Below are 61025 nucleotides of genomic sequence, written 5' to 3' on the forward strand. Positions count from 1 at the left end.
TAACCCTAACCCTAACCCTAACCCTAACCCTAACCCTAACCCTAACCCTAACCCTAACCCTAACCCTAACCCTAACCCTAACCCTAACCCTAACCCTAACCCTAACCCTAACCCTAACCCTAACCCTAACCCTAACCCTAACCCTAACCCTAACCCTAACCCTAACCCTAACCCTAACCCTAACCCTAACCCTAACCCTAACCCTAACCCTAACCCTAACCCTAACCCTAACCCTAACCCTAACCCTAACCCTAACCCTAACCCTAACCCTAACCCTAACCCTAACCCTAACCCTAACCCTAACCCTAACCCTAACCCTAACCCTAACCCTAACCCTAACCCTAACCCTAACCCTAACCCTAACCCTAACCCTAACCCTAACCCTAACCCTAACCCTAACCCTAACCCTAACCCTAACCCTAACCCTAACCCTAACCCTAACCCTAACCCTAACCCTAACCCTAACCCTAACCCTAACCCTAACCCTAACCCTAACCCTAACCCTAACCCTAACCCTAACCCTAACCCTAACCCTAACCCTAACCCTAACCCTAACCCTAACCCTAACCCTAACCCTAACCCTAACCCTAACCCTAACCCTAACCCTAACCCTAACCCTAACCCTAACCCTAACCCTAACCCTAACCCTAACCCTAACCCTAACCCTAACCCTAACCCTAACCCTAACCCTAACCCTAACCCTAACCCTAACCCTAACCCTAACCCTAACCCTACCCTAACCCTAACCCTAACCCTAACCCTAACCCTAACCCTAACCCTAACCCTAACCCTAACCCTAACCCTAACCCTAACCCTAACCCTAACCCTAACCCTAACCCTAACCCTAACCCTAACCCTAACCCTAACCCTAACCCTAACCCTAACCCTAACCCTAACCCTAACCCTAACCCTAACCCTAACCCTAACCCTAACCCTAACCCTAACCCTAACCCTAACCCTAACCCTAACCCTAACCCTAACCCTAACCCTAACCCTAACCCTAACCCTAACCCTAACCCTAACCCTAACCCTAACCCTAACCCTAACCCTAACCCTAACCCTAACCCTAACCCTAACCCTAACCCTAACCCTAACCCTAACCCTAACCCTAACCCTAACCCTAACCCTAACCCTAACCCTAACCCTAACCCTAACCCTAACCCTAACCCTAACCCTAACCCTAACCCTAACCCTAACCCTAACCCTAACCCTAACCCTAACCCTAACCCTAACCCTAACCCTAACCCTAACCCTAACCCTAACCCTAACCCTAACCCTAACCCTAACCCTAACCCTAACCCTAACCCTAACCCTAACCCTAACCCTAACCCTAACCCTAACCCTAACCCTAACCCTAACCCTAACCCTAACCCTAACCCTAACCCTAACCCTAACCCTAACCCTAACCCTAACCCTAACCCTAACCCTAACCCTAACCCTAACCCTAACCCTAACCCTAACCCTAACCCTAACCCTAACCCTAACCCTAACCCTAACCCTAACCCTAACCCTAACCCTAACCCTAACCCTAACCCTAACCCTAACCCTAACCCTAACCCTAACCCTAACCCTAACCCTAACCCTAACCCTAACCCTAACCCTAACCCTAACCCTAACCCTAACCCTAACCCTAACCCTAACCCTAACCCTAACCCTAACCCTAACCCTAACCCTAACCCTAACCCTAACCCTAACCCTAACCCTAACCCTAACCCTAACCCTAACCCTAACCCTAACCCTAACCCTAACCCTAACCCTAACCCTAACCCTAACCCTAACCCTAACCCTAACCCTAACCCTAACCCTAACCCTAACCCTAACCCTAACCCTAACCCTAACCCTAACCCTAACCCTAACCCTAACCCTAACCCTAACCCTAACCCTAACCCTAACCCTAACCCTAACCCTAACCCTAACCCTAACCCTAACCCTAACCCTAACCCTAACCCTAACCCTAACCCTAACCCTAACCCTAACCCTAACCCTAACCCTAACCCTAACCCTAACCCTAACCCTAACCCTAACCCTAACCCTAACCCTAAACCCTAACCCTAAACCCTAACCCTAACCCTAACCCTAACCCGGTGTGACGTCATGATGACTCATCAAGATGGCGGCCCCCATATGGTCACGTGGTACGGAACCAAGATGGCGACCCCCATGGGGTCACGTGACTGGTGACCAACATGGCGGCGGGCGGGAGTCACGTGACTCGACAGCTGGGATGACGGTGAGTGCTCTGTGACGTCATTTACGGCAAGATGGCGGCCCGTGACGTCATTTACGGCAAAATGGCGGCCGTGCGGGGTGATGTCATTTATGGCAACAAGATGGCGGCGGCCAGGCGGTCACGTGATGGGGGACCAAGATGGCGGAGCCTGTGATGTCATCAAGATGGCGGCGCCCATGGAGTCATGTGACCGGGAACCAAGATGGCGGCGGTCACGTGACCGGGAACCAAGATGGCGGCGGTCACGTGACCGGGAGGCAAGATGGCGGCTCTGTGATGTCATCCAAGATGGCGGCGCCCAGAGGGTCACGTGGTGTCGTACAACATGGCGGCGCCCAGCGGGTCACGTGGTACGGCAGCCAAGATGGCGGCCGCCGGCGATCACGTGACCCGGGAGACAAGATGGCGGCCGGTGCTCTGTGACGTCATTTACGGCGGCAAAATGGCGGTTGCGGGGGGTCACGTGGTGCGGGGGGGGCAAGATGGCGGCCGCAGGGGGTCACGTGGTTCAGGGGGGCAAGATGGCGGCGGGGCGGGTGACGTCATTTGCGGCAAAATGGCGGCCGCTGGGACCGGGATTTTTTTTTGGGGTTTTGGGCGGGTTTTGCGTGCTTTTTGCGGGTTGGCGGGGGTCGGAATGGCGTTCCGGTTCGCGTGGGGCTGGTGGCGACGTGCGCGGGGGTCTGGGGCGCGCGGGGTGGGGGGCGTCGTTTCGGGCAGGCGATTGCTGGGGATGCCTGCGCACCGGGGTCCTTTCTGGCGTGTGTCGCGCCGGTGACGTCATCGGGGGCGTGCCGCGGGTGCAGTGCCCCGCGGCAGACGGCAGGGGGCGCTGTGGTTGCAGTACTGGGGTGCAGGCAGCAGGTGGCGCTGTGCGTGCAGTACCGGCCGGCGAGCAGCAGGGGGCGCTGTGCATGCAGTACCGGCCGGCAAGCAGCAGGGGGCGCTGTGCATGCAGTACCGGCCGGCAAGCAGCAGGGGGCGCTGTGCATGTAGTACCGGCCGGCAAGCACCAGGTGGCGCTGTGACTGCAGTACTCGCGAGTAAACGGCAGGTGGCGCTGTGACTGCATGGTCTATATGTAAATGGCATGGGGTGGGGTGCTGGCTTGCAGGGGGTGGGTCTGGTGAGGGGGGTGGGGTGTGTGGGATGTAGGGGTGGGGTCAGCATGGGAGGGGTGTGTATGTGGGTGGGGACTACTGAGTGCTGGCAGGTGGGATCCCTATATACTGTATATAGTAAAAAGAAGAAAAACTATATGTCCGGTGCAGCAGTAGGAAATTTCAGGCTCCCGGGGAGTAAATGGTTTGTTTTTTAAATTTTTTTTTTTTTTTTTTTTACTCCCAGGGAGCCTGAAAGTTTCTACTGCTGCTTTTTTAAACTAAAGCTAGAAAGGAAAACAAAGTTAGAAAGACAACGAAAGAGAGAGAGAGAGAGAGAGAGAGAGAGAGAGAGAGAGAGAGAGAGAGAGAGAAGGAAAGAGAGAGAGAGAGAGAGAGAGGGGGAGAGAGAGAGAAAAACAAAGAGAAAAGAGAGAGAAGCAAAGAGTTGGAAAAAATAGAGGGAGAGGAGAAAAGACAGAGAGAGAAGAGGAGAGAACAGGGACAAAGACAGAGAAAGAAGAGATGAGGAGAGAACAGAGACAGAGGGAGAAGACAGAGATGGAGAGGAGACAGAGAGGAAAAGACAGAGAAGAAAATAAAACAGAAAGACAGAGTGAGACAGGAAAAGGAGGGTGGGAGAACTGAAGAAGGACAGGAGTTAGAGGGAAAGGAAAGTGGTTAGGATTAAAGTGAAAACTTAGGAGTGGGGTGAAAAAGGAAAAGACTAAGAGCAAAAAAAACACAAACCAAGGAAAAGGAGAACACAGAGAGAAAAAGAAGCAAGAAGACTGAGATTGACAGTGATAAAGAAAACAGAAACAAAGGGTTAGAGATAGATGGAAGTTAAGTTAGAAATAGAACAGTAAAGTGAGGAGCAAAAGGAAGAAATACAGTGGAAAGAAATGACAAAACCACACCAAAAAAAGACAGGAGCCACGGTGGGGAAAGGAAGGGCAGGGGGTATCTTTATTAAGGGTGACAACTTTATTGAAAGAATGCTTTTATTTATACATCAGCAAAATAGATGGAAACAGTGTATACAAATGCAAGTGCAGACACAATGCATAGACACACTGCTAAAAGTCTAATTTACATATAGAGCAATACAGCAAAATGAAGCAGTTAATGCAAATGCAATACAGAGCAGCAATACAGAGCAGCAATACAGAGCAGCAATACAGAGCAGCAATACAGAGCAGCACAGCAAAATGCAGCAGGTAAGGCAAATGCAATACAGAGCAATACACATAATAACACAAAGCAATAACCTTTTTCTATTTTCATTAGATGTTGATTTATTGTTACAGGAAACCCAAAACAACAAAAGCACACAGAAAACAACACTCATCTACCATTAACACCCCCTTCAGCTTACACACAAACTCACCATCACTGCCATCACAACTGCTAAATTACGCCCCAGCAATCATTGGTCCTCAGGAACGCAGTTCCCAGGTGCCTCCAAAAAATCCTCCTGCCTGACGAAAACCCCGGTCCCTGGACGGTCTGCGCCCAAACTTTGGTGATGAATGTTGCCTCGCAGACCGACCGGGACCCAGGAAAAAAAAACCCAGCCGGGGGGAAAAAAAAAAAAACCCCCCGGCTGGGGATTTTTTATTCTAAATTTAAAAATGATTTGAAAAACCTGAAAAGCAAAAGTCATATAAGGTTACAACCCTTCAACACACACATACACACACACACACCTCCTTCAGCTTACACACAAACCCACCCTCGCTCACACCTCAACCTCTCTGCTAACCCCCGGCACTCATTTGAGCCGCTCCTCGGGAACGTGGGTCCCGGGAGCCTCCAAAAAAATCCTCCTGCCTGACGAAAACCCCGGTCCCTGGACAGTCCACGCCCAAACTTTTGCGATGAACATTGCCTCGCAGACTGACCGGGACCCGGGAAAAAAAAACCCAGCCGGGGGGAAAAAAAAAAACCCCAGCTGGGGATTTTTTATTCTAAATTTAAAAATGATTTGAAAAACCTGAAAAGCAAAAGTCATACAAGGTTACAACCCTAGAACCCTTCAACACACACACACTTCCTTCAGCTTACACACAAACCCACGCTGACTCACACCTCAACTGGTCTGCTAACCCCCGGCACGCATTTGTGCCGCTCCTCGGGAACGTGGTTCCCGGGAGCCTCCAAAAAAATCCTCCTGCCTGACGAAAACCCCGGTCCCTGGACGGTCTGCGCCCAAACTTTGGTGATGAATGTTGCCTCGCAGACCGACCGGGACCCGGGAAAAAAAAACCCAGCCGGGGGGAAAAAAAAAAAAACCCCCCGGCTGGGGATTTTTTATTCTAAATTTAAAAATGATTTGAAAAACCTGAAAAGCAAAAGTCATATAAGGTTACAACCCTTCAACACACACATACACACCTCCTTCAGCTTACACACAAACCCACCCTCGCTCACACCTCAACCTCTCTGCTAACCCCCGGCACGCATTTGAGCCGCTCCTCGGGAATGTGGGTCCCGGGAGCCTCCAAAAAAATCCTCCTGCCTGACAAAAACCCCGGTCCCTGGATGGTCCGTGCCCAAACTTTGGCGACGAACGTCGCCTCTCAGACCGACCGGGACCGAGGAAAAAAAAAACCCAGCCGGGAGGAAAAAAAAAAAAACCCCCCCGGCTGGGGATTTTTTATTCTAAATTTAAAAATGAATTACAAAACCTGAAAAGCAAAAGTCACATACACAAGGTTAAAACTAGTCAGCATGTGCTCACACACACAGAGACGAGTGGACACAGACACACACAGTCATGTGCTCTCACACACACTCACACGCTCTTCCTGCTTACAGGCTCGCTATGGCCCTTACTCGAGACGCTGAAGAACATGCTTCGACGCGTCTTCTGGCTGCTGCTCCTTGACGTCAAATGGTAGATTCTGGGGAAATCGGTAGCCTCGAGGACCTGTGAGACAACAGGAATTCGTCAACTTGTGGCTGACAGCTAGGAATTTTCCCCACTCTGGACCAATAAATTTTCGACCCAAAATCCCATAAAAGACAGATGAACAGTAAAGTTTTTACAACTGTTCTACCTAACTATGACTACATGCCAGGGCAGGGCAGCTCCAATCATAAGTGGTATATTATAAGTACATACAATATAAGCAAATGCATACAGTGCAAGTGTACATACAGTGTAAGTAGACACAATACAAGCCGACACAGGTACACGCAATACAAGTATATACAATATAAGCCTATACAATATAAGCCAACAAAGGTACATGCAATACAGGTACACACAATACAAGCCGACACAGGTACACGCAATACAAGTATATACAATATAAGCCTATACAATATAAGCCAACAAAGGTACATGCAATACAGGTACACACAATACAAGCCAACACAGGTACACGCAATATAAGTATATACAATATAAGCCTATACAATATAAGCCAACAAAGGTACATGCAATACAGGTACACACAATACAAGCCAACCCAGGTACACACAATATAAGTATATACAATATAAGCCTATACAATATAAGCCAACAAAGGTACATGCAATATAGGTACACACAATACAAGCCAACACAGGTACACACAATATAAGTATATACAATATAAGCCTATACAATATAAGCCAACAAAGGTACATGCAATATAGGTACACACAATACAAGCCAACATAGGTACACGCAATATAAGCCAAGACTTGAGATAACTCTGTGGAAGATTAATTGTTGGGCCCCATACCCTTTGAGAAGATGGAACCTACAGAACAACTGCAGTCACTTGAGGAGGGTGTAAGACGCTCCCTCTAGAAGTCCAAGATAATGGCATGGAAAAAAAAGCACTACCAAAACTGGTAGCGAGAAGGAAGATGGATGAGAAAATCTTGTAATCCTTTCCTGTCTCAAAGAGTAAAAATGTAAAGATGCCAGAATAAGCTATATCTGGGAAGGAATGTGAGGAAAATACTGCCTATATGGCACAAGATAGTGCCTGTAAAGCATCGAGATGTAAGAAAGGCCTATGACACGGAAGACAATAGACACAGACTACATAACACGGACGACACAACATAGACACGGATGGCATAACAGAGACACGAGTAAACTGCCTAGCACTTTCAACTTATGGACCCAAGATTCATAGCGCAAGATGAGCCAGAGGCCGATGATACCAAAGGAAAGAAAGCCCTATGATGATGGCACGTGATGATGAAACGTAACTCATTAAAAGAAGTTAGTGCCGAAGCAGTTAAGAGGATGCTCGAGAGGCTCGGCGAGCCTAGAGAAGGAAGCCGACTGCCGGGTGACCGTGGCTGTAGCTCCAGACCTGAAGGCGAGCTCCTCGGGGGAAAGATCCGTGACGACGTCGAGTCGAGGAAGGCGGACGACGCAAAGTTCCCGAGAATGTGGAGATGGGTTGGAACTGCCCTGCCCGTCAAAGGCTCTGGTGAGGCTGAGGAGAAACCCTCTCCCTTTACTTCCAGAGAGCCTGTCCCGCTACAGACCTCTCCGCTAAGCTGACGTGAAATTGCCCCCTGTGATAGTAAAGGTTTTTCCCCTTCTCCCAACCGCTGGCCCCAACACTTAGCTTTTGGAAGAGGAGCGGACAAAATCCATCCTCGGTCGCACGTGGACGTTGATATGTTCTCCACGTGTGCTTCGGTGTTGCCGTTTCTAAGCTTTGGGTAAGAGCCTCCTCAGGGTACCTAAGACAAAACAGAAAAGGTGACTATTGCCCTCAACAACAGTAATCCCTGGGACTCCTCCGCACCACTGCCCCAGCTCACCTCAAATCTTGATTTGACTCCAGAGGCTGGCCAGAAGATACCTGCAAAGAGAAAAGGTACATGCTTAGCATGCTGCTGCATAACATTCACCTGTGAGTCAGCCTGCCTAAACGCCGACTCACCTGCCCTCCTCTGTTCCTTGGCGTGCCTAGGGCAGCAACAGCACCTGCAAAGTAACAAAGCAGAAAAGCATGCTGAGATACTGTGAAAACACAACCTCCCAAATCTGACAAATATGCCACACCAATACCTTAAGCTCGCACCCACCTGGCACGGATATGCTCAGCTAGGATAGATTGCAAGCGGACCACCTAAAATAAAAAAAAAAAAGAGAAGCTTAAAGCTGCACCAGAAACTGAGACCTCAGCAATAACAATTGCTTCTGTACGCTAGTCAATGCTCACCTCACCCACTTGGCCTTGACTGCTGCTCTCAGCTTTAACTTCCTAAAAAGAGAGACAAAGAACAATGCTGTAACAGCCACCAATTATGCTTCCTCTACAGAAACAAGTAGTGCCTCACCTGCTCGGGGGAATCCCCTCACCCGGGATGGGGCCCTCTGGCACGGATTTAATCCATCTGAATCTGAAAAAAGGTTAGGACAAGAGTCAAACTGTTGCAGGATAACTTAAGAGCTCCAGATATCTTGTCCATTTACAAATCCCATCTAGAGTCCAACTACACCCCACATTACAAACTTCAAGTCCCCAGGACTTCTCCTATTGCACCGGGCTACGCGGCAGGGCAGCGCAGCTCCGGCACAAATGTGTGTGCTGACACCCGTGACACGGGACGGGACGTGACAGACGACGGGGACGCGACACGGACAGAAATCTCCTGGCAAGGAAAATGGCTGTGAGGACTGAGAGAATGCAAAATGAGATGACCGAGGTGAAACTGATGGTGGGCTGATGAGGCTCAGAGAACCCGGGAGGAAAAAGATGCTAACTGAATGATTTATTCCAAGAACTGCAAAGATGGATGCCCAAGAATCCTACAGCCAGAAGCCTCTACCTGCCCTCACATTCTTACAAGTCCTAGTCCGCCATAATGGATCCTGGCGGGGTATAGCTGTCCATACAGCTCAGAACAAGACCTGAGAAAACAGCTGACTGGATGCTTATAAAAAGAGATGAGAGTCTGAGCTCCCGAGTCAAAAGTTCTATGGCATGGGTGCCAGGCCAAGGAACGCTGAGAGCACAGATGCTAAGACTGGTGCCAAGGTTTCTGATAGGCCCCTCAAAGGGCTAAGATAAAAGACATGAGACAGCTAAACAAGACATAATGCACAACAGACAAGTGACAAAATACACACCGGGACTGCTCTGCCCTGCTCACCTCAGCACGGTAATCAAAAGTGAGATTTTGCTTTTAGGGGGCCTAAGGGGCCACTTCTTGGCTACCCTCGTCTCCAGAGCCAACTCAAAACCTCCCCCATCCCAGGAGTGCCAACCCAGCACCTCGCTTTCATCCCCTCTGTGGGTCGTGGCCCTCTACTTATCTCTCGGACATCTGGGGATGCCGGTCCATGTCGGGTGCGAAGAAAGGCCGCCTCGCCGGCTGGGAAGTTGTGCTGTCACCGGGCTGTTGTCTCTTAGACAGCTATATTAAAGAAAACCAAACATCCACGCCTGACCTTGGCACCACATCGGCCAAAACCCCACAAGTCTGCTACTCACCGTTCTCCTAAGAAGGCCTGGCACCTCGTAACCATAACCCTCTGCCACAGATGTAATTCATCTGCACCTGAAAGAAAGGTAGAACATATGTCAAACACATGCACAATAACTCAAAAGCTGCAAACACCTTATGTCAACCTAGGAATAGCATCTAGAGTCCAAGTACAGCCCACATTACAACCTTCAACTCGCCGGGGCTTCTCCTATTACACCAGGCTATGCGGCAGGGCAGAGCAGCTCCAGCACAAATGTGTGTGCTGACACCTGTGACACGGGACAGACGGGACACGACAAACAATGGGCACAAGACACGAACAGAAATCTCTAGGCAAGAAGGATGACTGCGAGGACTGAGAAGATGCCAAATGAGATGACCGAGGTAAGACAGACCGATGGCGAGCTGATAAGGCTCAGAGTGCCCTGGAGAAGGAAGATGCTAAACTGAATGTTTTAGTCCAAGAACTGCAAAGATGAATGCACAGGAGCCCTACGGTCAGAAGCCTCTACCTGCCCTCACATTCTTACAAGTCCTAATCCACCATAATAGAACCTTGCAGGGTGCAGCTGTCCATACAGCTCAGAACAAGACCTGAAAAGACATCTGACTGGATGCTTACAAAGAGTTGCAATTCTGATGCCTGTCTGAGCTCCCGAGTCAAAAGTTTTATGGCCTGGGTGCCAGGCCAAAGAAATGTGGAGATTGTGGCTGCTAAGAATACTGCCGAGGTTTCTGATAGGCCCCTCAAAGGGCTAAGATAAAAGGCATGAGACACCCAAACAAGACATAATGCACGGTAGACAAGTGACACAATACACACCGGGACTGCTCTGCCCTGTGCACCTCAGCACTGTGATCCAAAGTGAGACTTTGCTTTTAGGGGGCCTAAGGGGCCACTTCTTGGCTACCCTCATCTCCAGAGCCAACTCAAGACCTCCCCTCCCCGATCCCAGGAGTCCCAACCCAGCACCTTGCTTTCATCCCCTCTGGGTCGGAGCCCTCTACTTATCTCTCGGACATCTGAGGATGCCGGTCCATGTCAGGTGCGAAGAAAGGCCGGCTGGGAAGGTCCTGCTGGCACTGGGCTGGTTGTCTCTTAGACAGCTATATTAAAGAAAACCAAACATCAGTGCCCGATCTTGGCAGCCCATCGGCCAAAACCCCACAAGTCTGCTACTCACCCTTCTCCCAAGAAGGCCCGGCTCCTCCGGTCACACGCTTTGGGCACGCTCGGAGGCCGACACCGTCGTCGTGGGGTACGCCTGGGTTAAAAAGACAGGAGGTGATGTGGCATTGCTGAAAACTGACTGGACCCTCGGTCCTCCTCCCTACTTCCCTGACTCACCGCAACTCCTCGGTGGTTCCTGACTGCTACCCAGAAGACAGGGCTCATCAGGGTGGAAAATTCAGTCCGTCTGCCAGTTGGGGATGGGAGCTTGGCGTGCTCTGAGTGGATTGCCTAAGGCACAAAAACGAGAATGGAGACTTAGACTTGCCCCCGTAGAATTCAGACCTCAGCAACAAGAAAGGCTACTGCTCACCTTGCTCTCTTGAACTTGACTGCTGGGATCCAGCTATACTTCCTAAAAATAAAGACAAAAAACAGCGCTGTAATAGGGTCACACTTGACACTCCCCCTGCACAGACAAATGGTGACTGACCTGCTTGTGGGAACCCCCACACCCAGGATGGGGGGCTCTGCCATGGATGCAATGCATCTGCACCTGAAAGAAAGTTAGAACATATGTCAAACACCTGCAGGATACCTCAAAAGCTGCAAACACCTTAGGTCAATATAGGAATAGCATCTAGAGTCCAAGTACAGCCCACATTACAACCTTCAACTCGCCGGGGCTTCTCCTATTACACCAGGCTATGTGGCAGGGCAGAGCAGCTCCGGCACAAATGTGTGTGCTGACACCTGTGACACGGGACAGACAGGACACGACAAACAATGGGCACACAACAGACAAATCTCTAGGCAAGAAGGATGACTGCAAGGACTGAGAAGATGCCAAATGAGATGACCGAGGTGAGACCGATGGCAAGCTGACGAGGCTCAGAAAACACTGAAGGAAGAAGATGCTAACTGAATGATTTATTCCAAGAACTGAAAAAATGGATGCCCAAGAATCCTACGGTCAGAAGCCTCTACCTGCCCTCACATTCTTTCAAGTCCAAGTCTGCCTTAATGGATCCTGGTGGGGTATAGCTGTCCATACAGCTCAGAACAAGACCTGAAAAGACATCTGACCGGATGCTTCTAAAGAGACAAGATAGTCTGATGCCTGTCTGAGCTCCCGAGTCAAAAGTTCTATGGCATGGGTGCCAGGCCAAGGAATGCAGAGATCACAGATGCTAACAATGATGCCAGGGTTTCTGACAGGCCCCACCAAGGCCTAAGGTAAAAGACATGACATATGCAAACAACACATAATACACAAAAGACAAGTGACACGATACACACCGGGACTGCTCTGCCCTGCGCACATCAGCACTGTGATCAAAAGTCAGGCTTTCCTTTTATGGAGCCTAAGGGGCCGCTTCATAGACACCCCCCACCTCCAAAGCAGACTCAAAAACCCCTCCCAGTAATTCCCAAACCAGCACCCGGCTTTCATCCCCTCTGTGGGTCGTGGCCCTCTACTTATCTCTCGGACATCTGAGGATGCCGGTCTCCGGTGCGAAGAAAGGCCACTTCGTCAGCTGGGAAGGTCCTGCTGGCACCGGGCTGGTGTCTCTTAGACAGCTGTATTAAAGAAAACCAAACATCAATGCCCGATCTTGGCAGCCCATTGGCCAAAACCCCACAAGTGTGCTACTCACCCTTCCCCTAAGAATGCTCAGCTGCTCGGGCCACACGCTTCGGGCATGCTCGGAGACCGAGGCTGTCGTCACAGGGGGTGCCTGAGTTAAGAGGAGAGGAGGTGATTTGGCATGGCTGAAACCTGAGTGGAACCTGGCTCCTCCTCCCTACTTCCCCTACTCACCGCAACTCCTCAGCAGCTGCTGAAGGCCACCTGGATGGCACCTTTAAATAGAAGAGTTCAGGGTTTCATCGCCAGGTCCTGTAATGCATCCACAGGGCTCACACGTGCAGGGAACCCGGTGCATCGGCCGGCTGGTGACGAGGGCTTGACAGGCTCCGAGTGGATTGCCTAAAGTACAAAAAAGAGAATGGAAGCTTAGAGCAGCACCAGAAACTGAGACTGGAGCAATAACAGCTACTTCTCTCCACTGCTCACCTTGACTGCTGGTATCCAGACTTAGTTCCTAAAAAGAAAGACAAAGAACAGAGCTGTAACAGAGTCACCACATACACTTCTGCTGCAGAGACAAATGGTGCCTCACCTGCTCGGGGGAAACCACTCACCTGGGATGGGGCCCTCTGGCACAGATTTAATCCATCTGAATCTGAAAAAAAAGTTAGGACAAGAGTCAAACTGTTGCAGGATAACTTAAAAGCTCCAGATATCTTGTGTCCATCTAGGGTCCAACTACACCCCGCATTACAAACTTCAAGTCCCCGGGACTTCTCCTATTGCACCAGGCTATGTGGCAGGGCAGAGCAGCTCCGGCACAAATGTGTGCAGACACCCGTGACACGGGACGGGACGTGACAAACGACGGGAACACGACACGGACAGAAATCTCCTGGCAAGGAAAATGGCTGCGAGGACTGAGAAGATGCAAAAGGAGATGAGCAAGGGGAGACCGATGGTGAGCTGATGAGGCTCAGAGAAACCTGGAGGAAGAAGATGCTAACTGAATGATTTATTCCAAGAACTGCAAAGATGGATGCCCAAGAATGATACAGCCAGAAGCCTCTACCTGCCCTCATGTTCTTTCGAGTCCTAGTCCGCCTTAATGGATCCTGGTGGGGTATAGCTGTCCATACAGCTCAGAACAAGACCTGAAAAGACATCTGACCGGATGCTTCTAAAGAGACAAGATAGTCTGATGCCTGTCTGAGCTCCCGAGTCAAAAGTTCTATGGCATTGGTGCCAGGCCAAGGAATGCAGAGATCACAGATGCTAACAATGATGCCAGGGTTTCTGACAGGCCCCACCAAGGCCTAAGGTAAAAGACATGACATATGCAAACAACACATAACACACAAAAGACAAGTGACACGATACACACCGGGACTGCTCTGCCCTGCGCGCCTCAGCGCTGGGACCCAAAGTCAGGCTTTCCTTTTATGGGGCCTAAGGTGTCCGCTTCATGGACACCCCTATCTCCAAAGAAGACTCAAAAACCCCTCCCGGTGGGTCCCTACCCTGCGCCCCGCTTTCATCCCCTCTGTGGGTTGTAGCCCTCTACTTATCTCTCAGACATCTGGGGATGCCTATCCGTGTCAGGTGCAAAAGAAGGCAGCCTCAACATCTGGGAAGTTCCTGCTGGCACTGTTGTTCAACAACTCCCTGTTGTTTCTTAGTCAGCTACATGAAAGAAATCCAAATATCAATGCATGATGTCTGCGGCACACTGGCCAAAACCCAACAATTCTGCTACTCACCGTTCTCCTAGGAATGCCCGACTCCTGGGGCCGCACCCTTTGGCCGCGCTCCGAGGCTGATGCCATTGTCACGGGGTAAGCCTGGGTTAAAAGGAGACGAGGTCATGTGGCATTGCTGAAACCTGAGCATACCCTAGCTCCTCCTCCCTACTTCCCCGACTCACCGTGACTCCTGACTCCTCGGCCCGTGCCCAAGGCTACCCTGGTGACACCTTTAAATAGAAGAGGCAGAGGCTTCATCGACGAGTCCCGTGATTCTTCCGCAGGGCTCGGGAGAGCGGCGCACCCGGTGCGTCGGCCGGTTGGTGACTGGGGCTCGGCGTACTCCGAGTGGATTGCCTAAAGCGCAGAAACAGGAACGGATGCTTAGAAAATGAGACTGGAGCAATAACAACTGCTTCTGTACGCTACTCAATGCTCACCTTGCCCAGCTCACCTTGACTGCTGATGTCCAGCTTTACCTCCTAAAAAGAAAAAGAGAAGTGCTGTAACAGAGTCACACTTTACACTCTCCCTGCAGAGACAAACGGTGACTGACCTGCTCGGGGGAACCTCCTCACTTGGGATGGGTGGATGGATTTTGCCCTGGATTTTATGCTTCTGCGTCTGAAAGAAAGTGAGGACAAAAGTCAAAGGGCTGCAGGATAACTTCACAGCTCCAAACATCTTCTGTCTATCTAGGAATATCATCTAGAGTCTAGCAACACCCCACAAACTGCAAGTCCCTGGGACTTGTCCGATTGCAGCAGGCTATGCGGCAGGGCAGAGCAGCTCCGGCACAAATGTGTGCGGACACCCGTGACACGGAACGTGACAAACGGGGGGACGACAAACACGACGCATTATGCTTGTGGTGAGGGTCTCGAGGGGAAAAGGCAAAAGGGACCCCAAAGACACAGTAGGTAACACGGTACACTGGACAACACGACGTGGACCGGAACTGTTCTGCGCTGCCCGCCTGAAAGCTGCCATCAAAAGCGGAGCCTCTCCCTTTAGCTGTCCTAAGAGGCCCCTTGGAGAAGATTGCTTTTCCCTCTGCTAATTTTTAAATCTGTCCCAGGAACTCCCAACCCACTACTCTCCCATCATCCCATCTCCAGGCCGTGGCCCTGACTTATCTTTTGGATGATCGGTGATGTGGATCCACGTTGCGCCTGAAATGAGTCTGCCTCGGAGGGCCCCGTGATCGCCTGTTAGCCTCTCGGTCAGCTACAATAAAGAAAAACAAAAGCAAAGTATAAGTAAAGAGTTATGTGGGCCAAATCCCAGCAAGTCAGCTACTTGCCCTCTCCTGAGTGTGCCTGGCTCCTTCAGGCTCCACCTTCATCCTGATTCCAAGGCTGTGGCCATTATTATGATAGGCACCTGGGTTAGAGAAAGGCAAAGTGAAATGGCATTCCTGTGAGTGCAGTGGGTGACCTTGTGTGCTGTAAGACATGTGAATGCCTCTGCTAGGCTTCTGAAAAGCCTTGGGGTGGGGGCTCAAATAAACACCCTTTCTCACCCTGCTGCCTTCAAAACCACCCCCCCAACAATAACTCCTAACTGGATACCTGCTCAGCCTCCCTCTCCTAGTCACAATCCTCAACTCACCTGAAGCCTCAATCTCAAACATCATCTTTGACACTAGGCAGATCCCTCTTGTGACATGATGAATCTGCTGAAAAGTGTTGTAGTTGACACAACCTGGAGCCTCTGGAAGCTGCACTTTTCCTAAAAAAAAAATACATAACAAAATATGAACAAAACCCGAAATTACAAATGCACTTTACCACCCCTAAACACAAAACCCAAAATTGTGAACTTAAATAGTCCCTGTATTCTAAGCTGTTTTCTTCACAGTATCTTCCAAGCCTCTATTGCTTTAGATGCCCAGAAACACCTACTGAAAACAAGCTGAGATAAGCTGAAAGAGTCTCTTCTCTGAAATGAGAGGAGAGCTCTTATCTCAGCACAGCCCAGTGAGTGAATGAAACCCCTTAGCAAAAGCTGGGGTTAATATACCCCTGATGGTGCCCGCCTCTCGTTCCCATGGCACCCGGGAAAAGGGAGGGGGCTGATCCCACCGGGCATAAAAGCCCTCAGAGAAGCTACAGCTGTTTGGCTCCTCTGACTCAAATTCAAGGGGAGCAAAGGGCTTGTTATAGAAGAAAACTCTTCAGAAAAATAACAGCACTTTCTTTTTTGCCACAACTACTTAGAGTAAAAGGGCAGAAAACTGGTGAGAAATATAACTTTCTGTTTAGGCAGCATAACTAGATAAATTGGGTAATTTGCTGTTAATTTACTTATAATTATTCCTTAGTGGCTACTAGGTAGTACTTCACGTGTGACTGAGCTGGGTGGAGAAGAATGCTTATGATATGAATAGTCTAAGTCTCCTTGGGACCTCTAATTAGGCCTATCTACATTATAAATAAAAATAAGAAAAATAAAAGCTTCCCAGGCAGTGTAAGGGTTAAGTGCATGCCAGGCTCACCCTGCTCTGAGCTACTTGGTCCTACGGCACAGAAAGAAGGGCCCTGAAATGTATTTTAAACCCTTGAAATGCTGAAAAAGGCAGAGCTTCCTTCCAGTGCACCCCTTAAACAGAGGAAATGGGGCAGTTACCTCTACTGAAACTAATACAATGGCAAATAAATAGCTTCTGCCCTTTAATTTATTCTCCTTAAGTACTGGCAAAAGAGGGGTTTTCATCACTTTAAATCTCTCCAGTGATGAAAAAAGAGGGATTTTTTGCTCAGTTCAAACTCTTATGGAGAGATAGCTGGGCTTCTCCCTCAATTTAGGCCTCAGGACAACAAAAAGGGGCTGGCTACCCTTAATTCAAACCCATAAGAAACATTTTCAATATTTTCCCCTTCTACTTAAACTTATTTTCTATTATTTTCCAGTTTATTATTTTCTAAACTGGAAAATAATAGAAAATGAGGACTCCCTGTCAATTAACACCCCTAACAGCATAGAAAAGGCAGGGATTCTTTCAACTGAGACCATTAAAATGGCAGGGGAAGCAGAGTCCCTCCCAGTTTGAACACAAAAAATAAAGGAAAAGGAAGCTTTTTCCCTTTTCTCTAAACCCTTTTTCTCCTAATAACCTCTCTCCTTTCTGGGAGTGCTGTGGAGGGTCTGGGGGCCCTGGGGAGGGACTGACACAGTAAAAGGGGAAAGTTGAAAGCCCTCTCCTGGAACCCCACAGGCTGCCTGGCCTGCTCAGATGCTGCCCCTTGGCAAAAGGGCTCTTCCCTTGGCATTTTCTCAAAGTGATGCTCCGTGCCGAGGTGGGTCTGGCTGCTCCCTAGTCCGTGCTGGATGCTGCGACCGTAGTTCCTGGAGGGACCCTTGGGATGCCCCCGTTAGCCCCTCTGGACTAGCGGCTCCCTGTGCAGGTGTGACTGGGTAACCCTCTGAAAGCAGCTGGTCACAGGGGGGCTGCTAGACCTTGGAGTGGGGCTTGAGGTGAAGAAAGGTCCTGTGATGAGTTCCTTCCTCTGCACAGCCCTTCGTCTGCCCCTTAAACCATGGGCTGCCAGACTTTCCTTTCTAAGGAAATTAACCGTTTTTCCTCTCTGTGTGCCCGTGGCCGAAACTGCGATTCGGCCTCCAAAACCGCAGAGAACGATTTCTCACGGACCGCGGCTGCCGATGCCGAGAACTCTTGCCGCCCTTGGAGTGCCACGTGCCTCCTGCGAACGGACGTCGACGCGCAGTGGGGCTGAGTTTGGCTTTACGGGGAAGAGGGCCGGCGCGGGATTTCTCCGGGAGCGAAGCTGCCCCCGCCGAGAACTCGGGCTGCCCTGGCAGTGCCGAGCACCTCCTGCAAACTGGCGTCGGGAGATGTGGGGGGTGAGTTTTTCTGTGCAGAAGTTCTCCCAGACCAAAGCTGAGAGCATCTAACCCTAACCACAACAACTTAGCGGGGTCTAAAACTTACAACCTTTGGACTGGCGGCGTGGGACCCGACCCGCGGTGCCATTGCTGGCCCCTTTCTAAAGCATTCCGCTGCAGTCCTAAAACTCTGCCTTTTCGGAGGGTGTTTTCTCTGACCCTGACCGTAATCTTCCAAATGTGCTAAAGACTCATAAAATGGCTTTGAAAAAGCCCCAACAATACCCTAAGTAGTCCCAGAAAAGTCCCTTCCAAAATCCCCTAAATACCTTTAAAAGTCCTGGAAAAAAAAACTCAAAAAGACATGCTCAGTCTCAAAACTCTACCTCTTGCTGTCTAGCCCACAGATGTCGTCCCTACCTTTTTGCAGTGGGTCTGTAGTCCTCTGAGGGTTCTGTCATTGTCCTGCTGTGTGAGGGTTGCTGTCTGGTCTCGCTGTTAGGGTTGCTGTGTTGTGCTGCTGTTGGGGGAAAAGGCTGTTTTTAGGGTGGCTGCTTAGGCTGAGGTTAGGGCTGGGGTGAGGGGTGGTACAGTTGTACTGTGCACGCCTGATCTCCACTGGACTGGCCAGCCCTCAAGCCCTCTCCTTTTACCCCTCAACCGGTCCCTCTGCCCCCCAGCCCCCAGCTGGGGGCTGCCACCCTCAGCATCTCTGTGTGTCACCTGCTGTCTCCTCTCCCTGTTCCTCCCTCAGCTCCCAGCCTCTGTCACCCTCAGGCCCCCACAGTGCCCCTCAAGCTGCCCCTCAGCCTCCATGTGTTGTGCCATGAAAAGACCCTAAAAAAACCTAAAAATTCCCTGAAAGCCTCCTAATCTTCAAAATGTCCTAAAAACCCCATGAAAACCTAAAAACAGCCTCAGAATGCTGTTAGAATACACTGGAAATATCCTACTTTTAAAAAACCCCTAAAAATCCCCAAAGAACCTTGAGAAATCCCTAAATATACCCTAAATAGTCCAAAAAGAGCTCAAAAAATACCCCAAAATCCTTAAAATACCCTGATAAGATCCTAAATAACCTAAAAATTTCCTCAAAAACCCTAAAAATACCCTAACCCTAAAAAGTCCTCCACATACCCTCAATAGTCCTAAAAAAACCCCAAGAATACCCAAATCCCCCCCCAAACAATTCTTAAAAGTACTAAGGAAGTCCTTAAAATACCCTAACAAAATCTTTTACAAGCCCTGAAAAAGCCCTAAAAGTATCCTAAACGTTACCAGAAAATTCCTGGAAAACTCCTCCAAAAAAGCCCTAAAATATCCTTTTAAAGCCATGAGAAAAACCCTAAAAAAAAACCCTAAAAAACTGCTCAGCACCCAACTCCTACCTGTCACTCTCTAGACCACAAACATCATTGCTACCTTTTTATTAGGGTTGCTGCCTGCAGCTGCTGGGAGAGTTCTGGGGATGTCCCAGCATTGGGGTTACTGCCTTGTGCTGCTGTTGGGGAAAACTGGGGTCCTAGGGGTGCTCTTTAGGGTGACCTTGGGGTTGGGTTGAGGGCTGCTGCACCTGTACCCTAACCCTACCTGGTACCCTGTGTCCTTTGTACCCCTAACCCTCAGTGTGAGCTCTCCATCTGTCAAGCCTCCCCCTCCTCAGCCCGCAATGTCTGTGTGCCACCCCGAGACCTTTGACATTGTCCCTTGGCCCCCTGGCCTCCACCGTGCACTCTCCACCTGGTTAGGGGTGGTGTGAGGGGTGGTTCACCTGTCACCCTCAAGCAGCCCCCACTTTGCCCCTCAAGGCATCTGCTTCCCCTCACTCTCTTCTTGTCACCCTCAAGTTCCCCGCTCCCAGCCTCTCAGCATCTCTGTGCCACCCTGGAGCCCCGCAGTTGCTCCTAAAGCCCCCTTCTGCCTCTCAGCTCCCCCCATCCTCTGTGTCACTCTCCAGCCCCCTCCCCTCAGCCCGCAGCCCCTTGTGACACCCTGCAGCGCACAGACGTTGTCCCTGCCTATCTCGCTTGGGTGTTGTCCTGCTGCGAGAGCTGCGCCATCCTCCGAGGGTTCGGGCTCCTGCGTGCTGCTGCAGGGGACTCACGGGTGGGTGGTGGGTGAAGTAACGGATGGAGCGGGAAGTGTGGTGGGACGGGTTAAGAGCGGAGTGAGGGATGGAGCAAGGGCGGGCTGGAAAATAGAGTAGGGTTAGGGGTGGAGAAAGGGACGCAGCAGCAGGGGGCTGAGGTGAGGAGGTGAGTGTTAGGAGGAAGCGTAACTCCGTAACTCCAAGACCGAGTCTGCGGCCGACGAGAACTCTGAGTGACCTGGGAGCGGTGAACGTCTTCGGCAAACTGATGTAAGGAAACTGGGGTGATGAGTTTAGTTTCCCTTGGAAAAGGGATGGCATCTGTGTCCGTGGGCCTGCACCCTGCCCAGGAACTTTGATCTCGAGTGGGCTGCCACCTCCTAAAATTCCAAACATCGCAGGTTGGAACAGGGGGTTGGAAATTTTACTCGGGGTAGAAACCAATTTTGGATTGAGCTGAAGTCTGCTGGTGAAACTTGTGTAGTCTGTTAATCGGTGTGCTTGCAAAAAGGCCTGCACAGAGAACAAAGGAAGTTCGAGGCTACTGTTGGAAAAAGTGAATCTGGGTTACGACTGAGTGCACGGCCTCGTCCCTGTGTGAGTAAAAGTTTGAGGTTTTGCTGGCAGTGTCACCGAGTGCTATGGGGTCCCCTGGTCGATAGGGCAACTTGGGAGGGTTTGCTTCAGGCTTTGCTTGTGAAAGGTGTGAGAAAAGCAAGCAGCTCTGAAGCAGATGAGCCCCCTCTTGCCTGTTGAAGTGTAGGATAAATCAAAGATAAACCTCAAGGTCCCTTCCCACCCAAACCGTTCCGTGATTCTTTGCCCTGCAGGCCAGGGTGCACCTGTCACCGCATTTCTCTTCACAGAGAAAAGCAAGATACAATTCTTCCCAAGAATATTTCTGGGATTCACATTCTCTGAACCTCAAAGGAAGGAAAAACAATTCTTATCTCATTTGCTGTGCCTGTGCTTGTGCTGAAGGAGAATGCAACGTGGAGATTGGTCACCCAAAGTGATGGTGTTTTGTTTCCTTGGCCTGTCGGGGCCAAGTGTGTGTGTGTGTCGGGTCTGTTGGGTGACAGTAACGAGTAGTGTGTGGTGTGTGCAGGGTTGAGTACTTGGCAGATTCAGTTTAGATGTAATGTAATATACTATAATAAAGTAATTAATTAGCCTTCTGATAAGGCAGAATGCAGATTGGAAATATTTGCACATATGATATTAAAGGATACATGAACCACCTTTCTGTGAGACAAAGACACAAGACTTGGCCCATCCCTAACTTAGGACACAGCTAAAAAATAATATATAATTTTTAATCTATTTTTGAATAACTCTCTAAAACTAATGGCAGATGATATAGCTATTTTATCTGGCAAGCTTCCGTGCAAAATTTCCTGCTGATGCTGCCTCAGACGGATGGAGATTTGGGAGGAGTGGGAAGAACAAAGTGCCACAGGGCTTTATTGGATAAGCGTTGATAGGTTTCTGCAAGCTTCTATTACAAGGTTGATGAACCTTGTGTTTGTTAACTCCAGTTTTGCTCAGCCAGCGTTTTAACCCTGCTTTATCTCCTGTGGTCCAGATGACACATTCACACATCTTTAGAAAATTCAGTGGGATGGTCTTCAAACATGTGACTTTGCAGCAGTGAGGGCAGAAACTTGATGGTTTTACCTCAATCTATAGTTTTTCAATATTGCTATAGAAAGTGCTTTTCTGTGAAATGGCTACTTTGGTTAGATCATGCAAATTGAGTGCTAGCTACTTCCATAAGTTGAAGAGTAAGAATAACTCAGGAATGTTTCATCATTTGTCTCTGCACTGGTCAGAAATGGTAATTTGAACTCCAATCTGTAGAAATTTAGCAAAAGAAGTTGGAATACTCGGAGGATAAAAATAGAAAAAAATGCTTTGGAAAGATTTTTCCTTACTAGTGAGTGAGTTTCTACCTGTAGGAGCATCGGGGGGTAGCACGGTCGGGACGAGTGATCTCTGAAGCCGGGTCGTGGAACTTGGGGTTTATTGCAAAGGGCCCGGGGGCAGGGGCCTTTTGGAACTTGGGGTTTATTGCAAAGGGCCTGGGTGCAGGGGCCTGCTGGGAGCTGCCAGCCACAGCTCAGAGCAGGCCTGAGAGAAGAGAGGGGTTGAGACGATGAGAGGGTAAGAGCGTAAAAAGGTAAGAGAGCAAAAGCATAAGAGTAAAAAGGGGTAAGTGAGTAAAAGGTCAAGAGAGTGAAGTTCCCATTACAATATAATAAATCATCTTCTGTGTTGAATATTCTACTTCTCACTAACCAATCTAGTACAATACACAAATGCTACAGCATGTCCATACAGCCTATAAGAATCACTACATTACCATACTGTGTTACATTTTAAACCCTAAAAGCTCCTCTTTGGACCCCTTCTGCCAAGCTAGTAGGGTCTGCTCGGCCCCTTGGAGCTGTCTGCAGGCAGAAGGTGTTGTTTCATCAAAGGGATTACCTTCAGCTGGCCACACCGTTGTTTTCCTGTTGTTCAGTAACTGAGGGATCTCAAAGCTCGCTTTCATTTCAATCTTGCTTATAGAAATATTACCTCATCCATTCCCGTTTGTTCCCCCACTCGTTCGCGGCTGCCCCAGCCTCTGTGTCGGCTCCGGCACAGTCCGTCTGTCCCGGTCCCGGCCGCCTGGCCCGCGGCCGCTCCGCTGGCCGTGCCGGCGCAAGGGGCGGGGTGTCCGTCCTGCCGTGTGCACCGTGGGTACCGCGCTGATCGCACCGAGGGGGGGTCCCGTCTGTCCCATCCCCGGCTGCCCTGACTCTGCTCGGTTCCCGCCGCTGCAGCCGGGGTCCGTCGCCAGTTTTGTCTCTGCCGGATCAGCCGCCGTGAGCCATGTGGGGCCGATCCACGCTGCAGCTCGGTCTGCACCGGAACGGCCCCTGGGACGATCCCGGCTGCAGACCCCGCCTTTGGAGCATCGAGACCGTGAGCTGTGCCGAGTTCCCCCGTCCTGCCCTGAGCTCCGTTCCCTTAGTAACCACAGCTCCGGCTGCTCAGCGGAATTCTCTAAAGGAATCACCTTATCGAAACACTAAAAGGTCTGGTAAAAGAAAGCCCTCTCCTGATTCATCCTCAAAATACGGGAGAAAAGCTATAGAAGATAAAAATCCAAAAAGAATGGGATAAAGGGATTGGTCTATTTCCATTAAAAGAGGTTCCCATAGGAGGGGGCGGACCAGGGTTTGTGAATGCTCCTTTGACTTCGTCTGAGGTCTGAAATTTTAAGAAATAAATAAAAGGGATATTTGGAGGATCCCATAGGCATAGCTGAACTATTAGACCAATTTTTAGGTCCAAACATTTATATTTGAGAAGAGATGAGGTCTGTAATGAAAATAATATTTTTCTCAGGAAGAAAGGCAATCAGAGCAGCTGAAATAAAAGCTTAGGAAAAAAGATAATCTGTGGGGACCCCCAGAGAAGACAAAATGCCAACTGTACCTCCTGAGTGGGGTAAAAATAATAAGGAGGGGAGTAAACACGTGAATAATTATCGTAATTACATAATCAAAGGAATAAATGAGACAGCATATCAAAGGCGAAATGCAGGAAAAAAAAAGTTTTTAAGGGACAGCTTTTAGAGGGGAAAGAAGAAACGTCAGCTAAATAGATAAACAAACTTAAGAGAAATAGGAAAATGGTCCTAAGTAAGCAGAAGATCTGAAAATCTTTAAAGAGATGGGCACAGAGGAGGAATAGGGAGGTCATAAGCTCTAATTTTTTGGGGGGGACAAATACCATCTGGAGCCTGTGATAACTTTAAAAGTGGGTCCCCAAGAAGAAGAACTGGAATTTGTAATAGACACAGGGGCAGAGAGAACCTGCCTGTTAAATATTCCAAAAAGTTATAGTGTGAGCAAACATATAGTGAAAGTAACAGGGGCAAAAAGAGAAAGTTTTACATTTCTGGTCATTAAAGATGTAGTAATTGAGGGAAGAAACTAGAATTTGGATGGGAGATGTCTTATTGGTCCCAGGGGCAGGTAGCAATTTATTGGGAAGAGTCTTACAAGTGCAATTAAGAATAGGAGTTATATCAGAAAATGGGAAAATGACAGCTAGAGTTTTAAAATTAGGCCAAGAGGATGAAGAAAAAAAAATCGACAAAGAAGTTTGAGCTGGAGAAGGAAATAGGGGAGGATTAAATATTGACCCCATAAGGGTTACAATTGAGAGACGAGATTGTCCCGTACGTGTACGTCAGTATCCTGTATCTTTAGAAGGACGGGAAGATTTGAAGCCAGTCATAGAAGGACTAATAAAGGATGGGGCATTAGAACCTTGTATGTTTCCTCATAATATCCCTTTTCCCCCAGTAAAGTCTGATGGCAGTTATAGACTAGTATAAGATTAAAGGGAGGTTAATAAAAGAACTCAGACTCACTACCCAGTGGTAAAATATCTTAGACACTTAATAAATAAAAGCAGCTAGAAAACCAACCATGAGAAAATTGCAAGAATTTTATTCATTCTCCCTCCCTCTTCAAAGAGAGAGATCAGAAAATTACCTAGATTATTGAAATATTATAGATTATAGATTGAGGGGTACGCACAAGTAGCAAAATTCGTGTATGAAAAAAATTGACAGAAGGAGATGATATAAAACGGACCAAAGAAGATATTGTTAAATTAAAAGAGTTAACTTAAAACTAGCCTAAGTACCAGCTTTAAGCTTACCTTTGTTAGAAAAATCCTTTATCGTTTATACATAAATACAGAAAATGGAGTAGCTCATAAAATTTTAATTCAAGAGTAAGGAAGAGTAAAAAAGTATCTAGTAGCTTATATATCAAAGATGTTAGACTCAGTAAGCCACAGCTAGCCAGTAGGTATTTAACAGCTACTGCAATCCTAGTAAAAGAAAGTTGTAAGCCTACTTTTGGAAGTAATTTAGTTAGGTTCACCTCGTACCATCTGAGGTCTGTTGAATTAAAAAAAAAAAAAAAAAAAAAAAAAAAAACAGGTAAGAAGAGAAGAAAGAGAAGTTGAAGTAGGGAGGTGGTTAGCAAACTCTGAGATGTTAGAATGTGAAGTGATGACATTTTGGTGCTAGAAGAGAGCAGAAGTGTGAATGTGGGGTTTTTGCATGAAAGGCAGGGAAGTGTCTTAACACACAATTGTTAGGAGGTTATTCAATGCTGAACTGAGGTCCAGAAAGGGTTTAGCAGAACAGGCCCTCCTTGAAGGGAAAAGAGGATAAGTTGACTAGAGAAAGGAAAAGAATGTCAGGAGCACCTGGGGACGCCAAGTTTGGGGTTGTCAAAGTTGGGAGGTGTCTGACCGCTCCCTACGAGCAGCAGGGTCTCGGAGGCTGCGGCAGGCACCGATCCGTGGAGGTGACCCGGCGGCGGTGCTGGCAGCAGGGGACACACGGGTTTGCCGGGCAGGAGCGGGCTGGCTCCGTGGCGGAACTGCCGGGGGGGGCTCCCAGACTGCCGGGGTCCCGAGTCGAGGATGGCAGTGTCGGCCCCGGTAAGTGGGCCGAGAGAGAGAAGGAAAGAGAAAGAGAGAGAAGGAGAGAGAGAGAGGGCAAAAGGGACCCAAGGCTGCCCCCAGGGTCCCCATGCCCGTGGCTGTTCTCCCCTGCTCCGGCCCTGCAGCGAAGTGGCAGCATGGCATTGACAGCAAGGCCGTGAAAAGAGCGGGAGGGGGCTAGCACTAAAAGATAAAATCAAAGCAGAGATTGCTGGCTCTCCAAACCTCACAAAGTGGTTTGTTTTTCTTAAGTAAGAAGATTTTGGGTCTTTTCTTTTATATGTTTTGTTTGCTGTTAAAAAGAAGTTTTTTGGTTTTTGGTTTTTTTTCCTGAAGAATGGTTTTGTAAGGCAAAAACAATTAAATGCTGCCCAAAAAGTAAAAAGCAATAGATGTGATACATCTAGTGTTAAAATTGGTCTAGCTTTTCTTATTTAACTAACTGTAACTCACAAAAAGAAGAATTTGCCTCTGCAGCTATTAGCACAGCTGGATAGAAGAAGAAGAGGCTGCTGTGGAAAAAGCTTTTAGCTAAACCCAGAAAGTTTGGAAGAAAAGTGAATGGTAAAAGTTAATGCAGTATTATCTTACTTTTATTACTATGCTATTAAGAAGTCCTATCCAGGTACTACCGAAGCAACAATCAGAATCACGGAAAAAGGGTGAATTCATGCCAGCAGAATCAATGGACTATCACATTTAAACCGGGTGATACCAAACTGACTTTCCAATGGGGACTGAGCGGTAATAGTTTGGAAAAAGCAAAATGATCCAAGAAATGTACAAAGAATAACACTGAATTCAGAAGACAATGCTTATACCACTGGTTTCAAGCACGGCCTGAATAAAACATCTCCTTAGGGGAGGAATACTCCAGATAGAAGGATCAAGACTGTTTTTGTGTTCTGACCTTAGCCTGAGAATTGTACAGGGGAGAAGGGGAATTACCATTTCCATCAGTAAACTTTGATTCATTCCAATACTGGACATGCTAGCTGGGTTATAAGTAAATGCTTGAATTGTGAGAATAATTAGTATTGTAGTTCACAACATTTATGCTCTTATTGCAAAAAGTGTTAAAGTAATAACTTAGCTTTGTGGATGGGAATTATTACTGCCTGTTGAATGAGAGATACCTGAAGAATGGTAAGAGACCACAGTTAAAGGGTGTCAAAACCAATTTGCCTGGAAATTAGTTAAGAGAAAGTGACAAGGAAATAGAGGGCAAGACCAGATTGGCCTCTGTATTTCACCACCGAGAAGATCAAATACACCTGCTATGGGCTGCAACCTCACAGGCCTGGGAGATGGGAGTATAAGCCATACTGGACCTCTGTTATTCCTGCTTCTGGCACTCATTTGTTCTCTTTTCCCTTTCGGGATACCAGAAGATTGTGTCACAAATGCTGCAGAAAGCATCACGTGGAAAGATACCAAAGTTCCTCTTTAATTACACACACCTATGTCAACAGCCACTGTTATAACCCATCCAAATTAAGAACCTGTAGGCAAAATGGAGTAAATTATTGGATTACAAGAAACTTAGGAAAAAGTGGTAATAGATTTGGAATTGAATATCCAAAAGGAGAGAGATGGATTTGTTTTACATTTAATCTTGAAGATACGGTTCGAGATTTGGTAAAAAAACAAATAATAAACAAAAAGGTAAAACCGGCACAGCAACTTAACTGTGTATTGACCCCAAATTATCTATTGAGTCGTATTACAAGACTCCAAGCAGTTATAGAAATGATAGCAAATGGAGCTGCCCAGGCATTGGAGTTGATATCAAGTCAGCTAAGCCAAACAAAAACTGTAGGGTATCAGAATAGGTTGGCTTTAGACTATTTATTGGCCAAAAAAGGGAGTGTGGAAAGTTTAATATATCAAATTGTTGAAAATTGATGACCACAGAAAAGTCATTCTAGAAAAAGCAAAAGAAATCAAAGAAGAAAAAAATATATATGCATATAATAATCCAGGTACCGGTCCAAAAATTAGATAACAATGTTAAAACCTAGCTGGTAGGGTAATGTATTAGAAGAAATTAAGGTCTTTCATTTTATGTGTTGCAACTATTTTTATATTTCTTCCTTGTGTAATCCCCTGTTTTATTTTGCCCAGATAGTCCAGAAGATGCAAGTAGATAAGAAATACTGCTCAAGCCAAAGGATTTACAAAGAATAAGAGTGGGGATTGTGAAAAGTGCGTGTATTTTATGATTGGCTTTTTGGAAATATTAAAATTAATATTATATGTGTTGTGTTAGAAAGTAATGCTGTATTAACTCTCTTAAGTAGTGTGTTAAATATAGTTTTAGGTTACAAAAACTGTTAAAATAGAAACGATGCTATGTAAGATACTTTTTTTAAAGAAAGGACTTGCAGCAAGATAGCAGCCACAGGACACCTAAATCTTTCAGAGAAAAAGAATTTATTGCCCTCTTATCAGAAGAAACGAACTTCTTCCTGCCTCCAAGGCACCGTAAGGATTAGAAGGAAGAAGTGGATGATGACCAGACAGAATCCTGTATTAGAATGGAATTTATGCACCATGTATGAAGTGTATGAATATGCAACAGGCTATGGCTTTTAAAGGTTAATCCTTTGTTAACGGGGGTCCTTTTTCAGGCTCGTGCTGCCCAGAAAAAGGTACCCGGACGTCCGTAACTCTTTGTTTTTGTTGTCTCATATTGTCCTAATTCAAATTGTCCAAATTATTATTACTCTAATTGTATTACTGTTTTTATAACCATTTTATTACTATTAAACTTTCAAAATTTTAAAAGCAAGTGATTGGCATTTTTCACACCAATCTGTTAGTTGAAAATTATCAAAAGATTTTTGTGAGTTTTCTAATTTTGGCATTAATGCTGGCGAATTTTCAGGGTTTACTGTCTAATTTTGGGTCAAGAAATCTGTCCCAAACACTGAGGGGACTCTGGTGCTATTTGGGAACAGTTCTTTTTCAAAATTCTTTTGTGTTGGGATCAAAGGGTTGGCATTTGCAGGGGCAAAATAATTCTCTGTCTGTCCTGTATTTATTAAAGCAGCTGTCATATTCCAGCCTCCTCCTCCTCCTCCTCGTCGCACGGTTTGTGTGCATGGATGTGGCTGTGCAGACGAATCGTGACACAAAGTAGTCCCACTGGGTGCTAGGAGTGTGGAAGGCGAAAGCACGGAGGCACACCAGGTATCGGTTGTGCACAGTTACGCGCGGCACTGCGGAGGGATCTCTCGGTGCCCGGCACAAGGAGAGACGCAGAAGGATACATGCAAGGCGCTGCAGTTTTCGCCTGCTGTGGTGCCGTGTATAGACGCAGTGGCGGCAGAAGTGGCGTGACAGGGCACAGGGATGCCGGCTGTGGCCGGACAGCGGCACGCAGCGGCTCGGAACCGGGATCGGGCTGTGCCAAAGCTGCGGCGAAAGCAGTGGTGGGTGGCAGCGGGCCGTGGAGATAGAACTGCGCATGCGTGCGGCTGATCCCTGAAGCAGCGCTGTGGTTCGATGAGTTGGCGCAGAGTGATATCATTGGTGCTGGGGTTGTAGCAACTGCGCATGCATGGGTTCCGTCACTACTGCAGCGCAGGCAGTCATCATGGCGGCGGGCGGGCCGGGGGGTGTGGGAGGCGGCGGAGCTGCGGGAACGGGAACGGGGCTGCGGCTGCAGCCGTGGAAGGCAATGCCGGGACGTCCGTGGTTGTAGGAGGCGGCGGAGCCACCCCATCCAGCAGCTCTGAAGCGGGAGGGTGCGGTGGGGAAGGCGCAGCTCGGCCCGCCATGCAGCGGCGGCGGCAGGAGAGGGGAAGCGACCACGGGCGGCGCTGACAGGAGGCTGGGCTGGAGCGCCGCGGCGCCGGCACGGGGTGGCTTGGGTGGCTGGGGCGCCCCGGTAAGACAGTCATTAAAACACCCTAAAAATTATTTTAAAAGCCCTAAAGGTATCCTAAACATTTCCAGAGAATTCCTAAAAACTCCTGAAAAAAACACCTTAAAGTATCCTTAAAAATCCCTGAAAAATCACCTGAAAGACCGTAAAAAACTGTTTAACCCCTACCTGTAACACTGTGGCCTCCAAACATCATCTCTTACCTATTAATCGGGGTAACTGCAAGGCCCTCAAACACCACCACAATCACCAGCTTGAGTTGGTCTGGACAGCACCAAATAAAATAAAATAAAAAGCTTTATACATAGAAAAATTAAAAATAAAAATGAAATAAAAAATTTTAAAAAATAAAAAGCTTTAAAAATAGAAAAAACAAAACTAAAAATTAAATAATAAAAAAATGCTTTAAAAATGGAAAAATCAAAAATAAAAATTAAATAAAAAATAAAAAATAAAATAAAAGCTTTAAAAATAAAAAGATCAAAACTAAAACAAAAAAAAATTAAATGCTTTAAAAATAGAAAAATTAAAACTAAAAATTAAAGATAAAAATAAAATTTAAAAAATAAAAAGCTTTAAAAAGACAGAAATCAAAAATAAAAATTAAATGAAAAAAATAAAATAAAAGCTTTAAAAGCAAAAAAATCAAAACTAAAAATTAAATAAAATAAAATTAAAAAAATAAAAAAGCTGTAAAAGTAGAAAAATTAAAAATAAATATTAAATAAAAATAAAATTAAAAAATAAAATTAATTAAAAAATAATGAAAAACCAAATAAAATCCGTAAAGTGCTGTAAAGTACTGTTAAAGTTCCATATGAGGTAGTGCCGTAAAGCGCGACAACCACGCTTTATGCCAGTTTTACGACATTCGCGCTTTACGACACCTTTTGCGACAGCCGCGCTTTACAGCAACTTTTGCGACAGTCGCGCTTTATGGCATTACCCTTTATGGAACTTTTATGGTACTTTACAGCACTTCACGGTTTTTATTTTGTTTTTCATCTATTTTAATTTTTTTTTAATTTTATTTTTTCCTTAATGTTTATTTTTAATTTTTCAAGCTTTTATTTAATTTTTCTAATTCTATTTTTTACTTATTATTTTTAATTTTTCTATTTCTAAAGATTTTTATTTTATTTTTTAAATTTTATTTTTATTTAATTTTTAATTTTTCTATTTTTAAAGCTTTTATTTTTTTATTTTTATTTAATTTTTTAAAAATGTTTCTACTTTTAGAGCTTTAATTTTATTTTTTAATTTTATTTTTATTTTTCAATTTTTAAAACATTTATTTTTCTAGTTATATTTTTGATTAAATTTTTATTTTTAATTTTTCTATTTATAAAGCTTTTTTTTTTTTGATTAAATTTTTATTTTTCTATTTTTAAAGTTTTTATTTTTTTTTTATTTAGTGCTGCCCAGACCAACTCAAGCTGGTGATTGTGGTGGTGTGTGAGGGTCTTACATTACGACACTACCTTTTATGGAATTCTTACAGCACTTTACAGTTTTTATTTTGTTTTTCATTTATTTTAAATTAATTTGTTTTTTTACTTTTATTTAATTTTTATTTTTTTCTATTTTTAAAGCATTTTTATTTTATTTTCTTAATTTTATTTTTTATTTACTTATTATTTTTAATTTTTCTACATTTAACGTTTTTATTTTATTTTTTTTATTTACTTACTATTTTTAATTTTTATATTTCTAAAGACTTATTTTTTTTAAGTTTAATTTTTTCTATTTTTAAAGCATTTATTTTTTTATTTTTACTTTTTATTTAATTTTTATTTTGAATTTTGTTTATTTTTAGAGCTTTAATTTTATTTTTTAATTTTATTTTTTATTTTTCTATTTTTAAAGCTTTTATTTTTCTAATTTTATTTTTTATTTATTTCTTATTTTTAACTTTTCTATTTTTAAAGCATTTATTTTATTTTTTAATTTTAATTTTTATTTTTCTATTTTTAAAGCTTTTATTTTATTTTTCTTATTTTATTTTTTATTTTTAATTTTTAATTTTTCTATTTTTAAAGTTTTTATTTAATTTTTTAATTTTTTTATTTTTCTATTTTTAAAGCTTTTATTTTATTTTTCTAATTTTATTTTTTATTTATTTTTTATTTTTAATTATTCTATTTTTAAAGCTTTTATTTAATTTTTTAATTGTATTTTTTATTTTTAATTTTTCTATTTTTAAAGGTTTTTATTTTTTTTTATTTAGTGCTGCCCAGACCAACTCAAGCTGGTGATTGTGGTGGTGTTTGAGGGTCTTGCATTACGGCACTACCTTTTATGGAACTCTTACAGCACTTTACAGTTTTTATTTTGTTTTTCATTTATTTTAAATTAATTTGGTTTTTTTACTTTTATTTAATTTTTATTCGTAATTTTTCTATTTTTAAAGCATTTTATTACATTTTATTTGGTGCTGCCCAAACCTGCTGTAGTGCATTTTTATACTTTATAATACTTTGAAGTCATTTTGTTTTGTATCCCTATATTTTTCCCAAATGGTTTATCCCAAACTGTACCCCCCTCCTTCTACCTGTGTTATCCCTCTCCCAGGATGAGATCATCCCCAAACCCCCACCCTGGCTCTCTGTCAATGACTCAGCCTCCCATCCCCTCCATGCAGAAGTTGCGTACAAGTCATCCAGTGATTAGCCAGAGGCCAGGGGTCAGCCCCCCGAGCCTTGCCCCATACGCTGTCCTGTATGTCTATGCCCCAGCATCCATCCCTTAGGGTCACTTATTGGTTGGTAAAATGTTATCTACTTTCTGTTTCCACCTCGCTTTAAATGTAACCTTGGCACATCTCCCTGGGGCTTGGCAGGAGGCCCCTGAGGTGCAGGAGATCCTTTGGGACTCCTAATAAAACCTTGGATTAACCCCTGCTAAGAGTCGGCCCTTTATCATCTACCGCTGTCTCTGGTGTCTCTTGTGCTGCACAGGGGCCCAGCCCCGGTGCCCTCAGCACCCTCGGGGCACAGAGAGTGTCTCCCCGCTCTCGGCCGTGTCAGGGCTGCCCCCCGGTGTCTGCCGACTCGGGACCGGCCGAGGGTTACTGGGAGGCTCGCACAAACCCGCTCGGCTGCTGATTGTGGCGGTGTTTGAGGGTCCCCAGGACGAGGGAAGAGACGAGAATCTTGACTCCACCTCTCAGAAGGCTGAAATATTATTTTATGATCTCTATTATATTAAAAGAAAATGAGATAGTAGAACTATACTAAAAGAGCAAGGAGACATCAGAAAGCTGGAAAGGAATGAATAATAAAAACCTGGGACTGCTCACAGCCCCGACGCAGCTGGACCATGATTGGTCATCAAGTAGACACTGCACAGGAGACTAATCCAAGATGCCCCTGTTGCTAAACCATCTCCAGCCCACACTCCACAGCCAGCAGATCGTTATTGGTTCCATTTCTGTTCTGAGGCTTCTCAGGAGAAAAATCCCAGCAAAAGCATTTTCATCAAACACGTCAGTGCCAGGTGATGGCACAGGCAGCATCGGCCGGCTGAGGTCACTGTGTCATCCCTGCCAGCCCAGGTGTCACAGCAAGGAGGAGAGTTCACCCTGTGCTCACCCTGCAATACAGAGCAATACAACACAACACACATATTAACACAAGATGATAACCTTTTTCTATTTTCATTACATGTGGATTTATTGTTATAGGAAACCCAAATCAACAAAAGCACACAAAAAACACCACTCATCTACCATTAACACCCCCTTCAGATGACACACAAAGTCACCATCCCTCTCATCACAACTGCTAAATTACACCCCAGCAATCATTGGTCCTCGGGAACGTGGTTCCCGGGAGCCTCAAAAAAATCCTCCTGCTTGACGAAAACCCCGGTCCCTGGACAGTCCGCGCCCAAACTCTGGTGATGAACGTCACCTCACAGACTGACCGGGACCAAGGAAAAAAAAAACAGCCGGGGGGGGGGGGAAACCCAGCTGGGGATTTTTTATTCTAAATTTGAAAATGAGTTGAAAAACTTGAAAAGCAAAAGTCACACACACAAGGTTAAATCCAGTAATCCAGTCGGCATGCGCTGACACATGCAGAGATGAGCAGACGCAGACAGACACAGACACGTGCTCTCACTCATGCTCACACGCTCTTCCCACTTACACACTCGCTGCGGCCCTTACTCGAGACGCTGAAGAACGTGCTGCGACACATCATCTGGCTGCGCTCCTTGACGTCAGTTGGTAGGTTCTGGGGAAATCGGTAGCCTCGGGGACCTGTGAGACGACAGGAAGCGGTCAACGAGTGGCTATCTGACAGCTAGGACTTGTCTCCACTCTGAACCAATAAGTTTTCTACCCAAAATCCCATAAAAGACAGATGAACAGTAAAATTTTTATAACTCTTCTACCTAACTGTGACTACGTGCCCAGGCAGGGCAGCTCCAACCATAAGTGGTACAATATAAGTACACACAGCAATGTAAGTCGATGCATACAGTGCAAGTGTACATAGAGGGTAGGTACATACAGTATAAGCCAGCACAGGTACACACAATATAAGCCAGGACTTGAGATAACTCGCTGGAAGATGAATTCTTGAGTCCTATACCCTTCAGAAGATGGAACCTATAGAAGTACTGCAGTCACGTGAGGAGGGTGCAAGACACTCCCTCTAGCAGTCCAAGAGAATGGCATGGAAAAAAAGGCACTACCAAAGCTGGTAGTGAGAAGGAAGATGGATGAGAACATCTTGTCCGTTTGAGACATTCCTGTCTCAAAGAGTAAAAATGTAAAGATGCCAGAATAAGGGATATCCAGAAGGAACGTGAGTAGAATACGGCCTATATGGCACAGAATAGTGCTGATAAAGCATCGAGACGTAACAAAGGCCTATGACGTGGAAGACAACGGACACAGACACGGACAACATAGACACGGACAACATAGACACGGACAACATAGACACAGGTGACATAACACAGAGACAAGTGGCAACTGCCTGGCACTGTCCCCTTAGGGACCCGAGATGCCTAGCGCAAGATGTGCCAGAGGCTGATGATGCCAAAGGAGAGGAAGCCCTATGACGATAGCACGTGATAATGAAATGTAACTCGTTAAAAGAAGTTAGTGCCACAGCAGTTAAGAGGATGCTCGAGAGGCTCAGCAAGCCTAGAGAAGCAAGCCGACGGCCAGGTGACCGTGGCTGTAGCTCCGGACCTGAAGGCGAGCTCCTCGGGGGAAAGATCCGTGACGACGTCGGGCCGAGGAAGGCGGACGACGCAAAGTTCACGAGAATCCTGAGATGGGTCGGAACTGCCCTGCCCAGCAAAGGCTCTGGTCAGGCTGAGGAGAAACCCTCTCCCTTTTCTTCCAGAGAGCCGGTCCCACTACAGACCTCTCCGCTAAGCTGACATCAAATTGCCCTCTGTGATAGTAAAGGTTTTTCCCCTTCTCCAAACCACTGGCCCCGACACTCAGCTTTTGGAAAAGGAGCAGACAAAATCCATCCTCGGTCAGACGTGGATGTTGAAACATGCTCTGTGTGTGCCTCGGTGCTGTCGTTTCCAACCTTTGGCTACGAGGCTCCTCAGGGTACCTAAGACAAAACAGAAAAGGTGACTATTGCCATCAAAAACAGTAATCCCCAGGGCTCCTCCGCACCCCTGCCCCGGCTCACCTCAAATCTTGATTTGACTCCAGAGGGTGCCCAGAAGATACCTGCAAAAAGAATAGGTACACACTTAGCATGCTGCTGTGTAACACTCACCTGTGAGTCAGCCTGCCTAAACACCGACTCACCTGCCCTCCTCTGTTCCTTGGCGTGCCTAGGGCAGCGACAGCACCTGCAAAGAAACAAAGCAGAAAAGCATGCTGAGACACTGTGAAAACACAACCTCCCAAATCTGACAAGGATGCCACACTGATACCTTAAGCTGCACACACCTGGAATGGGCATGCCCAGCCAGGATAGATGGCAAGTGGACCACCTAAAATAAAAAGTGGAGATGCTTAGAGCTGCACCAGAAACTGAGACCTCAGCAATAACAACTGCTTCTGTACACTACTCAATGCTCACCTCGCCCACTCGGCCTTGACTGCTGCTCTCAGCCTTGACTTCCTAAAAAGAGAGACAAAGAAGTCTGCTCTAACAGCCATCATTTATGCTCTCTCTACAGAGACAAACAGTGACTGACCTGCTCGGGGGAATCCCCTCACCCAGGATGAGGGGCTCTGCCCTGGATTACATCCTTCTGCACCTGAAAGAAAGGACAAAAATCAAAGAGCTGCAGGATAACTTAAGAGCTCCAGACATCTTGTGCCCATCTACAAATCCCACCTAGAGTCCAACGACACCCCACATTACAAACATCAAGTCCCCGGGACTTGTCCTATTGCACCAGGCTATGCAGCAAGGCAGAGCAGCTCCAGCACAAATGTGTGCAGACACCCGTGACACAGGACAGGACAAACAACGGGGACACAACAGGAACAGAAACCTCTGGGTAAGGAAAATGACAGCGAGCACCGAGAGGACGCAAAATTAGAAGACTGAGGGGAAACTGATGGCGGGCTGATGAAGTTCAGAGAACCCTGGAGGAAGAAGATGCTAACTGAATTATTTATTCCAAGAACTGCAAAGATGGATGCCCAAGAATCCTACGGTCAGAAGCCTCTACCTGTCCACACATTCTTACAAGTCCTAATCCATCATAACAGAACCTTGCAGGGTGCAGCTGTCCATACAGCTCAGAACAAGACCTGAAAAGACATCTGACTGGATGCTTACAAAGAGTTGCAATTCTGATGCCTGTCTGAGCTGCCGAGTTAAAAGTTCCATGGCATCGATGCCAGGGCAAGGAACGCTGAGAGTACAGATACTAAGACTGGTGCCAAGGTTTCTGACAGGCCCCTCAAAGGGCTATGATAAAAGACATGAGATATCCAACAACACATAATACACAAAAGACAAGTGACACAATACACACTGGGACTGCTCTGCCCCGCTCACCTCAGCACTGGGATCAAAAGTGAGATTTTGCTTTTATGGGGCCTAAGGGGCCACTTCATGGACACTCCTCACCTCCAAAGCGGACTCAAATCCCCCCCTCCCAGTATTTCCCAAACCAGCACCCTGCTTTCATCCCCCCTGGGGGTCATAGCCCTCTACTTCTCTCTCAGACATCTGGGGATGCCGGTCTCAGGTGCAAAGAAAGGCTACCTCGTCAGCTGGGAAGGTCCTGCTGGCACCGGCTGGTGTCTCTTAGACAGCTGTTTTAAAGAGAACCAAACATCAATGCCTGATCGTGGCACCACATCGGCCAAAACCCCACAAGTCTGCTACTCACCGTGCTCCTAAGAACGCTCAGCTGCTCGGGCCGCACCCTTTGGGCACGCTCAGAGACCGAGGCCGTCGCCACAGGGGACGCCTGGGTTCAGAGGAGATGAGGTGATTTGGCACGGCTGAAACCTGAGTGGACCCTCGCTCCTCCCCCCTACTTCCCTGACTCATCACAACTCCTGGGCAGCTGCCGGAGGCCACCTGGATGGCACCTTTAAATAGAAAAGTTCAGGGCTTCATCACCAAGTCCTGTAATGCATCCACAGGGCTCACATTTGCAGGAAACCCGGAGCATCGGCCGGCTGGTGACTGGGGCTTGGCATACTCCAGGTGGATTGCCTAAAGCGCACAAACGAGAACGGAAGCTTAGAGCTGCACCAGAAATTGAGACCTGAGCAATAACAACTACTGCTCTCCACTGCCCACCTTGACAGCTGGTATCCACATTTGCTTCCTAAAAAGAAAGACAAAGAACAGTGCTGTAGCAGAGTCACCATTTACACTTCTGCTGCAGAGACAAACGGTGCCTCACCTGCTCGGGGGAAACCCCTCACCCGGGATGGGGCCCTCTGGCACACATTTAATCCATCTGAATCTGAAAAAAAAGTTAGGACACGAGTCAAACTGTTGCAGGATAACTTAGGAGCTCCACACGTCTTGTGTCTATCTACAAATCCCATCTAGAGTCCCACTACACCCCACATTACAAACTCCCAGGGACTTCTCCTACTGCACCAGGCTATGCGGCAGGGCAGAGCAGCTCCGGCACAAATGTGTGTGCTGACACCCGTGACACGGGACGGGACGTGACAGACAGGGGGGACACAACAGGAACAGAAAGCTCCTGGCAAGGAAAGTGGCTGCAAGGACTCAGAGAATGCAAAAGGAGATGACCAAGGTGAGACAGATGGCAAACTGATGAGGCTCAGAAAACCCTGGAGGAAGATGCTGGCTGAATGATTTATTCCAAGAACTGCAAAGATGGATACCCAGGAATCCTACGGTCAGAATCCTCTCCCTAACCTCGCATTCTTACAAAGCCTAATCCGTTGAAATGGAGCATTGCTGAGCACGGCTGTCCGTGCAGCTCAGAACAAGACCTGAAAAGCCACCTGACTGGATGCTTCCAAAGAGAGATGCAATTCTGATGCCTGTCGGAGCTCCCGAGTCAAAGGTTCAATGGCCTGGGTACCAGGCTGAGGAACACTGAGATCACAGATTCTAAGAATGGCGCCAAGGTTTCTGAGAGGCCCTTCACAGGGCTAAGATAAGAGACATGAGATACCCAAACATCACATAATACACAAAGGACAAGGGACACGATACACACCGGGACTGCTCTGCCCTGCGCACCTCAGCACTGTGCTCAAAAGTGAGACTTTGCTTTTACGTGGCCTAAGGGGCCACATCTTGGCTACCCTCATCTCCAGAGACAACTCAACCCCCTCCCCCCCCCCCCCCCAGGAGCCCCGACCCAGCACTCCGCTTTCATCCCCTCTGTGGGTCGTAGCCCTTGACTTATCTCTTGGACATATGGAAATCCCAGTCCATGTCAGGTGCGAAGGAAGGCCGCCTCGCCAGCTGGGAAGGTCCTGCTGGCACCGGGCCGTTGTCTCTTAGACAGCTATATCAAAGGAAACCAAACATCAATGCCTGATCGTGGCACCACATTGGCCAAAACCCCACAAGTCTGCTACTCACCCTTCTCCTAAGAAGGCCCGGCTCCTCGGGTCGCACGCTCTGGCCGCGCTCGGAGGCCGACGCCATCGTCGTGGGGTGCGCCTGGGTTAAGAGGACAGGAGGTGACGTGGCATTGCTGAAACCTGAGTGGACCCTCGCTCCTCCTCCCTACTTCCCTGACTCACCGCAACTCCTCGGCGGTTCCTGACGGCTGCCCGGAACGCGGGGCTCGCGAGAGCGGCAAACCCGGTCCGTCGGCCAGCTGGGGATGGGAGCTTGGCATGCTCCGAGCAGATGGCCTAAGGCACAAAAACGAGAATGGAGACTTAGACTTGCCCCAGGAATTGAGACCTCAGCAACAAGAAAGGCTACTGCTCACCTTACCCTTTTGAACTTGACTGCTGAGATCCAGCTATACTTCCTAAAAATAAAGACAAAGAACAGCGCTGTAACAGGGTCACACTTGACACATCCCCTGCACAGACAAATGGTGACTGACCTGCTATGGGGAACCCCCTCACCCGGGATGGGGTGCTCTGCCATGGATGCAATGCATCTGCACCTGCAAGAGAGTTAGAATATATGTCAAACACCTGCAGGATTACTCAAAAGCTGCAAACACCTTATATCAATCTAGGAACAGCATCTAGAGTCCAAGTACACCCCACATGAAAAATTTCAACCCCCCAGGGCTTGTCCTATTACACAAGGCTATGCAGCAGGGCAGAGCAGCTCTGGCACAAATATGTGCAGACACCCGTGACACAGGACAGACAGGACACGACAAACAATGGGCACACAACACAGACAGAAATCTCTTGGCAAAAAGGATTACTGCGAGCAACGAGAGCATGCCAAAGGAGATGACCGAGGTGAGACTGATGGCAAGCTGATGTGGCTCAGAAAACACTGAAGGAAGAAGATGCTAACTGAAGTATTTATTCCAAGAACTGCAAAGATGGATGCCCGAGAATCCTACGGTCAGAAGTCTCTACCTGTCCTCACATTCTTTCAAGCCCTAAGCTGCCATAATGGATCCTGGCAGGGCATAGCTGTCTGTACAGCTCAGAACAGGACCTGAAAAGACATCTGACCGGATGCTTCCAAAGAGAGATGCGAATCTGATACATGTCTGAGCTCCCCAGGCAAAGGTTGTATGGCATGGGTGCCAGGCCAACAAATGCAAAGATCACAGACGATAAGAACAATGCCAAGGTTTCTGACAGGCCCCTGAAAAGGCTAAGGTAAGAGACATGAGATACCCAAACAACACACAAGGCACAATAGACAAGGGACATCATACACACCGGGACTGCTCTGCCCTGCGCACCTCAGCACTGTGATCAAAAGTGAGATTTTGCTTTTATGGGGCCTAAGGGGCCACTTCATGGACACCCCCCCCCCCCACCTCCAAAGCGGACTCAAAAACCCATCCCAGTAATTCCCAAACCAGCACCCTGCTTTCATCCCCCCTGGGGGTCGTAGCCCTCTACTTCTCTCTCAGACATCTGGGGATGCCGGTCTCAGGTGCAAAGAAAGGCTACCTCGTCAGCTGGGAAGGTCCTGCTGGCACCGGGCTGGTGTCTCCTAGACAGCTGTATTAAAGAGAACCAAACATCAATGCCTGATCGTGGCACCACATCGGCCAAAACCCCACAAGTCTGCTACTCACCGTGCTCCTAAGAACGCTCAGCTGCTCGGGCCGCACCCTTTGGGCACGCTCAGAGACCGAGGCCGTCGCCACAGGGGACGCCTGGGTTCAGAGGAGATGAGGTGATTTGGCACGGCTGAAACCTGAGTGGACCCTCGCTCCTCCCCCCTACTTCCCTGACTCACCACAACTCCTGGGCAGCTGCCGGAGGCCACCTGGATGGCACCTTTAAATAGAAAAGTTCAGGGTTTCATCACCAAGTCCTGTAATGCATCCACAGGGCTCACATTTGCAGGAAACCCGGAGCATCGGCCGGCTGGTGACTGAGGCTTGGCATACTCCAGGTGGATTGCCTAAAGCGCACAAACGAGAACGGAAGCTTAGAGCTGCACCAGAAATTGAGACCTGAGCAATAACAACTACTGCTCTCCACTGCCCACCTTGACAGCTGGTATCCACATTTGCTTCCTAAAAAGAAAGACAAAGAACAGTGCTGTAGCAGAGTCACCATTTACACTTCTGCTGCAGAGACAAACGGTGCCTCACCTGCTCGGGGGAAACCCCTCACCCGGGATGGGGCCCTCTGGCACACATTTAATCCATCTGAATCTGAAAAAAAAGTTAGGACACGAGTCAAACTGTTGCAGGATAACTTAGGAGCTCCACACGTCTTGTGTCTATCTACAAATCCCATCTAGAGTCCCACTACACCCCACATTACAAACTCCCAGGGACTTCTCCTACTGCACCAGGCTATGCGGCAGGGCAGAGCAGCTCCGGCACAAATGTGTGTGCTGACACCCGTGACACGGGACGGGACGTGACAGACAGGGGGGACACAACAGGAACAGAAAGCTCCTGGCAAGGAAAGTGGCTGCAAGGACTCAGAGAATGCAAAAGGAGATGACCAAGGTGAGACAGATGGCAAACTGATGAGGCTCAGAAAACCCTGGAGGAAGATGCTGGCTGAATGATTTATTCCAAGAACTGCAAAGATGGATACCCAGGAATCCTACGGTCAGAATCCTCACCCTAACCTCGCATTCTTACAAAGCCTAATCCGTTGAAATGGAGCATTGCTGAGCACGGCTGTCCGTGCAGCTCAGAACAAGACCTGAAAAGCCACCTGACTGGATGCTTCCAAAGAGAGATGCAATTCTGATGCCTGTCGGAGCTCCCGAGTCAAAGGTTCAATGGCCTGGGTACCAGGCTGAGGAATGTAGAGATTACAGATGCTAACAGTGATGCCAGGGTTTCTGCTAGGTTCCTCAAAGGCCTAAGGTAAAGGACATGACACATCCAACCACACAGAACACACAACAGACAAATGACACAGTACACACCGGCACTGCTCTGCCCTGCGCACCTCAGCACTGTGATCAAAAGTGAGACTTTGCTTTTATTTCCCCCCCAGGCCTAAGGGGCCGCTTCGTGGACACCCCCGTCTCCAAAGCGGACTCAAAAACCCCTCCCGGTGGGTCCCTGCCCTGCGCCCTGGTTTCATCCCCTCTGTGGGTCGTAGCCCTCTACTTATCTCTCAGACATCTGGGGATGCCGGTCTGTGTCAGGTGCAAAGGAAGGCTGCCTCGACATCTGGGAAGGTCCTGCTGGCACTGTTGTTAAACAACTTCCTGTTGTTTCTTCGTCTGCTCCAATAAAGTAAACAAAATATCAATGCATAACCTCAGCAGCACATTGGCCAAAACCCAACAATTCTGCTACTCACTGTTTTCCCAAGAATGCCCGGCTCCTGGGGCCACATGCTTCAGCTGCACTCGGAGGCTGACGCCATAGTCGTGGGGTAAGAGGAGACGAGGTGATGTGGCGCTGCTGAAACCTGAGCGGAGCCTCGCTCCTCCTCCCTACTTCCCTGACTCACCGACTCCTCGGCCATTGCTGAAGGCTGCCCTGGTGACACCTTTAAACAGAAAAGGCAGAGGCTTCATCGCCGAGCCCTGTGATTCTTCCGCAGGGCTCAGGAGAGCGGCAAACCCGGCGCGTCGGCCGGTTGGTGACTGGGGCTTGGCCTACTCCGAGTGGATTGCCTAAAGCGCAGAAACAGGAACGGATGCTTAGAGTTGCACCAGAAAGTGAGACTGGAGCAATAACAACTAACTGCTTCTGTACGCTACTCAATGCTCACCTTGCCCACCTCACCTTGACTGCTGATGTCCAGCTTTGCTTCCTAAAAAGAAAAAGAACAGAGCTGTAACAGAGTCACACTTGACACTCTCCCTGCAGAGACAAACGGTGACTGACCTGCTCGGGGGAACCTCCTCACTCGGGATGGGTGGATCGATTTTGCCCTGGATTTTATCCTTCTGCATCTGAAAGAAAGTGAGGACAAACGTCAAAGGGCTGCAAGATATCTTCACAGCTCCAAACATCTTCTGTCTATCTAGGAATATCATCTAGAGTCCGGCCACACCCCACAAACTGCGTGTCCCTGAGCCTTGTCCTGTTGCAGCAGCCTCTGCGGCAGGGCAGAGCAGCTCCGGCACAAATATGTGCAGACACCCGTGACACAGAACATGACAAACGGGGGGACGTTAAACACGACATGTTATGCTTGTGGTGAGGGTCTCGAGGGGAAAAGGCAAAAGGGACCCCAAAGACACAGTAGGTAACACGGTACACCCGACAACACGACGTGGACCGGAACTGCTCTGCCCTGCCCGCCTGCACGCTGCCATCAAATGTGGAGTCTCTCCCTTTAGCTGTCCTAAGAGGCCCCTTGGAGAAGATTGCTTTTCCCTCTGCTAATTTTTAAATCTGTCCCAAGAACTCCCAACCTGCTACCCTCCCTTCTCCAGGCCATGGCCCCCGACTTATCTTTTGGATGATCAGCGATGTGAATCCACGTTGCACCTGAAATGAGTCTGCCTCAGAGGGCCCCGTGATGGCCTGTTAGCCTCTCGGTCAGCTACAATAAAGAAAAACAAAACCAATGTATGAGTTTAGAGTTATGTAGGCCAAATCCCAGCAAGTCAGCTACTTGCCCTCTCCTGAGTGTGCCTGGCTCTTTCAGGCTCCACCTTCATCCTGATTCCAAGGGTGTGGCCTTTATTATTAGCGGCACCTGGGTTAGAGAAAGGCAAAGTGAAATGGCATTCCTGTGAGTGCAGTGGATGACCTTGTGTGAGGAAAACATGGGAATGCCTCTGCTATGCTTCTGAAAAGCCTTGTGTGGGGGGGCCCTCAAATAAACACCCTTTCTCACCCTGCTGCCTGCAAACCCCCCTGCCCCCCAATAACTCCTAACTGGATATCTGCTCACCCTCCCTCTCCCAGTCACAACCCTCAACTCACCTGAAGCCTCAATCTCAAACATCATTTTTAACACTGGGCAGATGCCTCCTGTGACATGATGAATCTGCTGAAAGAAGTGCTGTGCTTGACACAACCTGGGATCTCCGGAAGCTGTGCACCTCCTAAAAACAATAAAAACACAAAACAAGAAAAAAACCAGAAATTGCAGATATGCTTTATCACCCCTAAACACAAAATCCAAAATCGTCACCTTAAATACTCCCTGTATTCCATGCCATTTTCTTCACCGGATCTTCCAAGCCTCTATTGCTTTAGATGCCCAGAAACACCTGCTGAAAGCAAGCTAAGCTGAAAGAGGCTCTTCACTGAAATGGCAGGAGAGCTCTCACTCCAGCACATCCCAGAGAGGGAATGAAGCCCCTCAGCAAAAGCTGGGGTTAATATACCCCTGATGGTGCCCGCCTCCCATTCCCATGATGCCTGGGAAAAGGGAGGGGGCTAATCCCACCAAATATAAAAGCCCACAGAGCAGCTGCAGCTGTTTGGCTCCTCTGACTCAAATTCAAAGGGAGTAAAGGCCTTGTTATAGAAGAAAGCTCTTCAGAAAAATAACAGCGCTTTCTTTTTTGACACAACTACTTGGAGCAGAAGAACAGAAAAATGGTAAGACATAAAGCATTGTGTTTAGGTAGCATACCTAGATAAATTGGGTAATTTGCTGTTAACTTACATAATTGTTCTGTGTTTAACAAAAGCCATCTAATAAATTAACACCCAAAACTCCAGCAGCCCAGCTGGCCCTACCAAATCTCTCTGTTGATACATACAGTAAACAAAAAAACCAAAATCCCAGTAATACCTATCAGTAGTCTAGGAAAGAAACCTCTTGAAATTAATCCTACCTCAAATACAAACCAACCCGTCCAGAAAGTTAGCTTCACTCAAAAAAACTATTTACACAGAGGTAATAAGACCAAGAAATAAAACAACACACCATATAACGAACCACCAACGAATACAACAGCGAAGGAAAAAAAAAAAAAACCCACGTTTTTTTCTTTTTTTTTATTTCAACTAACTTCCTTTATTAGCTAGAACCAAAGATTTTGCCAGGGCTGTAACAACAACAACAACTTCTTTTTCTTCTTCTCCTTCTGAAATGTCCCTTCTCCTTCCCAAATTCCTTACAACTTCTGAGTTTGAATCCAAGCCAAAAGCAAAATTCGTGCACTTGTGAGTCCGGTGCTCCTGTCAGATTCTCTGTCTCCCTCCACATCTTCTTACACTTTCAGTCTGAACGCTGTCCTGCCCTGATGAGTTTGACAGAAGAATTGGCACATGTTAAGAGAGCATTTCCCTCCCTCCCTCCCTCCCTCCCCAGAGCTGGTTTCCTTAGCGCATTTCAATCGATCCCAAGCCCACAATGATGCGCGCTCTGCCGGAAAGGGGAAACACGTGCTAGTGAACAGCAGCTCAGAAACAATTCTTTTCTAATGTTACCTGCTCTACTTGACTGCTCGCTAACACAAGTCTCATTTTACCATTGCAGGGAGAAGGCTGTAGGAAAATGTCTGATGAGCAGCCACAAAAGGCCTCACTCCCTGCTACACAGCCTGCAACAACCTCGGCAGAGCGGAGCAGCCAAATCACCGCGCTCTCCTTGCCGTGGGCAAGGGTAGAAGATGACTGGGGGAGGCACATAAAAAGAAGGGAAACGCTCCTATAAATGCACAGCCATTTGCTTTCAGAAGCCCAGAGTTCAGGATCTTCTCTAGGAAGCCAGACGTGACATGATATTTCTAAGATTTTCTTCTTCATCGAAGGAAATGTCCGTACATACACACTCTTACAAACGTACCTACGGTTCTGGGGTTTTTTTTCTTCTGAAGCTCCAAGAATGATTTCCCACCTTGATTCATTCAGAAGAAACGGCCCCTGTGACTCAGGTCAGAAGGGCGGCCTGCGTTTTGATCACGACAGCTTTTGGCTTTACCCTGTGAGCAGGAGCAGCAAGAGCTGAGGCTCAGCAGAGGCTGACCCCGGCCAGCCCCTTCCTCCCTTCCCCGTGTCACAATGACTTCTAGGCAGAAGGATGCAAAGCAGGTTTGTGTCTTTTCTCTTCAGTGCCAATAGGTAAAAGATGTAGGCTTTGAAATAACTAATGACCCTCTCTTGGAACTCTCCCAAGGACAGTTTGAAAGCAAAGACAGAAGATTGCTGCTAAATCCATATGGGATAAGGATGAGAGCAGCAAGGATCCGAGGCCAGCAGCGTTGCCAGGCAGTGTCACGTCCCTGCCACCTTGTGACAAGGCACACAGCTGCAAAGCCCCAAAGCCTGCAAGCCCTGCAGCTGCCGCACGGATGGACCTGGTTCCCTTCCCAGGTGCCCAGAGGGACACCTGAGGGCAGGTGTCGTCCCCCGCCCCCCGAGGGCGCACCCAGAGCCCCAGGCAGGGACGGAGTCACTGGCTGCTCTCTGGGGACGAGACCCTCCCTGCAGGTGACACCGGCTTGTCCTCTCCCTGTGGCACAGGGACCTCCAGGCTCTATGACCAGCCTCATTTTGTCAGCATCCAGGTGCTGTGCTAGAGCCAGAGGGGTCAAGGCTTTCCAGAAGCATAGGATCCTTGTGGTTGGAAAAGCCTTCTAAGGACATCGAGCCCAGCTGCTGCCCCCCCAAATCAGGTCCCTAAACACCACATCTTGACATCCTTGACATGTCTCCAGGCATGGGGACTTTCCCTGGGCTCCTACGCCTCAGCACCCTTTCAGTGAAGAAATTTTCCCTCCAATCCAATCTAAGCCTTCCCTGCTGCAAGTTGAGGCCATTTCCTTTTGCCGTGTCACTTCTTACCTGGGAGACCTCGGTACTTCAACCTTACCTGCTCCTTCCCTAGGCGGTCTCTGGCTTGGCTGGAGGAGAGGAGAAACACTCCCACCACAGGAATGGCAGCTCAGGAGGTCCCACACCAAGGCCAGGGGGAGCAGCCGTCCTCGCCAGAGCTCGCACGTCCCTTCTTCTCAGAGATTGGCTCTGCTTTTCCTCCCGGGCAGATCTCTGCTGAGTGCTTCACAATTGCCTGTTTGGAGGAGGGGGGGGAAAAGAGGTTAGCCAAGTTTTTTATCCAGACTTAGCTGCTGGCTTTGCCTCCTCCTGACTTCCTTCTGCTAAGAAAACAGCTGCCTTTGGACTTCTAGGGGCAACTTGCACGTCATGCCTGAAAAGGAACTACAGAAAAGCGCCTCATTTATAAAGCCTCAGCCAAGAAGACAGATGCAGCTGCAGCTTCTCCATGCCCACTGCCTGCAGAGCTGGCAGGCACCAGGCCAGCTCTGCTCCTCCTTCAAGTTGTTCCCAAAGCTGCTGGAAGAACTGAAGGCTCCTTTGGCCTTCCATTGCTCGGCTTGTCCCGAGAAAGAGCTTTGAGTGTTGTTACCCCTCCAGAAAGGAAGGGCCTTTCTGTCTCACACGCTCGGTGACACAAGGCTACGCAGCCTCTGCTCCAGGTGGGAAGGGCTTCCTTCCTCCTCTGGCACCTGGCTGGCACAGGGCACAGGTTGCTCAGAGGTCCTGGGGCTGCCCCATCGCTGCAAGTGCTCAAGGCCCCTCGGTGCTCTGCGATGAGGCTCTGAGCAAGCTGCTCGATGGAAGCACGTCCCTGCCCATGGCGGCAGCAGCCTTGGAATGAGGTGATCTTTAGAGCCCCTTGCAACCTGAATTCTTCCATGATTCTGTGAACTGAAAAAAGCGGGGAAAGAAATCTGTAAAGGTCACTAAATGCATCCAAGCACATCCCCATGGATCCAATCCTCAGCAGCCCATCCAAGGCAAGGTCAGAGCTCTCTGCCCACCGAGGACACGGCAAGCAGCACGGACCTTTCTCCCACTCTCCAGCATGGAGAAGTGGGAAGCCAGAGGGAGTCTGTCTGTTTAGAGACACCGGAGGGCGGCGGGACGGGGCGGGGCGGGACGGGGCGGGCGGTCTTACCTTGCAAAGCTGGCGGCAGAAAGGGCGGGCAGCGCCGCCGCCCCGCCGGGATTTTCCGGCCCGCCGTCGCTTCCGCCGCCTGGAGAGGCGCGTGCGCGGGCTCGGGGGGGGTGCAGCCCCGTTCCGATGGCGTTCGCCCGCCCCCGCTCGCTGCCCCCGGCCCGCGGAGCGCTGCGACCGCGCCTCCGCCGCCCGCCGAAAGCGGCCCCGCCGGGCCGCCCCCCCCCCCGGCCATTCTTCTCAGCCATGGTGTCCCTTTTGCACTCCTGAACGTCTTTCACTGCTCCCGGCCATTTACGGAGCCCGCCCCGCCTGCCGCTCGCTCCCGCCCCGCCCGCCGCTCGCTCCCGCCCCTCGCCCTTGCCTCGCTCGGCAGCCGCGTCCTTGCCCCGCCCCCGGCAGCCAGCGGCGAGGGGCAGGGCGCTGGCTCGGGGGGCTGCAGTACCGGGCTCTGGCCACAGGGCGGCAGACTCCCGGGTCCGCGATATCCCCGCCCTTTTGGCCGCCATTTTGAGAAGGTCAAAAAAAAAAAATCCCGCGACATTGGCGACGCGCCACTCCCAACATGGCGGCCGAGAGAGGACCCCCCCCCCCCCCCCCTCGGGCGAGAGAGGCGGTTACTCACATGCCGGTCAGAAACACGCCAAAATACGCCCGCCCGCGGCGCCGCTGACCCCACAGCCCGTGTCGGGTACACCTAAAACGCCACAAAAATTCCGCCGGGACTGCGCCGGCGTCGGTGTTCCGTGCAGGCAGTCCGCATAGACACACCGCGGGCCTCCGGTTGCCCGCCCTTTTGGCCGCCATTTTCAGAAGGTCAAACAAACTCCGCCACGCGCCACGCCCAAGAGGGCTGCCTGGCGGCGGCGGGCTGCAGTACCGCGCTCTGCCCACAAGGCGGCAGCACTGCCGCCCACCCCAGCGGGGGGCGCCGCGCGCCTTGGGCCTGCGGGCGGCCAAGGCGGCAAAAAAGAACAGGGGCCATCCCCCCCAAAAACTCCTCTAAAAATAAATGCCAAAAACCTGCCTCTTACCAAACAAGAACCAAATAAGCCCCCTTTCTTTCATGCCTTCTTGAAATAAATTTGACAGTTCTAGTTTTCCTAATTCTATTCACACGCATATTTAGACCGGACAGTGATGTGTTACGTCGTTTATACAATCTATTATGCCTATTCCTATTATCTGTATTTATTCATACTTTGTGGTTGTAGCAATATCATTATCTATTGACTGTATATTTCTCGACTTCCATTTAGATTTCTATCATACTTTTATTCTTCCAAAAAAAATCCCATCTCTAACCAAACAAATACCAAACAACCCTTCTTTTCAACTCTATTGAAATAGTTTTATATTTAGAGCTTGCATAATTATATTCACTTTTATAGTCACCGTTTAGACTGATGCATTCCATTCATCATTACATAGCACATATCTATTATTCACATCATAGAGATAAATCATTATTTTTATCATGTACCAAATCTACTGCTACAACTTCTTTTTTCTAATAGTTTCAATTTTTATATCCATCTTGATGTATTCATAAGATCTTTTTACAAGTAGATTTCTACCTTTCTATCATTTGTATTTGTAGTTTTTATAATAAAACCCCTGCTTTTGCCAAGTAAAAAACAAAACCATCCTTTCTTTTAAACTACTTTTAATAATGTTGTTGTATTTACAGTTACCATATCTATAATGTTTTAGATATTATATCATAGCGATGGACTAGATTTATAGCTGTTTCCTATAATATACCATCATAAGATCTATACGGTATCACTTGTATTACGTGTTGTATGGATTTATGTCACTTTACATTTACAATCCTTTAATAATTTGATCTATATATCTGCATAGATTCGCAACACATTTCTAGATTTAAAATTTCCTTTGAGCTGTGTTTATATTTAGCATCTCTATTGATATATCTATCAACATACACAATGCTCTTTGAAAAATACAATATCTTATTGGAATATATCATGACTTAAGTTACCTGTTAAATTTTAAATAGAGATCGAATAGATCAAAATAAAAGTTTATTCCCATTTCTGCACATCTACTCGTTTTGTTTAAAGATAGCTATCCTTAGAATTTTACATTTAAAATCCAATTCCTAAATGCAATGACAAAACAAACAGCAGCGAATTCCCACCAATGTCTTCCAAAACCATCAAGATACCTCCACCAGCCAAACAACTGCCAGCGAAAAAAACACACAACACTCTTTTCACTAACAGTTCTCATCACATCAGAAAAATGGAACCAAACGAAAAGAAAACCCTTGAGAAACACACGCAGCAAATCACAAAAACCTCTAAAAAAACCCAAACCAACTCGCTCAACTCCAATCAGTGCCACTGACCCTGAACGTTAGTTTAAAAACTAACCGAAATTCTACATCTACACTAACTCAAAGAATAAGCAATACTCTGTCAAAAGAACTTTAGAAAGCGAACTAATGAACGAAATAGAAAAAAAACAAAAAATCTCAACCACTAAAAAATAAGAAAATAATTACCCAAAAAAAAAAAACCTACTTAAAAAGACCCACCATATAAATACCCACGTTCCCAAAAATAAAACTGATCAATAACCACCAAATACGTCAAAGGACAACAAGAAACGAAAAGAAAAAAAAAGAAAAAAAGAAAAAAAAAAACCAAAAGAAAATACATTTGTAAAACAAAAGTCCCCCAAACCAAAGCAACTTTAATTTGCATCAAAAAAATTATTCCCAACTGAAGAATAAACGCATAGAGCCTCATTCGATCAAAATAAAAATACCACCCAGAAATAAACACAAAGCCGAAAGAGAAACGTAACCATTCACAAGATCTCCCAAATGATCCGTAACAATAAAACGTACACTACAATCAAACAAACCAAAGAAATAAAAGCCCTGGAAGACGAGAAACACAAACGCAATTAGAGAGATTTTAAAAACCCCGCTCCTATTAACGACACGACGCCACCTCGAACCCACCGAAACAAACGCTACACGCCCACGCTAATAAAAGCCACCGCGACAGAATTAAAATCCGAGCCGCTGCTTCACCCAACGACCCGTAAAAACCATTGCACGCCTTTAAAAACAGAATAGCCCGGCAAAAAAAATATCCGACTACAGAACTCGATTCAAACCAAACCTTTATCGTCACCACCCGAAGAACCGAGAACCGTACCGGTCAGGAAGAACGCCATAGCCCTTAGCGCACACCCGCTGCGACCAGAACAAACTCGTGCGATCGATCCCTACAAAGCCCCTCCGAACCACGACACCCAAGAATTTGTGGCGGCAAAGCGGCTGCTCCGGCGCGCAGGGGCGGCGCCGCCCCGGAGAGCCCCCCCGCCCCCGCCCGCTCCCCCTGCCCGGGGGGCCCCGGCGGCGCCCGAGCCCCGCGCCCGGAGCGGACAGAGCGGCCGGCACCGGCCGGGCCGGCGCAGCAGCGCCCGCGCCGCCTCTGCCGCCCTTGGCCGGCCCGGCGCCAGCTGCCCTCGGCTCCGCACGGCGGCTCGCACCGGCAAAGCGGCTCCGCCGCTGCCGCGCCAAATTCCCCGTGCGCCTCGGCACCCGCCCGGCCCGGGCCGGCAGCGCTCCCGAGCGGCAACGCTCCGGCCCGGGCCGCGGCCACAAGAAGCGCCCTCAAATGCAGCGGCACAGCCCGACTGCAGCCCTGCAAACGCCGCCAGAGCTGCGGCTTCCCGCAACTCAACCCCGAAACTGACGCCGCGGGCGGCGCTCACCTCGCTTCAACAAGGGCAAAGAAATGGCTTCTCCCCTTCAAATTCATCCCCTAGGAGCGCAGAAAAGAAGGGGCTTTCCTCCAATGAAATCCTGCAAGCCATGTGCAAAGGGGGATTTTGACCTCCATTCAAACCCTTGCAAAGGAGGGACACCAGCGCTGTCCCCTCCATTTAAACCTTAGGATGATGAAAATGGGCTGGCTACCTTCAAATCAAAGCCATCCGATGACAACAATACTTTGCCCATTCCCGTTCAAATGGAACGCAGGGATTCCCTGTCACCCCTGGGATACCCCTAACAGCCGGGAAAAGGCAGCTTTTCCTTCAACCGACATCCTTGGAACCGCAAGCGAAAGCGGATCCCCCCCCAGTTCAAACACAGACAATATTAGGAGAGTAGCTGCTTGCCTCTCCTTCATTTCTTTTGTCTTCACAAGCTCCCTTTTTGTTCCTGGGGAAGCGGGGAGGGGGGACTGCCAAGATCCAATTGAAAAGGGAAAGGACCAAAGTCCCCGCTCCAAATCCACACGCGCTCACCCGTTCGGCTGCTGCTTCCCGGCACAAAGATTCGTCCCTCGGCACCTCCTTGAAGCGATGCTCCGCGGATCCAAGCGCGTATCCAGGTGTTCGCCCAGACGCTGCCAGAAGCTCTCGCAGTCCTTCCATGAGACAGCCCCGGGAGCCCCCCCATGAACCCCTCTACTCAGCAGCTCCATGCAAAAGGCAGCTGAGGCGAAGCCTCCCCCTAAAACAGCCTCGCCCCCCCGGCAGGAGCCGGCCCCCCATCATCCTCACAGCTCACACCTGGCGCTGATGCCACTCTCCAACAGCGCCTCTCCCCGTCCAGCACACAGCCCGCTTCTCACAGACACAGAGCCAACAGAAATCTGCTCCGGGTGCTGGCTGTTCTTAGTCCGTCTGCTTCCACAATTCAGACACGGACGTGCGCTGATGGCACTGAGGGAAAGCTTTCCAGTGCACAAAACTGTCATTCTGGTAGCACGCTTTGAGACGCCTTCAGAAAAAGCAGAATCAGCGCCGCCTCCTAAGAGCCCTGCTGAGGAACCCCGCCCTCCTTGGGACACCCAATGCAGCAGAGCTCGAAAAACGAGGGCAAAAGTCAAGCTTGGAGTGGAAAAGGACAATATAAATACAGCAGCCTTTCAAGAAAGCCTTCACACAGTAATAGTGGGAGCCGGTCACATTTCTTCTTTCCTTGCTCTCTGGAATGACATCAATACGAAGTAAAAAACCCACACGAAACACAAGGCAGAGCTGGGATTTGACACGTCTTCCTTTTGGCTCTCGGGATGACAAGCGCCTCTTCCGGGACTGCGACACGCTTTGGGCGCTGGCAGAGAACGGAGGCAAAAGGTGCCAGAGAGCCCTTTCTATCGCCTTCAGCCCCTGCAGCTGTTCTGAGGGTTCCAGGGCACAGCTCGCTCCGTTCCTAGATCAAAACCTCACGGCAATATCTTCAGAACTACTACGCATCTCCAGTCGGAACCTTCTACATTCCTGTAAACAAATGAGTGCATAGAGAGGGTTTCTCCCCAGCTGAGTTTAGAGACCAATTCCTATTCTTTAGCAATACCTAGAAAACCGAATGCCTTGCCAGGTTTTAGCATCCTACACCCACTCACCCCTCCCTGTGCATTTGGTGGCAGCTTTGGGTCCCTCTGGGGGACGGCACCCAGCGTGACCCCCGCCCCTCGCCCGCCCCCCACCTGCTCCTGCACCGCCGTGGGGCTCCCTCTCCTGGGCACCTTGGGCTGCCCCCAACGGCATCAGAGCCCCGAGCCTTCACCCCGCCTTTCCCTGACCCCCAAAGAAGGCTCCGAACGAATCCGACTGCCCCGGACAGCAGCGCAGCGCTTCCCCCAAGCCCTTCCCACACGTGCATGGCCCCAGCAAGGGATTCTGCTGCAACAAGAAAGGGGGGGCAGCCCCCAGAAGGCTTGAGGTTCCTGCCCAGCCTCGCTGTCACGGGCCAGGGGCAGCGAGAGAGGGAGCGGCACAGACGGCGGCGACGGCCCGGCACGGAGCGGGGGCCGCTCTCAGCGCGATGCCGGCAAAGCCGCAGCTCCGGCGCTGTCAGCCGCGCTGCTTGAGCGGCACGGGGGGATCCGCCGAGAGCCTCCGGCCCCGCGCGGGGACTCCCGCAAGGGCCCAGGGGCGCCGGGCTCCGGCCCTCGGGGCTTTATTCTCCGGCAGCCCGAGCCCCGCGGCTGCGGGGCAAAGAAGGAAAGGGGGCACGGGAAGAGAGGAGCGAGAGCAGGGCACGACAAAGGGCGGCGAGGGAGCTCGGGCTGTGCAGGAAAGCGGCACGGGAAGGGAAAGCCCGGGACGAGGGTACACGGAGGCTGGGCACAGGAAGGAGACAGGGGGAACAGAAGGGAGTAGCGGGCTAGGGACAGGACAGGAAGGAGCCGGCTTTGCGGGGGGAGAGGGAATGGGGGAAAGGGAGCGAGAGAAGGCGAAGACGGGGAGAAGGAAGGAGGGCTAGAGAGAGGGACAGGCGGGGAAGCCTCCCAGAGCCCCGGCTGCACCCCGAGCCCGGCCCGGCGCCTCGCCCTGCCCGGGATGCTGCGGCGCTCGGCGGAGCTCGGCTCGCTCCGGAGACGCTCGGCTCCAGTCGGCTCTTGGCGCCTCAACTCGGCTCTTGGCGCCTGCATTCGCCTCTTCGGCCGAGCTCGCCTCGCTTCGGCCCAACTCCCAGCCGCTCTGTGCCTTCGGCGCGCCTCGGCTCCGCTCGCCTCGCCTCGGCTCCCCGACGGCGGGCGGGCAAGCGCCGCCGCCTCCCGTTCAGCTCGCCCGGCTCGGGGCTCTCCCGCTGCCGCGTCCCGCGGGCGGCCCGGCCACGGCGCGGACACGACCGGGAGCGCGGGCTCGGGCAGGAGCTCATTAGGCTGGGAGCGCACTGGCGCTAAGCAGCGCGCACGAGAGCAGCAGGCTCGCTTCGCCTGAGCTCGGCTCGCTTCGCTTCAGGCAGCCTCGGAAGCCTCGCCTCGGTTCGCTCGAGGCCGTCAGGGTCGGCCGCTCTCGCCTTGCTTCGGCCGAGCTCGTGCGATTCCCCCGAAGGCGGCGGCGTTCGGTTGTGGTTTTAGAAATATCCTCCTCTATCGATTGGATCTCTCTACAGTTAGATTTATATTTCTAGAATACTTCTATTAATCCAAACAAAAACCCCATCTCTAACCAAATAAATACAAGAAAACACCTTCTTTTAAACGGTATCGAAATATTTTTATACTTTGTATAGTTATACTCACATTTATATTTATCGTTTCTTTTGATGCAATCTATTAATAATTATCTATAATATCTATAAAATTCTAGACATGTATTTAAAGTATTATCTATATTATGTATCGTATCTACTGCTGCAACTGATTTTTTCTTCTAGTTTTAAACTTTATCTGTATGTATTTATGATATCTTTCTAGACTTAGATTTCTACCTTCATATTCTTTGTATTTATCATTTTTATCATCAAAACCCTGCCTATTGACAAGTAAAAAAAAACGCTTTCTTTAACGATCTAAAAAATATGTTTATATTTATAATTTTCCTATTTCTATTTATAATTTGCTCTCTAGTACGTGATAACATACCTGCTCCTGCACCGCAGTGGGGCTCCCTCTCCTGGGCACCTCGGGGTGCCCCCAGTGGCATCAGAGCCCCGAGTCTTCACCCCCCCCCTTTTCCTCTAGTTAGAAACGACACTGGAACTTTTTTCTGGAAACAAAGACATGACCTAAATCCTCTCCCCGTGTCCTAGACAGAGAGATGTTCAGTTCTTAGTTGCCTGGGCAGCAGTTTCTTCAATAGAATGATAAACAATATGGAAACGTTTTAGCTACAAGCAAATAGGCAAATCTGAACAAGGTCCTGGTGGCCAGCCACTGCAGTTCTTTTGAAGCAATTTTTTAAACAATCAAATACTGATACCACAAAAAATAAAGCAAAAAGCTGACTACCGGCTAAGAAAGAAGGAAAAATTAACTTTTGACGACAACAACAACATTCCAAGGACACAGGCTTTTTTCCAATCTCAGACCTTATTACTACTACCTCTCTTGGGAATTCTCATCGTGGATCCCAAAAGGAATAAATCCCTCAGCGTGTCCTAAAGCACCAAGGAGCTACCTACAAGTGAAGGTGGCTACTTTCAGTGCAGACACAGCTGATGACACAGCAGCAGCACAGTTCTGTGCTGCACAGGGATAGTACTGTCTCCTCTTCTCCAGCAGCTGACTCTCTCCTGCCATGGCTTCTGTAAATGCATCAGAGCACGACCTTAACCACAAACAGGCAAGAAAACACCATCCGAAGTCTTTCATTAAGCAGTACAAGAAGGGTTCCAAGCAGAGACCAACAGAATTTCAAGGAAGCAGTATGCACTTAAACCACTCAGACTTGTTCAAGTATCCGGCAAAATGGAACCATTCAGAAATGACAAAGAAAACCCCCCCAAGTATTTATACAGGAGTCCTTAATGTCAGAAAGGGGATGACAGGTTATGTTCAGATAAGATTAATGTTTATTTGGATCTATAAATAAACTTCTCTCGTGGTCCTTTGCCAAAAAATAGAACCTACAAGTGAACACCTACACCTGCCTAAAGAGACCTAACGAGCCCCTGGCAGCCACCGGCATCAAAGCGCAGTCGATGTTTCTAATCCAGGCTAAGGAGAACAATATCACCTTTTGTTCTCTCCAGTTTGTTTTCTCTGCAGTCACATTTGCTCCTTATGATTTTTACAGTCTCTGTATCTTCTCGGGCAGCGCTGAGTCTGACGACCGGGATACGAGAGTCCTTCCCTGCCCTACGGAGAGAACCAGGAAAAAAAGTTCAAAAAAGAACAGGGCAGTTTGAAGTTAATACCTCCGACGAGAAGCAGCACCCGACAAACAGAGCAACGGTGAACAAAGCGTGACACCTCCCTGGGGACAGAAGACTTACAAACTCTCCGGGATTTACAATTCCAGTAACCAAGCCCTTCAGCACAGCAGCCAAGTGTCCCATTAGGTGGTGCTGCACCAAAGAATGATCCAAGAGGTTCCAAAGAGTGAAATGCACGTTACTGTCCAAAGACGTAAAATCTTGCAAAATAACAAAACTACAATAGATCTAAACTACAGGGCAAGAGTACAAGTGTTAGCTTGAGGAGCTGGAACCATCCAGGTGAGCAACTGCTAACTGGATCCTCAACAGACTTTGAGGAACCCTTCAGGATACAGAAGGGTTTTCCCCAGAAATTGCACAGGCCGAGTTTTGATAGAAGTACACTTGCCAGATGCTCAGAAACGTCACCCATCCTCCTCCGGGTGTCCTGAGAGAGCTGCAAATGGCTCTCACGTGGTTTGAGCTGGTTCTGTAAGGGCTCAGGCTGAATTTCACCAGATGCAACCAAACTGGGCAACACCCAGTGGGACAGAAGGAACCCAAAGCTTGTTTTACCCAAAGCTTGGGTAAGCAGAGCTCCAGCAAATACTGAGGAAATGGACAGAACGGGGTAACAAATAATAAACATACCTTTTTTTTTTTTTTTTTTTTTTTTTTCAGATGAGCAAAACAATTAAGGAGAAGGTGAAAACCTCACCATGACTGAACATTTCATCACCTGTAAGCTGACCATCCTTAGCATAGAGGACTCCAAATTTAAAATTCACCGATCCCTGGAAAATAAAACCAAATATTATTTGGTGAACAGTCAAACAGAAGACATAAAAATTTGGTTCCTCTAATCTTTGCCTACATCCTACACGTTAGAACATACATTTTATACCATCTCCTACTACACAATAATTTACCTTTAAACTTTGATAGTATAGCATAAAATCATTAACTGAGATGGGTGATCAATTATGATTAAGTTGGTGCTTCAAGTTATTTTTGCTGTCAGGTTCCAAAAAACATGACTTCTTTTTACTGTAACGAGCAATTGATTTAGAAGTCATCAAAAGCCCATCCAAATACAAAGCCGTATTCACCGGACGGGTCTGTGAGCAAGAAGTAGTTAGGCTTGTACTCACCTCTTGCCCTTCAAGAACCAATAAATCCTGTCAACAAAAACAGCATCTTTAGCCCCCTCCTATTAAAGATTCTACAAGGATGATGGTTTTATTTGTGCTTAGAAGTTTGGATTTGAAATGGCCAGCTCAATGGATAAAGAGACAGTTTAAGTAGTATTAGATTATTATTATTATTCTTATTAGCTACTGGAAGAAACAAACCAGTAGGATCTATACTTAATTACTTCTATTTCCAGGAAATCATAAAGAAAAAGAACCAAACCAAAAAAAGTCACTTCCTACCTTTTGTATCTCAGGATGAAAAATGTCTCTTGGGCTCTTCTCCAGTTTCTCCAGACTCCTGGCACTGAAATGCAAATGAACGAGTGCTTTATAGGAGGGCAAGTGCACATTCCAACCCCGAACCCCCAACCGATGGCAGTTACAGCGCTTACAAAATGAATCCTTCCCAGAGCCTCTGGGAAATGGAACGGTTTGTGCAACTGCCATTTCTTCCCCAAAATACTAACTCCCAACACTTCCTAAACTGAGTTTGCATTTTAAAAACAGAAATTAGGGAGACTCAGGGTGGAGATCAGGTTGAAATTGATTTCCTTCTAAAGCACAGGGGCTCTGTTCCATCACCCTTCACTTTGGCTCCACACGGAATCACAGGGAGCATTTTAGGAGGGCTCAAGAACCAATTCTATTTCTCTCTTTTTTCTAGTGCTCTCTCTTCCTAAATAATTCAAGGCAAGTCAAATGAAAAAGGACAAGTTCAGCAGCAAATTCACACTTTTCCCCTTTGTCTGCTCAAGAACAGCCTTTAAAACCACTTCTTGCTGCCTTCAACGGTTAAGACTTGCAAAACAGTTTCGCAAGTTTGATAGGTTTATCATAAAAACCACAGAACGCAAGCTCTGAATGACAGGAAAAGGTACACAGGCAAATATCTCAGCTGATGGTGGCTTATTTGTAAACACAGACCTTAACGGAGATTGCACGGAGAATGTTTCAGTGGGACTCTAAGGGAAAAATATTTTCTGAGTACCCTGTAAACAAGAAAAGCTAGGATATATTACAGGACATACCCACGTGTTCTGCATATTCAAATAGGATTATCAATAAAAACATTTAAGAAGGAAGAAAACCAAGGTAATTTTACTCAGCTATATTTACTGCCGATTTAGAGGAAAAAAAAAAAAAAGTGAACCAGAAACGCCTACAGTAGAACTTTAAACCAATTGCTTGGATAAAAGCAGCTCATGGAACATGAAGTAGAAAAAAAGCGAAACCAGTATCAGACCTGCCTATTTTCTTACCATTGCACAAGAAAATCCGACAAGCGGTAGAAAGTCACTGCCTAAAACCGATCCTAGGATGTAACCGAGAACAATGGAGGCATTTGCTAATCTAAACGGAAACCTTTTCCGGACCCTAGTGTCAAATCACACGTTTTGTCTCTCAGCAGCTCGAGGCTGGAGAGCATTTCCCCTGGGGGTCGGGAGGGTAGGGGCACAAGGGGCTGAGTTTGCCGATCGCACCTGTGCCATCAGAAGGATCCTGCCCGGCGCTCCTTGCGCTCGCCATTCTCCGGGCCATCGCTGTGTTTTACTGCTCAGCGATGCCGCTCCATCTGTTTGCGTGGAAGGAAGAGCCACGAGCACTGAGGCACTCAGCAGCCGTGTCATGCCAGCGATGTCGAGCGCTCTCTGCTCGCAAGGCTGAGCCCGCCGCGGAGCCGCCTCCGCAGCCGCTCGTCCGCCCCCGCCCGCAGCAGCGGTAGCGGCCCGAGGGAGACGGCTGCAGCTCGGCGGCTCCCGCGCCTCCGCCAGCCCGAGGGCAGCCGCCGCACAGTGACCGCGGCAGCGCCCGGCGCCGCTCGCCCGGGGCGGCTCCTGCAGCTCCCGGCCCGCGGCAGCAAAGCACCGCCTGGCGCTCCGCCATCGGCGGGCGGCAGCGCGCCCCGCCCGAGCTCAGCCCCCGCCACCGGGACCGCTGAGCGAGGCCGAGGCACCGGGCGGACGCCCCTTCCGCGCCGCTCGGCTCCGTGCGGGCGGCCGGACGGAGGCTTCGCCCCTCCAGCGTCGCTGCCGCGGCTCCGTCCCGCGTGGCACAGGCGCCGGGAGCTACCCGCTCCCCCGGCGCGCGGCCGCCTCGGCCCGCCAGCCATTCATATGGCGCGTCGGCCGTTGCGTCAGACGCCGCGCTTTACGGCCGCAGGGCCTGCCGGGAGTTGGAGTCTCGGACTGACAGCCACCGCTCCGTTCTCCGCCACCGGGAGCTGCGCTCCCGCCAGGGGATCAAACGGCTCCTTCGCTCCTGGGCGCGGAAGCACCTTAGGCAGCACCGCCCCTCCCGAATGTCCTTTCTTTTCCACTCCAACTCTTTTTTCTTTTTTTTACTCTGTTTTTCACCCCCTTTTCCACTTTCCCTCTCTCTTTTTCACTCTCACCCTTTTCCTTTTTCATTTTTTTTCTTCCTTTCTCTTCCTCCTTTTTTTTTTCTTCCTTTCCTTTTTCCTTTTCTTTCTTTCGCTCTTTCTTTCTTTCTGTCTGTCTTTCTCTATTTCTTTCTCTCTCTCTTTCTTTCTTTCTCTCTCTTTCTTTCTCTCTGTCTCTCTCTGTCTCTCTTTCTTTCTTTTTCTTTCTCTCTCTTTCGTTCTCTCTGTCTCTCTCTGTCTCTCTTTCTTTCTCTCTCTCTCTTTCTTTCTTTCTCTCTCTTTCTTTCTCTCTGTCTCTCTCTGTCTCTCTTTCTTTCTTTCTCTTTCTTTCTCTCACTTTCGTTCTCTCTGTCTCTCTCTGTCTCTCTTTCTTTCTCTCTCTCTCTTTCTTTCTCTCTGTCTCTCTCTGTCTCTCTTTCTTTCTTTCTCTTTCTTTCTCTCACTTTCGTTCTCTCTGTCTCTCTCTGTCTCTCTTTCTTTCTCTCTCTCTCTTTCTTTCTCTCTGTCTCTCTCTGTCTCTCTTTCTTTCTTTCTCTTTCTTTCTCTCACTTTCGTTCTCTCTGTCTCTCTCTGTCTCTCTTTCTTTCTCTCTCTCTCTTTCTTTCTCTCTGTCTCTCTCTGTCTCTCTTTCTTTCTTTCTCTTTCTTTCTCTCACTTCGTCTCTCTGTCTCTCTCTGTCTCTCTTTCTTTCTCTCTCTCTCTTTCTTTCTCTCTTCTTTCTCTCTGTCTCTCTCTGTCTCTCTTTCTTTCTTTTTCTTCTCTCACTTTCGTTCTCTCTGTCTCTCTTTCTTTCTCTCTCTCTCTTTCTTCTTTCTCTCTCTTTCTTCTCTCTGTCTCTCTCTGTCTCTCTTCTTTCTCTCTCTTTCTTTCTTTCTCTCTGTCTCTCTCTCTCTGTCTCTCTTTCTTTCTCTCTCTTTCTTTCTTCTCTCTATCTCTCTGTCTCTCTCTCTCTGTCTCTCTTTCTTTCTCTCTCTTTCTTTCTTTCTCTCTGTCTCTCTTTCTTTCTCTCTCTTTCTTTCTTTCTCTCTGTCTCTCTTTCTTTCTCTCTCTTCTTCTTTCTCTCTGTCTCTCTCTCTCTGTCTCTCTTCTTTCTCTCTCTTTCTTCTCTCTCTTTCTTTCTTTCTCTCTGTCTCTCTGTCTCTCTCTGTCTCTCTCTCTTTCTTCTCTCTCTCTCTTTCTTTCTTTCTCTCTCTCTCTTTCTTTTTCTCTCTCTCTCTCTTCTTTCTTTCTCTCTCTCTCTTTCTTTCTTTCTCTCTCTCA

At 48.3% G+C, this 61025-nt stretch overlaps 2 protein-coding genes and 4 long non-coding RNA genes across 10 annotated transcripts; all 6 read right to left on the reverse strand.

Moving 5' to 3' along the window:
• Window positions 1–5335: 5335 nt before the first annotated feature.
• LOC143693216 (uncharacterized) lies at window positions 5336–10795 on the reverse strand. The gene is made up of 8 exons (XR_013180730.1): window positions 9789–10795; window positions 8632–9711; window positions 8514–8555; window positions 8377–8420; window positions 8232–8275; window positions 8110–8150; window positions 7544–8028; window positions 5336–6262 (listed from the first exon to the last, which is right to left on the reverse strand). It is a non-coding gene; the product is annotated as an uncharacterized LOC143693216 (long non-coding RNA).
• Window positions 10796–32568: 21773 nt separating this feature from the next.
• On the reverse strand, window positions 32569–35814 carry LOC143693215 (uncharacterized). The gene is made up of 7 exons (XM_077173217.1): window positions 35694–35814; window positions 35561–35604; window positions 35417–35460; window positions 35295–35335; window positions 34835–35213; window positions 33800–33892; window positions 32569–33222 (listed from the first exon to the last, which is right to left on the reverse strand). Exons 1-5 carry the CDS (start codon window positions 35774–35776, stop codon window positions 34904–34906), a joined length of 522 nt encoding a protein of 173 aa, XP_077029332.1. The 5' UTR covers window positions 35777–35814; the 3' UTR covers window positions 32569–33222; window positions 33800–33892; window positions 34835–34903.
• Window positions 35815–37176: 1362 nt separating this feature from the next.
• LOC143693217 (uncharacterized) lies at window positions 37177–38159 on the reverse strand. The gene is made up of 3 exons (XR_013180731.1): window positions 37489–38159; window positions 37383–37410; window positions 37177–37295 (listed from the first exon to the last, which is right to left on the reverse strand). It is a non-coding gene; the product is annotated as an uncharacterized LOC143693217 (long non-coding RNA).
• Window positions 38160–38454: 295 nt separating this feature from the next.
• Window positions 38455–39208, reverse strand: LOC143693218 (uncharacterized). Its single transcript, XM_077173218.1, has 5 exons — window positions 39136–39208; window positions 39021–39057; window positions 38822–38935; window positions 38658–38738; window positions 38455–38580 (listed from the first exon to the last, which is right to left on the reverse strand). Exons 1-5 carry the CDS (start codon window positions 39177–39179, stop codon window positions 38509–38511), a joined length of 348 nt encoding a protein of 115 aa, XP_077029333.1. The 5' UTR covers window positions 39180–39208; the 3' UTR covers window positions 38455–38508.
• A 1269-nt stretch (window positions 39209–40477) lies between these two features.
• On the reverse strand, window positions 40478–41224 carry LOC143693214 (uncharacterized). The gene is made up of 4 exons (XR_013180724.1): window positions 40834–41224; window positions 40728–40755; window positions 40627–40640; window positions 40478–40513 (listed from the first exon to the last, which is right to left on the reverse strand). It is a non-coding gene; the product is annotated as an uncharacterized LOC143693214 (long non-coding RNA).
• Window positions 41225–55006: 13782 nt separating this feature from the next.
• On the reverse strand, window positions 55007–59186 carry LOC129122034 (uncharacterized). 5 transcript variants are annotated; one of them, XR_013180728.1, is made up of 7 exons: window positions 58867–59186; window positions 58310–58374; window positions 57626–57689; window positions 57344–57370; window positions 56932–56986; window positions 56012–56133; window positions 55007–55603 (listed from the first exon to the last, which is right to left on the reverse strand). It is a non-coding gene; the product is annotated as an uncharacterized LOC129122034 (long non-coding RNA). The 5 variants fall into 5 exon arrangements; XR_013180725.1 differs by having other exon boundaries at window positions 56911–56986; XR_013180727.1 differs by lacking the exon at window positions 57344–57370.
• Between the last annotated feature and the right edge of the window lie 1839 nt (window positions 59187–61025).

Source organism: Agelaius phoeniceus, unplaced genomic scaffold, assembly GCF_051311805.1.
Source record: "Agelaius phoeniceus isolate bAgePho1 unplaced genomic scaffold, bAgePho1.hap1 Scaffold_407, whole genome shotgun sequence".
Taxonomy (NCBI): Eukaryota; Metazoa; Chordata; class Aves; order Passeriformes; family Icteridae; genus Agelaius; species Agelaius phoeniceus.

Bases quoted from the DNA above. Each gene is read 5' to 3' on its own strand.
- LOC143693218 (XM_077173218.1), bottom strand. From the start codon at position 39,179: ATGGCAGAGCACCCCATCCCGGGTGAGGGGGTTCCCCATAGCAG. The intron at 39,058-39,135 runs GTCAGTCACCAT...CTTTATTTTTAG, and splicing joins GAGGGGGTTCCCCATAGCAG to GAAGTATAGCTGGATCTCAG. The intron at 38,936-39,020 runs GTAAGGTGAGCA...TTTGTGCCTTAG, and splicing joins CAGCAGTCAAGTTCAAAAGG to GCCATCTGCTCGGAGCATGC.
- LOC143693215 (XM_077173217.1), bottom strand. From the start codon at position 35,776: ATGATGGCTGTTAGAGCAGACTTCTTTGTCTCTCTTTTTAGGAAGTCA. The intron at 35,461-35,560 runs GTGTGTGCAGCT...GTTTCTTTGCAG, and splicing joins GCTGGGCATGCCCATTCCAG to GTGCTGTCGCTGCCCTAGGC. The intron at 35,336-35,416 runs GTGAGTCGGTGT...TTCTTTTTGCAG, and splicing joins CAAGGAACAGAGGAGGGCAG to GTATCTTCTGGGCACCCTCT.